At 40.2% G+C, this 72,089-nt stretch overlaps 2 protein-coding genes across 3 annotated transcripts; one reads left to right on the top strand and one right to left on the bottom strand.

Moving 5' to 3' along the window:
- Window positions 1-37,897: 37,897 nt before the first annotated feature.
- LOC127783640 (ubiquitin-conjugating enzyme E2-17 kDa-like) lies at window positions 37,898-40,941 on the top strand. Its single transcript, XM_052310831.1, has 3 exons — window positions 37,898-38,073; window positions 39,117-39,334; window positions 40,417-40,941. Exons 2-3 carry the CDS (start codon window positions 39,119-39,121, stop codon window positions 40,645-40,647), a joined length of 447 nt encoding a protein of 148 aa, XP_052166791.1. The 5' UTR covers window positions 37,898-38,073; window positions 39,117-39,118; the 3' UTR covers window positions 40,648-40,941.
- A 4,064-nt stretch (window positions 40,942-45,005) lies between these two features.
- On the bottom strand, window positions 45,006-49,833 carry LOC127785157 (brassinosteroid LRR receptor kinase BRL1). Of its 2 annotated transcripts, none has more exons than XM_052312578.1 (2): window positions 49,731-49,833; window positions 45,006-49,101 (listed from the first exon to the last, which is right to left on the bottom strand). In XM_052312578.1, exon 2 carries the CDS (start codon window positions 48,951-48,953, stop codon window positions 45,309-45,311), a length of 3,645 nt encoding a protein of 1,214 aa, XP_052168538.1. In that variant the 5' UTR covers window positions 48,954-49,101; window positions 49,731-49,833; the 3' UTR covers window positions 45,006-45,308. The 2 variants fall into 2 exon arrangements, with proteins under 2 accessions (XP_052168538.1, XP_052168537.1); XM_052312577.1 differs by lacking the exon at window positions 49,731-49,833 and adding an exon at window positions 49,519-49,683.
- Between the last annotated feature and the right edge of the window lie 22,256 nt (window positions 49,834-72,089).

The raw sequence follows: 72,089 nt of genomic DNA on the forward strand, positions 1-72,089 counted from the left end.
AGTTAATACTCAATTAATCATGCGCTAATGGCTCACCTCGTTTTACGTATCTTCCCAATCTTCTCTATCTCCCCTTTCTCAAACTCAGCCTTAGTCTCCTAGCTAGCTAGTATACTTAACTGTAGCAAGGATGAGTAATAAATTAAAGTGGCAGTGCCAAGCCATTGAAGCCAAACACATGGTAATTAGGTGGGCATTAAGTTCTCAACATTTCAATTCCATCAAGACACGAAAATCTGTCTGTTCATATGACTAATGGTTACTACAAAGTTTATCATTTCGGTGTCCTTTAAATACCCAAGTTTAGTCACAAATGTTCATATAACTATGCTTGGGCCCTCCCTTCATCAGGATGTTATTTGTATTTTTTTTCAACTTTTATATATAGAACACAAGAGCGAAACTGCCCATGGAAGGTAAGCATGCACATATTATATTTTTTCCCATTATTCATGTGTAAATTTCAAAAAATGTTTTGCAATAGTTGTAATATGAAACTAAGGTTGCAGATTTATTTTTTTTTCATGTAACCACTGTAACTGTTCTTGGGCAGATTTTTTTTTCATGTAACCAAAAGTTGATTAGTAGTAAGTTCAATCCTCTTTCATCGTGTTCAGATAATTCTGCAGCCTAGTAGATCATTGGCCAACTTCTTTCCAGGCGACAATAAGTGCAATCTAATATCTGAAAAATGGAAAAAAAAACAACCTAAGTGCAACTGAATATGTATGAAAATCCTGACGGAGTCACGTGGCGTAGACAATCCAAGTGTTTTTTTTATACACATATGACGGAAAACTCTATTTATCACTTAAGGAAATATCTCCTCGTTTTTCATGCAACTTGAAAAATCATCAAAAAATTTGAAAACAATTAGTATGATAGACCAATATATGATATGTCACTTCGCAAACATGTATATTTAAATTCAACTTATACAAGTAAAAACAAAAACAACAAATTTGACTATGAAAAGAACGTGTAATTCACGGTCAAATTTGTTATTTTTGTTATGAATTGTATAAGTTAAATTTTAACTTGCATGTTTGCGAAAAGATGTATCATATATTGATCTATCTTGATAAGTTTTTTCAATTTTTTTGATAACTTTTGAAACGACATGTACAAAACGAGGATCTACTTCCACATATAACTTCTCGCATCTAAGCGAACGCCCAACGGAATCCCATCTAAATTCCCAATCAAGTTTTCTTTTGAGTTCTATGAAAAAAAGATCCAACAATAGCCCTAAGCAGGAAAACTGATGTGCACTAAGGTTCCCGATCTTCCGAAAGGTTTTGATAAACAACGATTTGGGCGGAGTCGCGACACAAATCGATCCAGCTTCTTGAACACGCACGCCCTTGAGCCCCGCAATCACAGCACCACATCTCCTCTGGTTATCACCCGTGTCGAAACGGGGATGACCTCGCCGAGCAGGCTAATCCCTGTTTGCCAATTGAAGAGCACAAACAACAACGAGATAGAATACAACCAAAATTGCAGATGAATGATTAAGCTCACGAGTTGGGGTCTTACAAACCGATCTAGCGGCGAAACTGTTCTCGATAGAATAATCTAAGCAAAACCCAAACCCTAAACATGACGGTGGGTACTGATATATAGAGTTTAGGGTCGTGCAACCCCCTCTCGACGCAACCCTAATGGGTTCCAACACGATACACAGCCCAAAGACCCAAATACGGTGACGCAGCACCGGGACAGATTCTGGACATCAAATTGTTCAGTCGATTTCCGTTGACTCAGAAAGAGTTTGAACGTGGGACCAAAACCATTGGAAAGGTTATCTTCTTAGCTTTCCATCCATATAAAGAACACCCCAATCCGAGCACGTATGCGACCTAGGCGCCCATTTTAGTGCAGACTGGTCCTGGACTCCGAATTGCACCTGAGTTCGACATGGTTTGGGCCTCCACCTTGACTTGGACGTCCTCGACGATCCTCCATGGCTCTAAATCCTTCTCAAAATGTCTCCTTGTGCCCTACATTGTTCCTAATCACAATATAATCATTAGGTAGCAATCTATTCTCGACTTCGTACAAAAAAGAACATAGGAACGAGCTCACCTCTAAATTCAATTGTCGCGCGCGAGGTCTTGTTATCGGTCCTTGAATGACTGTTGGAGGATTGTCGTGTGTATCCGAAGGAGTGATGTCCGCATTATCCTCCCCCTCTTGAATTGAAGTCGTCCTTGACTCAAGCTCATCTTCTTCTCCCAAGTATGGCTTCAATTCTAAAATGTTAAACGTGGGGCTAACCCCAAACTAGGGACACAACTCAAGTTTATATGCATTATCATTAATCTTCTCAACAATTTTAAAAGGATGATCGGCGCGAGGCATCAACTTAGACTTTATCAATTCTGGAAATATATCCTTTCTCAAGTGCAACCAAACTAAATCACCCATTATAACCTTAACTTCTTGCCTACCTTTACTACCAGCAATTCTATACTTTTCAGTCATCTTTTCAATGTTGTGCTTGATTGTCTCATGCATTTTAAAAATAAATTTAGCACGTGCCTTAGCATCATTTTGAACCCTCTCACTAGTAGGTAAAGGCAAGATATCAATAGGAGCACAAGGATTGAAACCATATACTACCTGAAAAGGACATACCTTGGTAGTAGAATGTGTTGCCCGATTATATGCAAACTCCACATGAGGCAAACATTCTTCCCACATCTTCAAATTTTTCTTCAAAATAGCCCTCAACATGGTACCCAAAGTACGGTTGACTACCTCCGTTTGTCCATCTATTTGTGGGTGACATGTTGTAGAAAACAATAGCTTTGTACCCAACTTGTTCCTTAGTGTGTGCCAAAAATGACTTCAAAATTTTGCATCACAATCTGAAACAATAGTAGAAGGCATACCACGCAAGCGAACAATCTTATGGAAAAACAGATCAGCAATATGAACAGCATCATCACTTTTATGACATGGTACGAAATGTGCCATCTTAGAAAAATGATCCACCATAACAAAAATGCTATCCATCCCCCTCTTAGTCCTAGGCAATCCTAAAACAAAGTCCATAGAATTATCTGCCCAAGGAATAGGAGGTACAGGAAGAGGCATATACAAATCATGTGGATTCAAACGAGACTTAGCTTTCTGACAAGTGGTGCAACGTGCCACGAACCTCTCAACATCTTTTCTCATTCTTGGCCAAAATAAATGCAAGTCCAAAACATCTTCCGTCTTCTTAGCTCCAAATGTCCCATCAACTCTCCTCCATGCGCTTCACGTATCAACAAAAGACGAGCGGAACCAACTGGAATGCATAGACAGTTAGCTCTATAACAAATCCACCATTGATCACAAATTTGTTCCAACTACGTCCCTCTTTGCAAATCAACATCACTTCATTAAAATCAGGATCAAGCGCATATTGTTCTTTAATTGATTCAAGTACAAATATCTGACAATCAAGTTGGGACAAGAAAGCATAGCGCCTAGACAAAGCATCAGCAATCACATTATCTTTTCCTTTCTTGTGTTTGATAACATAAGGAAAAGATTCAATAAATTCAACCCATTTAGCATATCTACGATTCAAATTATTTTGAGAGCGAAGATATTTAAGCGTTTCATGATCGGAGTGAATAACAAATTCTTTAGGTCACAAATAATGACGCCATGTCTCTAAAGAACGTACAAGAGCGCACAATTCCTTATCATACGTGGAATAATTCAGAACAGGACCATGCAACTTCTTGCTAAAGTATGCAACAGGCTTACCATCTTGCATCAAAGCACCCCCAATGCCAACTCCACTAGCATCACATTCTAACTCAAAAGTCTTACCAATGTTTGGAAGTTGTAGCAATGGTGCGTGTGTAACGTTGTCCTTCAAAGTGTGAAACGACTTCTCCTGTGTCTTTCCCCAATGGAAGACCACCCCTTTCTTCGTCAACTCATTCAATGGTGCAGCAAAGGTGCTGAAATCTTTGATGAAACGGCGATAGAATCCTACAAGACCAAGAGAACTCCTCACCTGTCTGATGGTTTGGGGAACCAGCCAACTCTATGGCTTCAATTTTCGTCTCATCCACCTAAATTCCCTGCGCAGTAACAACATATCCAACAAAAAAAGCTCGTTCCGTGCAAAAGATGAACTTTTCAAGGTTAGCAAACAAACATGCATCGCGTAGAGCATTAAAAACAGCACGTAAATGATCCATGTGTTCATCCAAAGACTTGTTGTAAATCAATATGTCATCAAAGTAAACTACCTCAAATCGTCCAATAAAAGGACTTAAAACCTCATTCATTAAGCGCATGAAAGTACTAGGTGCATTAGTCAAACCAAAAGGCATTACTAACCACTCATACAAACCAAATTTAGTTTTGAAAGCTGTTTTCCATTCATCTCCATGTTTCATTCTAATTTGGTGGTAGCCACTACGCAAGTCAATCTTTGTGAAAATTATAGAACCACACAACTCATCAAGCATGTCATCTAACCTAGGAATAGGATGACGATACCGAATAGCAATATTATTAATGGCTCTACAATCAACACACATTCGCTAAGAACCATCTTTCTTAGGAACCAAAATGACAGGAACTGCACAAGGACTAAGCCTTTGGCGTACATACCCATGGTTCAAAAGATCTTGGACATACCGCTGAATTTCCTTAGTCTCCTCGGGGTTGATTCGATAAGCAGCACGGTTTGGCAATGATGCTCCTGGAATCAAATCAATTTGATGCTCTATCCATCTCATATATGGCAATCCTAGGGGTATCTCAGCTGGAAAGACATTCTCATACTCCTGCAAAAGGTTAGTAACAACAGGAGGTATCGAACTAGCAATATCATCTAGAGAAACCAAAGCTTGTTTGCATAGCAAGGAATAGCAAATATCATCATCTGAAATTTCAGTAATGTCACATTTTGTTGCAAGCATAACACCACCCTTCAACTTAATTCCCTCAACCTTAGAGCTAGGTGAAAGCTTATCCCTTTTAGGTGGAAAAATAGATTTTGCAACTTGCTGATTTTCAGATTCATCAAGTTTCAAACTAGCAGCTCGTTCTTTATCAGCTTCTACAATTTCAGTAGGGATCAAAGGTAGCAAAGTAATTTTCTTTCCATTATGCACAAAAGTGTATTTATTACTCCTACCATGGTGTGTAGCATCATTATCATGTTCCCAAGGACGACTCAACAAAAGTGAACAAGCTTGCATAGGAACCACATCACAATCAACAGAATCTGCATATGAGCCAATGGAAAACGAAACCCTACAAACCTGTGTTACCTTTGCTCTTCCGGAGTCGTTTAACCACTGAATATGGTAAGGATGTGGATGCATACGTGTGGTCAAGCCAAGCTTCTTGACCAAATCAGAACTCACCAAGTTGTTGCAGCTACCTGCATCAATGATCACACGTGCACGACGATTGTTGATGACGAAGAAAATCTGAAACAAATTATGGCATTGCAACCTCTCAGGCTGTTGTACCTGCGTGCTGAGCACCCGCTGCACAATGATGGTCCTGTAGGCTGTTGTGTCATCTCGACCAAAGACTACACCATTCTCATCATCAACTTCTTCTTCATCCTCTTCCTCTTCAACGTCGGAGGTGGTGACGTAGCCATCTTCTGTAGCAACAAATGCCCGTTGACTAGGGAAATCTTTCTGCACATGCCCAAACCCCTGGCAATAGTGGCACTGAATTTGTCCCGTCGAGGCGACAGATAAGGCACTCTTGGAGGGTACCTGCGAAGAACTTTTACTTGACTCTGCTGGTCGTGGGGGAGATGGTTTGGGTGCCGCGGAAAGTCCGGATGCAGCTGGTCGCTTGCTCGCTGGCTGGGGAGGCGCCCGGAAAGAGACGGCCTTGGGTAGTCCCACAGATGGCGTCGAGCACGGAGTGTATGTACACACCTTGTTATTGCCCTGCTGCTCATGCCCCTGCAATTCCTTCTCTGCAAGCATTGCAAACTGAAACAACTGGTTGACAGAGTTAAATTCCTTATAATCAACTATGTTCTGAATTTTCTCCCTCAAACAAGAATAAAAACGACAAATGGCATCCTCGACCCCCTCCACTATGCCACAGCGTCTCACACCCTTTTGTAGCTCACCATACTAACCCTGTACAGATTTATCCCCTTGTTCCAAACGCATCAGTTTCTTGTGTAAATCTCTATGATAAGATGGAGGAACAAATCTATCGCGCATAGCTACCTTAAGTTCTTCGCAAGTAATAGGTAAAACCCCCTCATCAGATAACCCAACCCACCACATGATAGCAAAATCCTTGAACTCACTACTGGCTTGTCGAACTCTATGTTGCTTAGGCATAAGGTGGGCATTAAACTTTTGTTCTACTGTCATCTCCCAATTAAGGTATTTCTTAGCATCGTAATATCCCGAAAAAGAGGATATTTTAAACTTAACCTTAGGATAAGAATCATCGGGCACACGATTATTATTACCTTGTTGGTGGTGATTGCCACCCATACCTCTGCGGTTTGTGCGTAGACGACGTTGTAGCTGTGCTTGCCTTGTAGCTGCTGCATCAATGTAGCCACTAGAATCATACACCATGTCTTCAGGATGACCATCGTCGTCACCGCTCACTTCCTCGTTGGAAGGTGTCTCCAACGCAGCAACCCGATCAGTTAGCGTGGATATCCGCTTGTCTAGCTCTCCATGTGGTTCAGGAAGCCGATTTTAGTGAGGCATCTTGGAGAGACTTTGCAACGGCCTCCGTGATGTCCTTTTGAGTACTTTCTTGGAAAGTTCGTAGTTGCTCTTGACTGACACAGTCAGCAAAATCCTAGGGAGTCCTCTCATCATCGTTACCTGCCATTGAAACACCAAAACAGAAACAAACATTGAAGGTTATACCTAATAATCTACTACGCAGGTATAGTGGTGCCTCTCAACAATTCTCAGTAATATGGAGTACCTAACCAAGCTCTAATAAGGTTTTTACCAGCAAAGCAAAGGATACCTGGAAGGCGTAGTCAGTGATTGCAGGGAACAAGAACCTATGCTGTCCAGAAGTAATATGTAGAGCTAGGAAGGCCAAATATATGTATATGAGTGGTACACAATACAACGACAAATAGTGATGCTAAATATCAATCCCAAGTCACTTGCCCTTAGTTGCTGGTCTACCCGTGTCCTAGATAGTTGTGGTAACAATGATGGCTCAAGGAATATGACACTAGTAAACAGCAAAGAAGGACTGGCAGGCAAGCTTTGGCGAGTCACAGCAATAACAGCAAAACCGAACTGGCAGATAAGATCAACGGAGCGCGTCGTGAGCTCAATGCACTAGTGGAAATCAACTTTTCTATTTTTTTCTTTTATTTTTTTGATAATTTTATCTTTTTTAGGAACATGAAAGTAGGCACACCTCCAAGTTACAGCTCAATGGGAGTTGATATGTGGCCTATGGAAATTTCTGAAACCACTATAAACAAGGTGCATGAACTTGTGAGCTCGAATAGACAATTTTGCAAACCAAATTTTGGGATTTTGGATTCGCCAAACCCGCGAAAGTTGGGGAGAAACGGATGCAAATTTTTTTTTTCTCTTATCCGAAAAGTTAATATTTGATTGATTCCGAGTCCGTTTGCAAAAGTTTTGGCTGTTTTGGCAAAGCCGGCGGCGAGCAGGGAAGGCGATGGCGAGGCTCTCCCTCTTCTTGGCGTCTCCCACCCCGGCGTGACATGGGCAGGGGGAAGCTGTCACGCCCTTAAGTTCCCCTTTTTAGCTTTAAAATTTGTTAAATAAATCGCCTAAAGAAATTGTTGTCTTAACCCAGAGATGAAACCCTAATTAATAAATGCAAACAATAACCGGAATCGACATGTGGAATTTTTCTTGGATTCTACATGTCACAATACATTAACAGGATTTTTAGTGGAATTTTCAGAGCCCTAGAAATAATTTTAACCAATTAAAAATCACCAAAGTGCAATATAATCCTAGAAAAAAAAATCCTTTTCCTCTTCTACTTTTCTTTTCCTTCCTTTTTCTCTAGATGGGCCGTCGGCCCATCCCTCTCCCCGCGCTCGGCGCCCCTTCCTGGGCCGGCCCGCTCCTCCCTTCCCCTCCCCGCAGTCCATCCCAACTCCCCTCTCCTCCCGGACGCCGACAGGTGGAGCCCACCTGTCGGTCGTCCCTAACCTCCGGCAGCCGCCACCATCCACCACCGAAACCGCCGCTCATGCCGCCGGTTTTCCCGCTTCCCGTGCCCACTCCGCCCGTGCCGCACGCACACGTCGCCGCCCACCTTCCCCACGCCTCCCTCCAGCTCGCGCGCCCGCAAACGGCGGGGGATTTGAAATCCCCAACTTCACTCTCTCTCCTCCTCCACTTCCCCCACGTCGCCGGCCAAATCGGCCACTTTCCCGGCCGTGTCCGCCCTTCCCGAGCCCCTATAAAGCTCCCCCACACCCTCCTCTCTCTTTTTCCTTTTGTCGCCGCCCTCTCCCGAGCCCTCTATCGCCGCCGCGTCGCTCTCCCCTAGCGCCGCCGCCACCGTCACCCTCCGGTCGTGCGCCGCAGCCGCTAGAGCCGCCGCCAAGCCAAGCCGCCGCCGCCGTTAGCGTTGCCGCCGCGTGAGCCATCTCGGCCGCCGCTTGGTTTCCGCTAAACCCCACCGGAGCCCGGTCCTCCTCGCTCGCCGGTGAGGATCCCCTCTCCTCCCTCTTCCACTCTCTCTCGTTTGCGCCGCCTCTCTCCACGCGCTCGCCGTCGCCCTCAGTTGACGCCGCGTCCTGTGCGCCGTCCGCCGCCGCTTCCCGTGCCGCCGGTTGCCGCCGCCGGTTGCCATGGCCGCCGGTCGGCTTTGAAGCCGGGCCGAGCCAGGCCGCCTTCCTCCTCCCCATGAGCCGCCGCCCGGTGGGCCCCACCTGCCAGCCACCCCCTCTCCCTCTCTTAGTGCCGCTGACCAGTGGGGCCCGCATGTCGGCGCCGCCCCCTTGTGCTGACGTCAGCCCTGGGATGAATTATTGCGCAATAAATACATTAAGGCTTTTCTTTAATAGTAAAAACACAGAGAATCTTCTAAAAATCATAACTAATTCTTCCGAGCTCCGATTAAGTCCATTCAAGTCTCAGTAAATTCATAAAAATGTGTAGAATCCATTAAAAATGGCTTTATTCTCTGTTTCAGTAGTCTTATAGCATGTTTTGCTTGTGTGCTTTGTTTGTCGTGTAGATTTCGGCCGTTTCGTCGATTCGCGGTTTCTCGAAGACGTTGCTGTGGTTCCATCAGTACGAGAGAAAGGCAAGTCATACATTACAATTGATCATATTGTGCCCAATTTACAAAATGTCCCGCATTTCTATTAAATATTGCATTGTTTTACAATATCATGTGGGATGGGTCCTATTACTCAGTTATATGTTGTTTCCCTTACGCCATTGATAAATTGGGTATTAAAATGACTAGATGTTGGTTTAGGAGATGCTTAGCCATACTTAGTTCAACTAGTACACAAAGGGGGATCACATTAAAGCATAGACTTTGGTTATTGGCATAGCTTTGGTTTAGTGCCACCGTAATGGTGTTGGTTAATTAAAATACACTACATGGTGGGCTGTGGGTGCATGGTTTTGCTAGTCGTGCCCATGGCAAATAAGGACCGGTTCGCGGGATGCCCTGGAAGAACTTATCGTACTTACCACAAGCCAGCGTGGGCAACGGCTGGGCTTGTAGTGTAGCTTTTCTCTAGCCGACGTACCCAGGCGAGGATGGGCATGATGGAGTTGGGTCGGCCGGGGTGTCCGGTTGATCGGCTTCCGGATTCACTGCGGCACGAAAGGGGGGCTGCCCGTTGCCTGCTGGGGGCGGGGGCGAACCCTAAGGTGTGGTGCGATCGGTTAGAGGGGGTTATGCGAAGGGTCCTGTCACGGCCTCTTTCCGGTATGTCGTGGTGGCATGTCGGTGCACGGGAACGTGTCGTGGGGCTGTGTCTTGTGGGTACAGTTGTACACCTCTGATCAGAGTAAAACTATTCGAATAGCCGTGCCCACGGTTATGGGCGGTCGACCAGATTCACCGTGATTAGTCTCACCCCTAGTTAGCTTATGGAACTGGTTAGTTCAGGAGGTGGTTTGGGCCTGTTGCAACGTGGGTAGCGTTGGACAGTGATTGGTTAATATTGATAAATCACTACAGCTGTTTTATTGCTTTCAACTACTGCTTTTAAATGCTAGTTTTATGCAAATGAGCCTTTAGCCTCCTTTGGATATATCCTGCATCATACCTCCTCTCCCGGTATGACTTGCTGAGTACAGTGGGTAGTACTCAGTCTTGCTCTTTTTCCCCCACACCAGAGCTGAAGATCTTCCTAGTGGGAGCTGTCTTGTCGAAGTTGGTTTCATCGCTGCCGTCAAGGATTGCCTGTGGAGTGGAGTCGCCCCGCTACAGAAGTCAAGTTTCCAAGTCTAGCTCGTTTTATTTTTTTTCCGCTGCATTTGTAATCTTTTATATTTTTGTAAGACGTGGATATGTACGTCAACAATTGTCGTTTGTGTACCCTGGCTGGTCCTGGACAGGGGTTTAATACACATTCAGCTTAGAAATTCTGGTTCGGGAATTTCTGGGCGTGACAAGTTGGTATCAGAGCCGACCTTGACCGTAGGACAAACCAACTGGAAACCCTAAGAGCCCTCTGAAACTTTTTCATCTGCATATGCTCTTTGCACTTGGATTTGTTTCGGGAAAATTTTGGGGTTTGTTCTTTTGATTTGTGGGAAAAATCTTGATCGCTATTTCAATTGGATTTATCAACTAGGAATAGTATGGTGTTTTAGAAAAATCTTATTTGGAATTTAATCGACAGTCGGTCGGGAATTTGCTAGGTGATATGCATTAAGTTGTGTCTAGGTCCGTTAGGATGCAATCTTTATGCGCATCATTCCTATCATGCATCTATTTCATGCATTAAGTTATTGTTTAGTCAGTTGCATTAGTGTCTTTTGTCTGGGTTCATAAAAATGTTCCATGCATAAAAATCATCATGCTTGGCTAGTTGTTTGAGTCATTTGTTGCTTTGTTTAAATTTGGATTTGAGCATGCATTGATTCCTATCCCTTGTCTACCTTAGAAGTCAGACCTGTTCTTCGATCGCAAGCGCCGCTCCGAGCTTCAGAGTCGCCGCCCTTAGCTTTATCATCTTCTTAGTTTGTTTGCTTGCTAGTTTTTGTGTTTAGGTTTGTTGCTTGTGGGTTAGTCGGCGGTCGATATCATGTGTGAGTGGTATGACAGCCTTAATTAGGAATTGCGTGCCTCTTTTTCAGTGTTTTAATCAAGATTAAGATAGTTGCACTTAAATTTATAAGAAAGATTAGTTTCCGAGCCATCTGTTTTCTTCCTTTCTGTTATTTCTACCTATCCTCGTCCAGATGGTGAAGACAAGGAACGATCCCCGTGACTCCAACGACGCCAGTGGCAGCAAAGAGCAGACAGATGGAGCTCATACCAGTGGTGCATCTGGCAGCAGATCATCCCCACCGCCTGAGAACCCAACAGTCACTCAGATGATGACAATGATGATGCAACAGATGCAGCAACATTACCATCAGATGTTGCAGCAGGCGCAACAGAACCAGCAGTTTGGTCCTCCACCATCACACGTGTCCAAACTGTTAGACTTTCTTCGTATCCAGCCACCCACTTTCTCAAGCACCACCAACCCAATAGAGGCCAACGACTGGCTCCGTGCTATTGAAAAGAAGCTGAACCTTCTGCAATGCAATGACCAAGAGAAGGTTGCTTTTGCTACACATCAGTTGCAAGGTCCCGCTTCTGCCTGGTGGGATAACTACGTGGTGACCCGTCCAGATGCAACGGAGGTTACTTGGGCAGAGTTTTGTCAAAACTTTAGGAAGGCACAGATTTCTGAAGGGATGATGGCACAACAGAAGAGAGAGTTCCGTGCATTCCAACAAGGAACCAGAACGGTTACAGAATACCTGCATGAGTTCAACCGTCTTGCGCGCTACGCTCCTGAGGACGTGCGCACCGATGCTGAGAAGCAAGAGAAGTTTTTGTTTGGTCTTGACGATGAGTTGACCAACCAGCTAATCTCCGGAGTCTATGATGATTTTGAGAAGCTTGTGGACAAGGCTATCCGTCAGGAAGAGCAACGCAACAAAATGGACCGTAAAAGAAAGGCAGCTCAGATCAGCTTTCCTCAGGGGAACAATCAGAAGCCTCGCTTCATGATGGGATAGCTAGGTGGGCCTTCCACCCTGATCGTCTGTCAGCACCGTCCCTATCACCCGAGTAACTTCAACAACGACTACAACGGTGGCAGTCACAACAACAGTACCGAGCAGCATGACCACAACTCAACTCCACCACCACTAATGGCACCAGCTCAGTCAGATTTACCAGCTGTGTCAGCTCAGTCAGAATAGCTCAAGAAGGAGTCTGCAGGAAAGCCAGGACCCTGCTTCAACTGTGGTAAGCACGGCCACTTTGCTATCAAGTGTCCGAAGCTGAAGCGCGCTGGACCTAGGTTCGTTCAGGCCCGCGTCAATCATGCGTCTGCAGAGGAGGCACAGACAGCACCAGAGGTCGTTTGTGTACCCTGGCTGGTCCTGGACAGGGGTTTAATACACATTCAGCTTAGAAATTCTGGTTCGGGAATTTCTGGGCGTGACAGAAGCCGACGAAGTCCCTCACGCGGCCAGCGGTGTGACGGTGGGACGGTGCGGGGAGGCGGTGGATCCGGCACCTCCAAGGCCGGATCTGGCAATCCTGCACCCGGATGTGGCGCGGCGACGGCTGGGGGCGGCTGCGGCGGCTCGGCGGCGGTGCGGTTGGCGGCCCAGGCACGACGGCGATGGCAGTGGCGGTGCGGCAGCCCAGGCGTGGCGGCCGCAGCTCGGTGGCTGGGAGCGGCAGAGGCAGCTCGGCGGCGATGCGGCGGCCCGCGGCTCGGCACAGTAGCCCGAGCGGCGGCAGCATAGTATCCCGCGGCTCGGCACGGAAGCACGTGTGACAGCGGCGCAGCAGCCTACGGCGGCCGCATGCCCCCATGGCGACGCTGCAAGGCATCGACATCTGGGGTGCTGCCGTGGTGCCCTTCGCTGCCAGGTGGGCGGCGGGGCGCGGCAGTTGTACGACGGGGGCGCCGGCGGGTTGCGCTGGAGCCGGAGTAGCATTAGCGTCACCGGCGTCGGCGCAAGCCAAGATGGCAGTGTAAAGTGAGCTGGCGGCAGTGGGTCGTCTTCCTCGTTACCAGCTGGCACCCTCGCCCTTTCTGGAGCTACTCCCCTTCTTTACGGGGAGTTTCTAGGTTGGATTGAGGCGGCAGCCTGTCAACGGGGGAAGCTCAGGCTGCCAAAGCAATGCCACCTAGTCCTAGGTTCTCCTTCGGCCAAATCTGGCGAGGCGGCCGGCGGGTGTTGGAATGGAGGGGTCCTGGGCCAGCTCTCAGGGGTGGTGGTTCGATGAAGTCGGCCGACGGACTGGCGTCGGTACGGTGTGGTGGATGCTGTGTGCTGCCATATGTCTGTGTGGGGGTTTCTGAGTTGGTGGACGGCGATCTGCAGTCAAGGGTGAAGGGTCTCAGGCAAAAGCCTAGTCCGGTGGTTCACCGGGCCGGCAGCGGCTACACCTTCGGGCGTCGTAACCTCCTGGGGGCGTTGTCGAGGGTTACCCTCTCCCTTGCTCGACGAGCTACTCTGGGTGAAAACCACATCTTTTTAGATGGGCGATAGCGGCATTCTTGGATGTCGTGACCACCATGGTGGCATCGTGTTTGGAGCCTCGTCTCTGTGGTGTTGCCGTAGGCCTAGCGGCGTACGTCCGGCCACGTTTAGCGGGGGTCGTTTGGTGCTAGGCTTCACCCTCAGCGGTTTGTGCTTGGGTGGTAGTGTGTGGTGTGTGGCAATGCACCTTGGTGCATTTTGAAGTTCTTGTAACCTTTACTCCTTCTTAATATACTCGGTTGGCCTCCTTCGGCCTTCCCAACGAAAAAAATTCTAACAAGCATGCGCTAATTGAGTAAGAAGGGCATAAGGGCATCTGATTTTGCAAATCAAATATATGCCAGTAATTTCACTTGGTCAATGACATAACTGATCTTTAACAAGGAAAATATTTATGTACATTTTCCCTCAAATTATTTTTGTCAAGTACATACACTCACTGCTTCAATACTAGCAACTGGCGTGATGAACAATATCTAGCATGGATAGAAAACAATGAATTCAGATGGAAATGCAGGGGCTTCTGTGTTAATGATACATATATTGTTCCTTGCAAGTGGACACACTGCGAAACCTGCTAATCACTTCTTCCGTGATGTTACTTTTCACCAATGTTCTCCATCCAATTCTTCTTCCCTTATTCATTATTCTCCATCCAATTCTTCTTCCCTTATTCATTGTTATTGAATTACGAATTTTGCAAACCACAAATTCTCAGAACTGGATTATCAACCACAAAATACAGGTAAACCAAAGACACAATATGTCAGTGTTGGTTTTCTAGTTTCAACAAGCATAATACACTTTCGCTCGGTCTTCTGAACATGATGACCAGCCTAGTCGTGGTTTGTTGTGACTATTTGGTTCAAGACGCCAAGCAAATTGACTCGGAGTTGAAGAATTGGTGGTTCAAGTTCTAACCCTCTTCCTAAATCATCCCATTCCCAATGCAAATTTCTATATAAAATTTGCAAGTGGAAAATAGTTTCGAGCAAGATATGATCTGGTTGATGTCTCTCTTTCAATGTTTTACTCCTCTTTTTTCTCTACCAACATTTTCCCTAAGAATCAAATCTCCCACTTACAGTATCCATGAGTGCCTTCAAATAGAAAACATGAATACATGACATAACAAAATACTCAATGCAGTGTCATGCAGTAAGCATTGGTGACTCATGAATACACATAACAAAATGCACAATGTGACCTAGTTAGATTGATGAGCTAATCATGCAGTGTCTGATAGTCTGTTTGTAACACATTGAATTATGAATTTGTATTCCAGATATTCTAAAATCTGTATTAATTACAAACCAAGAAATAAAGGTACCAAAGACACAATATGTCAGTGTTGGTTTTCTAGTGTCAACTAGCATCTGCTCCGTACTCTTCGTTTGATATTCTGGTGACGATGGACAGCCTAATCGTGGCATGTAGTGACTATTCAGTTGAAGATTCCAAGCAAATCGCACTACTACATAAATGACTTTTCTATACAAGTACCCCCATAGTTTGTAGGCGGATCGTAACTGGTCACGTCTGAAAAAATCGATTGACACTGCGAATTGAGTGGCTGATGCTGAAAGCACTACGAATCGAGTAGCATATTATCTAATTACTCAATTCAATCTAGTCGCTCGATAAAAAAATATAAGGAGTTATACTCTAACTTCTGAAATTGGTCCATAATTATATGGGATTATATAGAACTCACTACTAGATTCTACCTTTTGCTGAGCTGTGGTGCATCTAATTATCCCATATTGGCTTTTAGCAGATTGGGGAACTAAATAAAACAAAGTAAATAAGGTGTGGTTCATCTGGCCCTTCACACATTAGATACAGCTCTCCCTAGATGACGTGAAGAAGGTCAAGCGTGTCGAGCTGAGATATTTCCTGGAGCCACCCATTCCCTTTATATTTGTTTAAATTTTGAAAAGTGAGTTGCTAGAGAACGTTCAGACTGTGTGAAGTGAAGGAAGAAGTGCATAAATAGCTCGTTTTATATACATCTTCTGTGAGAGATCCTGAATATATATTCTTAACTATAGATTAAAAAGCTCTGTACCACAAGATTATTGTTAGAGACTACATTTATCAAAGATATCATGAATATTTAGGTAGTGCATTCATTAAAATCTTTACCGCACCTGCTTGTTAAGCAATGATATGCATATCTGCAACATATACGTCTATGCGCCATGCCTTTGTGATACCTTAGGTACGGTATAGCTTCCTGATATCATTCGCCTCTATTTCTGTAATACTTAACAATAGCTTTGTGCCATATGTATTATGTTGACGGGTGGATTGCAATGGCCCTTCTTTTCGCATTTTGATTCTGCAAATTGAAGTAAGAAATATCGTATTCTGCGAGATTTGTGTCACTTGTGCTCCTTGCAAGCATAATGCCCTTGAATGAGCTTGTCACCTTTGAGCATTGTTGTCCTCCCAGAATAGCAATCTTCCTAAATACTTGGTGACAATACATTTTTCAATTCAAGTGTAACCAGAATATCCATGGTCTCCATGGTCGAGCTCCAGCCGTAGCCAAACAAGCCTAGAACCCTGAACCCCAGTCATATGATCCATTGGGGGGGCAAAGTTGATTTTCTGTTAGACAGAGAAAACATCAGTTAGAAAATAAGAACTCAAACTCAAATGGCTGTACCTTCACATTATTCTGCAAGATACATATAATTTGGCACATTCAAATATTTATGTAGGTTTCTATGCAGGCTAGCTAGATGCATTTCCAGAATCCAAATTACTGAAAAACCATTTTTTTCTTGATATAAAGTTCTAATGGCAAAGGCATCACAAACAATCTAGTAACAACATCGTATCATTAGCACAAAAAGAAGGCCCAAGATAGATGACTTGATGCCTATGTTCAATCATGTATAGCAATATTTGATATTCAAATCCTTAAAAATACAAAAAGCCTTCTAAATATCAAACTTCATTAGCATCTTCTTCATTAGAGAGCATAATTGCTGTGCAATATTCTCCAACTGTGCATATGCCCCAATCAGTTATACGATATACTCTTTCCGGGTTGATAATAGTTATCGTTTTGGACAAGGACATGTTATCCATAAAGTAACTTTGACCATTCTTTTTATTACAATATATATAATTATATCAATAAAAATATGATTTTATTGAACTATTTTTTAAGAAATCTCCACCATACTTCTAAGATAAAGATTTTAGATATTATTTATAGCTAAATTTTTGAAGTTTAACCATAGCCTTGTCCAAAACGAGAAGTATTACCAACTCGGAGAGGGTAATAAGTTATGGTACATGCAAATGATACTTGGTAAGTTGGGCAATGAGTAGATCATTGAAAATAGAATGCTTTGTATGGAGTGATTTAATACTCTTGGTCCCTCCTTAAGGGCAGGAAAATTTCTCTTTACAAATTACAGTTCTGCACATTTCTCATAGAAAATGTATATAGTAATATACTTTGGATGCTTTTGAACATTTTCCCATGGAAAGTTGGGTCTTTGAATAATTGTAGAGCCTGAGTTTTCACTAGCAGAAAAGGCTGTCAGCTCATCACTATGCCAGTTCACTTCAATTTCCCTACTAAATCATACTGAACCGGCAGTGTATTACTAGGCAGTTCATGGCTTGAATGGGCAGAGTCATATATCACTGCCGGTTCAAGCCATGAATCTGCAGTGAGAGGGGAAAGTATCATTGTCCGTTCATGATATGAACCTACAGTACAGCAGTACTGTTTCTCCATGAATCGGGAAATCCAAATTATTGTCCGGATTAGCCTATCTATTCAGTGTTCAACCAGTAGTGGTACTCAAATAATAGTTTAAACACTGATACTCCATGAATCGGTAACACAAACTATGGTCCGGACTAGCATATCTATTGAGTGTTGAACCAGTAGCGATACTCAAATAATAGTTTAATAAAAAATAATATTTTTATACAAAGTAAGATGAAAACAAACTTTAAATCAAAATTATAGAGCTCAACGAGATCTAAAACCTCGTCATTGACAATATTTCCACGTTAGATCGTTGACATATCCGAATATATGTTATAAATTCTCCGATACTTTTAATTTTTCAAATGACTTCTGATGAATACAAGCTCTATATCAATTTTATAGATCTTGACGAGGTCTATAATATCCTATGAATCAACCATTTCATTTGAATTCATTTATATGCCCAAATATGCGTCAGAAGCTTGCATGCCTAAATTTTCCAATGACTTGATGGAGACAAACTCAATATGAAAATTTTGAAGCTCAACAAGATCTACAATTTTGTAGTTGATGTTTTTTCTCATTTTAATTCATCAGGAAATGTCCTGGATGTAATACATGTTTTGAACAAAAAGAGTTACAAGAAGAGCATATGACTTCTAGCAAGAATGATTGCGTAGGTGAGATGGTAGGAATGGTATGTGTGGAGAGTGTGGACTCTCGGGTTTGAATCCTTCATGTTGCATTTGTGCATATTTTTGTTTGTATAATTCAAAAAGTTCCAAATTAGGGTGCACAGCTTTGTATGTAGAAGCTATTACTCCCACCATTCCAAAATATAAAGCACAACCACCCTTAACCTAAAGACAATGAAACAACTATTGTCACCTCCTTATTTGAATCACCCAATAAATATAATCCATTCACCCAATAGAATTAGAAATCTTGAGGGTGGAGGATTTTTTTAAAAAAAAATAATTTAGGGGAAAGAAGGTGGTAATTAGTTGCTTGCATACACACCTTATATTATGACACATCATAAAAAAGTTGTTGTGCCTGCATTTTGGAACAGAGATGCTTATAAAATTTTGTCCTAACAATATGGTTTGGCTAAATTAGCCACCACATTTTTTTCTCCCATTCCTACCACAATTCCTTCGTAAATTAAAATTTCATTTATGAACTCAACAGTTGTGCAGAGGGGTGCGTGGAGAATTCAAGTGGCGTGTGGGGGAAGAGGCAAACTATGACATGTTACTAGGTGAAACCTATATAAGATATCTAGACAATATAAACTTACGGAAGTTGATGTGGTTTATGATAAGTTAAATTTAAATAGTATATAGAATAATTCAAATATAAAAGTAAGTTGATGTGACTTTATGAGAAAACAAAATGAGGAAGATAGTTTAGATCATAAATTCATCATCTATGGACTAAAAAACAATTGAGGTGATATGACTTAATAAGAGAAGAAAAGGAGGGAGATAATTTGGACCATAGATAATCATCTAAGGACAAAACAATTGATGTGATACGGCTTAATGACAGAAGAGAGAACCCACTAACTAAGTTTGAAGTTAGAATGAACAATATATAAGGATATAAGATGTTACAGAAAAATGAAGAGACATATTCAAATATTACGTGAATTATGTGAGATGATTTAACATGCTTGCATTTGAAAAACTTTAAAATTTAATAAATTATAAAATTATAGATAATATAACATGCTTGCATGATATTTAAATATAATAATTGTTAGTGGAATATGATGTGACATCTTTGCATGTTAAGCTTTAAGATTTAGGGGGCTCGAACTTTATAGTAAGAGAGGATATGTAATACTCCCCCACCCTAGTTTGGTCATTCTCTAGATAAAGGGCATCAAGACAAGGACACCAAAACATCCATCATTCTAAAGTTAATCCTCATCGATCAAGGAACACTTTAAATGCAGCATGGGTTGAACCAATAAAAATTAGTGCTGGTTGGCTGCATGCAGGGCGTTCCATGATGCACATTTACAATTTGCAAGATAAACAAAGAGTCACTTTGTTATAGGATGATCATCTTGAAAAAAACCCCAAAAATATTAGGTGAATCAAACTGGGATGCAGGGAGTATAGTATTGTCGATGAATAATATTCTGTTTTTCTTAAGAGAAAACAAGATCACTCTCTTACATTAAAGAAGAAAAAAGATTTTTTTAAACAACAATCAACAATCCAGGAGTTGTGTTCAAACCAGCACTTCCCACGATCTTACAAAAACTGACATAGAGAGAGTACCAAATTTATATAAGCTAGTTGGCACCCCGTGTCTTACCATGGGTTTTGTAGGTTTATCGTCAAACAAAATCGAGGATTAAAATGGTTAGGTGCAACTTATAATGTGGCTTTATATAAATCATATGTTTTTACAATACAATTTATGTTTTATTTTTCAAAGTATCGTTGTGTACTGTTATATTATATGAATATTATTTTCATGCGCAATATAGGAATCATTGCAGTTAGATATAGTTTCACCTCTCTGCTATACTCAAGCTTGTTTTGAAAATGGGTTAATGATACCAAATAATTATATTCTATATAGTCATGCATAATGTAACAAAAATCACATCTTCAACAGTAATTTGAGTTGTATTAGGAAAAAAAAGTTAGCATTATCTCTCAAGACTTGGAAGGAAAAAACGTAATGTTATGTGCAAAATAGGTAACAATACTATATGTGAGTATGAGGTGGAGTAAAGGGAGGTGAATAGACGATTAATAAATGATTGAATTAGATGGATAAGTAGTTTATTGATCCAATAGTTGTTATCTTTGTACAAATGATATCTGATGGTTTAAAATTGTTGATGATATGACTTCGTACATGTCTTGCTTTCTAAAAGTAAATGTCTCTTAGTGGGTATCAACCATATAGGAAGATAAATATTCTATGTAGTCATGCATAATATAACAAAACTGACATCTTCAACAGTAATTTGAGTTGTATTAGGAAAAAAAGTTAGCATTATCTCTCAATACTTGGAAGGGAAAAACATAATGTGCAAAATAGGTAAAAATGCTATGTGTGAGTATGAGGTGGAGCAAAGGGAGGTGAACAAACGATTAATAAATGATTGAATTAGATTGATAAGTTGTTTATTGATCCAACGGTTGTTATCTTTGTACTAATGAGATCTAATAGATCAAAATTGTTGATGATGTGGCTTCCCACATGTCTTGCTTTCTAAAAGTAAATGTCTCTTAGTGGGCATCAACTATATAGGAAGATAAGAACAAAGAAAATAACACAATAGTAAAGATGACGTTGGTATAATTTTTTTTTAATTCTTGGATCTTTTGAAACCCTTGCTTATTTTTCTTCCAAATACGCTAAAAACGATGATGCCAAAATAATTACTAATATGGCTGTGGGGATATATGTTTTGAGAACAAATATATGTCAGTGGTGTAACAAGGCGAGTGGCAAAATTGCACTTAAATATAAAATTCTTCATGAACTATTCTTTCGAAATCTAATCATAGTAATTCCGAGCTATATTCTGGTTGAGCCCCACCAGCCTTGTTGTGACATGAAGTAGAAAAACATTAGAACACACCAAGCAAATGACCACTGAGCTAGAGAATTTGTGCCACAAGTGCTAAACCTGGATCTTTCTAAATCCTCCCATCGCCGGGGCGTATCCTCCGCCTTTCCTAAACTAATATGGCGAACATTGCCCTGTTCTAGATTATAAAAAGTCCATGAAAAATCCAAAGTTCATGCTCGAAGTCGTCCACAAATCTTCCCATGTTTCTACTCATCGTTCTTGCTAAAGTGGTCAGGCTCGCAAGCCGCCATCCTCTTTTGAGCCAACAGACCATGGCGCTAGCCCTGCCCACTGTCTAAACAAGGAGTAAGAAGCATGGGCAAGTAAGAAGCAAGAAGAGAACATGTGCTCGTGGGGGACTATGATCAGCATTTCACGTGCCGATTTTCTTCCTAAGTCATTCCATTCCTATCAGTATACACTTGTATATGAACTGAATATTCATGTTGGATCGAACTTTTGGAGAGGCCGGCCTCCGGGTGCTTGAGGAATTTGAGGGGAAGAAGAGCCATAGCCAAGGCTATAGTTTTAAGAGACTGCGGGTAGAAGCTCTGACTTACATTAAAGAGGAAAAAAACAAGTGTATAAAAAACATCAATTAATAAACCAGGAGTGCTGTTAACCAAGAGCAGTACCATCTTGTCAAAGGGATACTGATTGTCTAAAAAGGAAATAATCACACATTACTACAGATCACGTTTGTGTTCCTCTTTTTTGTCCTCCTGTTCTTGTAAAACCCATGCTTTAGTTCTATCTAGTCCCGCTATCCAAAAATATATCAAGGGATTCTATCTACTGATGATATTTTGTTCCTCCGTAAGAAAATAAAAGTGTTTCTGATATTTCAATTTTGTCTACAAATGGGAATAAAGAGTACTGCTTTCCTCACCAACCACTTCTCTTTTAATTCTCATATAATATTTACTCCCAACCACCCTTTCATCCCTCATTTAGTCAGGAGTACATGCATAGTTTTGTTTTCCACCTTAATTTCTAATAAACAAAGTAAAACCGCTTATATTTGTAGATGGAGAGAGGCGTACAAGGGGATATCAGTTCTGAGACTGATAGTATAACTTAGTGACTTAATTCACTAGGCGGGTGATATGACATAAACATAAAAAATATTCAGCCTTATCTTTTCGCTTATGCTTATGCTTATCAGCCAAAATTTCAATTTTCAACTTTAAATTTGAAGTTGATTTTGAGGTTTCTTCATCGAAGTTTATTTTTCAGCTTTTGCTTTTATATCGCTAGGAACACGTATATAAAAGTTTTATTCACAAATTATTTTTTATTTGTAAATACACCGTTTCGCTTATGCTTAAAAAATGCCAAACGATGGCTTCCAATGTCGATGTTCCACTGTAATTATTTGCCATGCTATCTGTTGCTGGTACAAAGAACGTAACTGGCCGGTTTCATAAAATGATAATGAGGTGGCTACTCTTTTAGGACAAAACCTGTTCCTTGCAACTCTCATGATCTACTAATCACTTCTTTCATGATGTTATTTATGACCTAATGTTCTTTATACTATATCTCATCCCTCGCATCCAACTGGAGTCTTTGCACACACTCAAATTGTTATCTGCACTCTACAAATTCTGAAATGTGTATTATTAACCGAAAAAATAGAGAAAAACCACAGACAATATCTCACTGCATGTTACTATCGTTTTCTATTTTTCCCTTAGCAGGCATCATATTATATTGTGCTCGCTCTCCGGGTGGAACTACCAGCATTATCCGAAGTTTTAACAGCTTTGCAGTCCAAGACTCCAAGTGGAACAAATCTGTGTCGGAGACGTTATTTTCCTAAGTCCTCTCGTTCCCATTGTGTTTCTATCTCAATTTTGTAAGAGAAAAATACATAGTTTCGAGCAAGATATGCTCTGGTTGGCGTCTCTGTTTAACAATGTTTTACCGTTTATATTTCACTATCATCATATTTTCAACTTATCCAAAACCAAGAGTGCCTTCAAATATAAAACTTAAATGGAAAGCGCATCTAAGACAAACAAATATGCATCACAAATTGCTTATATAAATGGTGACCAAGTTAAATAGATGAGCTGGTCATGCAATGTCTCTTACTTTGTTGTGGCCTATGTTGTGAGCTGGTCATGCAATGTCTCTTACTTTGTTGTGGCCTATGTTGGGCCACTGATACAATGTTGATGTTAGTATAGGCATCTGAAGTAACTAAATTGATGAGTAATATAAATGTAATAGTACTTTCCTTTAGTGGAAAACAGTATATAATTTACACAATGGAACCAAGAGCGAAACAAATTCCAAGATACTCCTTTGGCATACACAAAGGACTACCAAAGATTACATAAGATTTTTCAGAGCTTTCGGGTATTCATTGTAGCTAAGAGCCTAAGACCTCTCCCAACAATGAGCCAACACAGCAGTGGAGCCAGTGTCTGGCCACCCAAGTCACTCGCCTGGGCTCATCGGCATGAAACAAAGTGTAAGGATGCACTTCAATTTAATCTATACTAGTAGTTTGTTGTAGTAGAGTTTGCCTAAGCGCACTATAGAATTTTTTTGATCAATCATTGTTGAAGCAGAACCCTCATGTAGAACGCGATGTGGTCGCTCACCACATTGCCAGCTGGCCATAGAGCAATCGGGCTCAAGTGGGTGTTCAAACCGGAGAAGAACACGGCAGACGAGGTGGTCAAGCGAGGAGTGGAGCGGCAAGGAGTGGACTTCGATGAAGTGTTCATGCTGGTGGTGAGGCTTGACACCGTGCGCGTCGTGCTCGCTCTCGCAGCAGATCCGATAGCAGGTACATCACCTCGGCCTCAAAGTCAGTGTTCCTCAAGGGTGACCTCGAGGAGGTGTATGTGGCACAGTCGGAGGACATAATCAAGAAGGAAAAGGGCAGAGCAAGGCGCTGTAAAACTGAATTTCTGTGCTTATTTTCTTCCTAACTCCTTCCATTCCCATCACAGCACTTGTATATAAACTGAATTTTCAAGCTGGATCGAACTTGTGGAGAGACCGGCCACTGGGTGCTCAATGAATTTCAATGGGGGAAGAAGAGCCCTAGCCCGGGCTATATTTTTATGAGATGGCATAATCTCTGATTTACATCTATCTATCTATTATATATTAAAAGTCCATTTAACTTCCTACAAACGCTCCTAAACCGCCACGTAGCACTCCTATAAACGATCCTACACCGCCATGTGGCACTTTCATTTGAATCAGTGACCTAATATTTTAAACAATTAAATTATTAACACCCAACCACCCTCTCATCCCTCATTTAACAAGCATCTTTTACTTTTCGCCTCAATTTCTAGAGTTCCTTATGTTTTTGGATGGAGAGAGACAACGACTAATGAGGGCAAGGGGATATCTATTTTGAAACTGATATCTATATCTATACTACATTAAAATGGTGGTGGTGTCCAAGTCTGCCATACCACCCCTATTGATATTTGGGTCTCACAGTCTCTACTGTTACATCACCCTTCAACGAGTCCTCCGTTTCACGTTGGCTCTCCCAAATTTCAAAAAGACCTACTTGTTCAATAAGTAAAATCATAAAAATACTATTTTTGATAAATGTGTGCTTAATTGACTTAATAAGCTAGAAACTCAACTGTCTACGTTGCAACGCACGGGCTCTTGGCTAGTATGTTATAGCTTTACTAGGCGAGTGACATGACTTAACATGAAAAATGCTCTCGATGTTCCTCTCCAATTGTTTTTCATGTTATCTGTTGCTGGTAGAAAAATTTGAATTCCTAAAAGTACAGTAAGGTGACTGCTCTTTCAAGACAAGTATAGTTCCTCGAAACTCTCAAACTCAAGTAATCACTTCTTTCATGATGTTGCTTATCACCTAATGTTGTTCATACTATTTCTCTTCCCTTGCATCCAACAAGAATCTGCGCACACATTTGAATTGCTATCTATAAACCACAAATTCTCAAATGTGCATTATTAGCCAAAAAGTAGAGTAAACCCAAAAGGCACAATATCTCAGTGTTGTTATTCTTGTTGTCTATTGTCGCCAGCAATTGTCATATTATTGCGAGCACTCTCGTGGTCGATCAGTTTAGCTTCCACTTGTAGCAGCTATACAGTCGAAGACTCCAACTAGATCAACTCTGACTTGGCAACACTGTTTTCCTAAATCTTCCCATTCCCAATGTGTTTCTCCACAATTTAGTGAAAAATACATAGTTGGATTGAAGATATGTTCTGACTGCCGTCTCGGTTTAACTGTGTACGTTTGATCCTTTCCATTTCTATACCATCATTTTTCTACTATCGAAACTCCTATTAATAGAATCAATCAAAGAGTGCCTTCAAATATAAAATTTAAATGGAGGGGGCATCGAAGACAAATAAATATGCATTGCAAATTGCTTATATGATATGGTAGTAGTTAGATTTATGACCTATGGTGGGCCGTTGATACAATGTTGACATGTCAGTGTAGGCATTTGAAGTAACTAAACTGATGAGCGATAAATTAAGGTAACAGACTAACACTACATAATATTTTTGAGAAAAAAAACTCAGTTGTGTCGTATATTAAAAAAATATTAAATTGCACTTTGGGCTATGTATAATTACTTGAGTTGCATCTTACTATTTATTTGCCTTTCACTTAAGATCGTGTAATTAAACATATAAAGTGTTGCCCTGCTTGATCGCAATGGTGGTGTCGGTGCATCGGTGCATGCGTTAATGCATAGACCAAGCCTGCCTAGGTCGATGGTGGTGTGCACACCATATCAGATGAGCAATTTTATAGTCCTTGAGAAGGTACCATAAGGTACCACTTTTTCTATTGTAAATTTGGTACCTCTTGGTATCTAGATACTATAAGGTACCATAAGGTACTAAATTTTACACTAAATTTTTGGTATCTCATGGTACCTTCTTAAAGACCGTAGAATTACTCATATCAGATAGGTTAGCGGGTACGACTTACAGCTTACAGGCTGGGTATAGGCCGGATAAAAATAGATGGCCCGCTATGGAATTATTCACTCGATTATTAGAAAACGGACATGGCAACATGCAGCAAATGTCATTCCACCAGGAAAAATGGAAGAGGCAGCATTGCATCTCTTAATCGCGCATTGTCACTAGCAGTTAGCCATATTTCCCTTTTGAACGATATTAAATTCCGCTGGATCGAAACAGAAAAATCGCACGGTGACACCTAGAAACATGCATGGCTCATCTGATTACATGGTGTCTCACGATAGCAGTGTTCCTCCGCCGAAAAAAGCTCTATTTTCCTTTTCGAATCCTCCCATTCCTATCCCAATTTGTAGAAAAACGTCGTTTTAGTAGTCCATGGTTGTAGTGTGGGTTGTATTAAGAATTTGAGGTTGTCTTAGTATCTGAATGGGGAAGAATTGGCATGGTCGGGAACTCAGGATATATATAAAACAAGAAAATCAAAATTGTTAGTGTGCCAAGGCATCGAAGCCACACACGCATGGTATCTGTACAATCTACATTAAATTCTTAATGCAATGATTCCATCAAAACAAGAAAATATCTCTATATTTACAAAATTAATGACTACCGAAAATTTTATCTTTTTCACTTCTCTAAAATACAACAATTTAAGTACGTATACATTCCCATGTAGTGATTCATCAGTCCTCCGTACATGTTGTTACAGTTTTGGCTCGGTGCACTAAATGCAGAAAAAAGAAATGTGTATTGCTTCCTCCGTTTCACAATATAAATCATTATAGCACTTCCCACATTTATATTGATGTTAATGAATATAGATAGATAGATATATATATATATGTCTAGATTCATTAACTTCAATATAAATATCGGAAATGCTAGAATGACTTATATTGTGAAACAGAGAGAGTACTACTCATCTTCCATTATCTATAACCAGTTGTGACATCGCACAGACTCACGAAGGATTACATGCTCTCTAATAAAATTTGATGCATTTTTGTCAAAATTTAATTAGAATATCTCGACCAAAATTCAATCGCTGCTCCGAAAATTTCAAGTGCTGATCATACTCAAATTTTGGTTTCCAAATTAAGTTTGTAAAAAAAATATGCCAAATTTCATGAAAACCATAATCTGCTGGATTTCGTGTTTAGGTAGTGCATTGGAAACGTAAACATGTTGATTGAGATAACGCTTTTGATTTGTTTTCCCTCTTACCTCTAGGATGGTAAGAGGTGCACCGTAAAAGAACTCAAAACAATTAGTCTCGTCGTTTCAAACGACTGTAAGGGAGATTGCCATTGTGGGAGTCGAAATGCACAAAGATGTCATGGTCGGGATTGTGCACCAACGAAGACGCAAGAAGGCGTCGCTTGGCGATAGTGATGGCACAGCAAAAGGATTAGCGTCGTGATCTTCTCCGTGCCGGACGGGGAATAGTATCCAGTTATCTCGTGAGATGTTTAGGGAGTTGTTAGAGTTAGTTCCTTTTGATTAGCAGATTGTTAGTTATGGTTTGCAAGCCTATAAGAGGCACGTTTAGATCATTCAAGGGATAAGTCAGATTTAATCTATTTCCTCATCTCTGTCTTCTCTGTTTCTCATCTCGTTTCATCGGCGTGCCCATCACAGGTCGCCGGTCCTCCAAGCCACCCAAGCCACGCCCTCCCACCTTCCACACATATCCAATCCGATCACTTATCGCCCATAACAAAAGATGAAGCATTATTTCTTTTGTTGGCAAGGATCAAAAGTGACATTTTGATGAACATCTCTGTCGTGAAATACCAGGATCTGTTTCGGCTAATTTGAACATCAAAATGCTTGAACTGGGGCCAGCAGTACCTTGTCATCACTCATCAATAGGGGCCAGAATCGCGTTGAGACAACTTGCCGGCCTTGCTAACGACGATTTTCATCAAGACGAATAACTAGGTTTGGCAGAATTAGGCACTGGATTCTTACTGTGCAGAATTTCTTCCTTCATCCTCCCGTTCCTACCACAGTTCCTATGTAAACTAAATTTTCATCTGAGAACTCAATAATTCTGGAGAGGGGTGTATGGTGAATCTTATTACTAGTGTCAGTGGGAGGATCGAGGCGAAACTACCATATGGGATATATATATATATATATATATATATATATATATATATATATATATATATATATATATAATATGGCTTATTGTCCAAGCATTATATTACTATTCTGTTTACCTCTAAATAGGCACTACTTAAAAATCAGTTTTCATGACATCGCCTTTTATTTTTATTAGCGGGTTAAGAAAATATATGCTTATAGAAATACATTGGGGAGATTCTGGTCACGAACAGCTAGCGAAAATCAATTTTTCCGGACGAACAGCTAGCGAAAATCAATTTTTCCGGACAGCCATTTAAGAGGTCCGCTTGCAAAAATAGAGTTATTTTTGCATGCGGACCTCTTAATTAGTGACTGCTGCGAAAAATAGCTGTTGAAGAGGACCCTTAGGGGAAAAAAATTGCCATATTAAAGGGGAGACCGGGCAAACCCCACAAGCTAAGTCCCCTCTCTCCTCCCATACCCATTCTTCCTCCATCTCCCTCCAGTCTCCCTCGCCTCGTTCCCACCGGCGCCGTTCGGAGCTTGGGCAACTCCGTTCCCCACGGGCGCGCCCGTCTCCTCCTCATTCCCCACGGGCGGCGGCATCCACTGGTGGCGGTGGAGTTCGGGCGACATCCACTGGCGAAGGTAGAGCTTGAGCCACTCTATTTGACAGCGACATCCACGGGTGGCGGCGGATCCGGCGGTGGTAACTCTGTTCGGCGGTGACTCCAAGGGATGTCGACTCTGGCAGCGACTCTAGTTGATGGGGAGCTGACCTCTGCCCTCCATCCCTTCGGCGTAGATCAATCCGCACTCATGGAGGATGGATACAACGACGGCGAGGCTAACAAGGATGGACACAGCAACCGCTGTGATAACGCAGCTCGACGAGTAGGCCATGGCCGGGGTTGGAGCTTGCCATCGTCGTCATGATTTTCAAATTTCTTTTCTTCAAAAATTGTTCTCACTCGCAGTTCACTTTAGCTTGACACCAGCAGACATGCCATTTTTTCTAGCATTAATTTGTTTTCCCATACCTCCTGCGAAAATTGATTTTCCCTGGTGTCTAAAACTGATGAAACAGGTGAAAGAATTTCCCCGGCTCTGGTATGCAAAATATAATTAATGGAACCAAAATTGCAGCAAACTATATGGCAACTGAAGAAACTATGCAATACTCTAGTTTGTTTGCATCGACCTGATCGATGTCTAATTTGCACATATTTTGCATCTTCAGAATATATATTTATGCTATATATGTACAGAAATTTTATATATATATATATATATATATATATATATATATATATATATATATATATATATATATATATATAACAATATGCTTAATTTTATAGGACTTGTGTCCTCTGCCTTTCGTAAACGTTCTACATATACAAAGTCGTTGCAAAAATCAAATGGCTGGTCGTGTTTTAAACCCATAGCTCATGAAACAAATAATGGTTGCTAGGGTTCTAAATTAACTTCTACATGAGCCGATTACGTCGCTGTTAAGATTATAGGCATATAATGATTTAATCTATTCCATAAATAAATCATGACATTACAGATGAAAACTAGCATGAACGCATCATTAGATCTACACATGTAAACTACACAGTATAACATGAACAGATCAAATATGCGCAACATATTGAACACGTACCGAGGTGACGGAAAGACCGGCTGCTTGGTCGAAACTTTTCGCAGGCGTCTACGAAGGCACGAAACACGCGAGCGAAGAGGAAGGCGAGCCGTCGCGAACGAACAGGGAGCAGTCGCGCGAAGCGCTTCCCAAAAACCTTATTGCCGCCTTCTTCCGGTGCAGGACGTCGAAGGCAGAGGTTCCGGAGACCTGCTCTCCCGATCGCCGGTGCACGCCGGCGAGCGAGATGGAGTAGTCTACGAGCGACGGTGCAGTACAGAGTAGGAGGCAAACCCTAGATTAATTTCGCGTGTGTTGCGTGAAGACGGCGGGTCGGTTTATATAGAGAAGGGTCGCTTGATCAGGGCGCCCGCACGATCTCTACTGCGCGTAACCGAACGACGCATAACGTCGTGCACGCGCGCTGCCTGCCCTGCCAGGTGAGGCAAGGCGAGCGCGCGCGTTTCCCCTCTTCTCTCCACCACACATGCTTCAAGTGCCTAGGAGGGCATCCTCCCTTTTAAGGAGGTCCCCCTCTCCTAGAATAAGCAAGGTGGTACTAAACTCCACATGCATGCCATCCTATGAGGTGGGCTTTTGTGATTTTCCAAAGAATTAATCTTCGAGTGGGCTAAGGCCCATTCATTAATTCCAACAGTCGCCTCCGCACGGTACAGCTTACCGTTCTTGCATGCTCAAGCTCGTCCTGTTCTTCAAATGTCTGCATGCTGTTCTTTGCCAGATAGCAGGGGCCAGAGCCGGTTGCCGCTGCTTTCCGATGAGCCAACAGACCACAGTGCTAAACCTCACCCAGAGGGTCTAAGTAGTAAAACATCTGGGCATGGGAGATAATCGACGGGAAGAACATGTAATGTCGTGTGCTCGTTGGAGATGATGACCAACACTTGACGTGTTGATTTTCTTCCTAACACCTTCCATTCTTATCACAATACTTGTATATAGACTGAATTTTTCAAGTTGGAATTTGTAGAGGGGCCGGCTGCCAGCCAGTTGCCTAAGGAATTTGAGAGGGGAAGAAGAGCCATAGCTTGGGCTATATTTTAAGAGGCCGCAGAAGCTCTAAGAGTTTTAAGACAACAATAAATAAACCAGTGTTGTTACTCCAACAAGAGCGCTGTCAGACATTGTTCGGTTAATCCCTACGAGGGAGGGATCGGAGGGGATTTATTCCACACCTATTATGGTGTGGAATTATTCCCCCTCAATTCCCTTCAATTCTCTTCAATCCCCTCTAAACCAAACCAGGCTTCGATAGGATAAGTTCCAAAGATAGACTAAACATATAGATTAAGCAAATAATATTGGCACATTATTAAAGATCACGTATTCACATATCAGTGCCGTTCTTTTTTGCCCTAATAGATCATGTAAAATGTATGCTTAGCTCCATCTAAATGTTCTAACAAACGTAAACTACTGCCATCTAATCCCTCCGTTAAAAAACACGAGGGATTCTGATCACAAATATGTTAGCGAGTAACATGACTGAACATGAAAAATGTTCTCGATGTTCCTCTTCAATTATTTGCTGTGTTTTCTCTTGTTGATAGGAAAAAAATGATTCCTAAAAAGACGATGTGGCTGCTTTTTCAGGACAAATATAGCTCCTTGCAACTCTCAAACTCTACTAATCACTTCTTTCATGATGTTGCTTATCAATTATCACCAAATGTTCTCCACACTATTTCTCTTCTCTTGCATCCAACTATTATCTATGCACACATTCGAATTGTTATCTATAAACAATTAATGAATCCTCAAATGTGCATTATTAACCAAAAAGTAGAGAAAACCCAATGGCACAGTATCTCAATGGTGTTATTGTTGTCTATTGTCACCCAGACCAAGCACGCATCATAATATTGTGCTCTCGCTCTCCTTGGGGGAAATCCCAGCATTGTTCTAGCATCTTTACAGTCCAAAATTCCAAGTGGATGACCTCTGACTTAGGCTGTGTTCTTCACCCCATTTTTCCAACCCACCTCTCTCGTTTTCCGCACGCACGCTTTTCAAACTACTAAACGGTGTGATTTATGCAAAAACTTTCTATATGAAAGTTGTTTAAAAAATCATATCAATCCATTTTCAAAAAATATTAGTTAATACTTAATTAATCATGCAATAAAATGAACTTCGTTTTGCGTGCTGGGGAGGAGGGGTTCCCAACCCCCTCCTCCAAACACAGCCTTAGAGACATTATTTTCCTAGATCCTCATGTTCCTACTGTGTTATCTAAATTTTGTAATTTGTAAGTGAAAAATATATAATTTTGAGGAAGATATACTCTAGTTGGCATCTCATCTGTTTAACAATGGTTTATCCCTTCTTTTTCTCTAGCATCATTTTTTCTACTTAAGTGTAAATATATCATTATCTAAAAAAAGTGTAAATATATAGTTTTGAGGAAGATATGCTCTGGTTGACATCAAAGACTTGAATACGCATAGCAAAATGCTTACAGAATATAGTGACATGGTTAGATTGATGAGCTAGTCATGACTTGCCTCCTTAGTGGTGGGAAGAAAATACATAGCCTCCCATTGGCAGCGAGAGTGTGTGTGCAACAGCTAGGAGAAGAACGAGCAATAAGAAAAACACAAGAGAGGAAGAGGAGTTCGTCTAGTACAGTGGTTCTTGCCAGATTTTCATCAAGTTAGTGACCGGAGACTCAAACGTGATCAGCTTGGCACCAAACTTGGTGAGTTCATTCTTAACTCAGAGCACTTCAGTCTGCTAAGTTTGTGCGATAATTAATTGAGAAGAGCACCATATTTCGGGTCTCTGCAGTTTCAGCATGTGGAGTATTTGGTAGAGTGTTAGTTTGATGAATCAAACGATGTCCCATTGGGCAGATTTTGTCAGCTTGGAAGAAACTCATATATTATTAGTTATGCCAAGTTTCATGCAATTTGCATATGTGGTTTGCGAGATAGTAGCTAATAACTGAAGGGTGCATTTTTTTTGTTTGTTGTTTTGTTGTTATGGTTGATATTGATGATGCCAAGTATATAACTTGATGATTTACCTGCTGCTAAGATCTATTTGTAGATGTTCTAAAGAAGACTTCAGTTATACGCATTGTTGATTATAATGGAAGCTTGGACTGGACCGGTTAGTCCCATAGTTTTTTACTCCTCACAACGAGGAAGTTTTCAGACATAAATTAGTGTGCATGTAATCATCGTTGTTTCACTATTGTTTTGCTAGTTGAAACTATCCTTAATGTTTATCGAAAGATGAGGCGCTGATTGTATGGATTTTGTTTGCTGGATGGTGAATCAACATTTTGCACGATGTGATTGTTGGTTCAATCCCAACATTCTGTTACCTATATCCTTATATGACAATGATCCCGTGAGAAATTGAGTTAAAATATGTAAATTTGCGTTAACTATGCCCATCACCTCCAATTGTGCTAGCTAACATATAAGATACACACCTACCAAGAAAAAATAAATGCATACTTATGTAGCCATTAATATAGAAACTAGTTCACACTTATATAGTGACTCCCTATGGTCCACGTAAACTAGTGTCCACACAAATTATTTGATATGCCACGTAGGATCTAATATTGTGACACGCTTAATTAACAAGGACAGATGAAAATGCATTGTCTTGCAGGAGACATTGTTGTGGTATAAAACCAACAAGTTAAACATTCATAAAACATGCATTATGGAGAAGAATAATCTTTAAGATAATTTCCAACAAGAAAATGCAATTATGAGAGCAAGAGGAAGTCATAGGACATAGGGGGGCTGTTTGGGGGAGCTTCTAGCTGTTGTTGCTTCTCCCAGAATTAGAAGCTCCCCCAAACAATCCAGCTTTTGGTCTAGATTCTGAGAAGCTGTACTTATAGAATCTAGAAAATAAACTAGAAGTTAGAAGCCGGGAAACCCAGTTTTTCCAAATTATCAAGCTACCAACCAGCTGCTTTTATTTACTATTGGACACACTAATAGACACTATGTACTGTAAATATTGCTTTTATTATTATGTCTATATATAAATAGGAGACACTATGCAGTGTAAATATTGCTTTTATTGCTTTTATTATTATGTCTATATGTCATTAGTTAAGAGGGATAGGCGTTGCTATGGACAGGGTGCAGTAGGGTGTTATTACAAGTTACTACACTGCATGCCATGGGCTCTGGGCACTAGAATGACAGTCATAATTATTAATTAACTTGTTTATGTTGCAATATTATTGTTGCTAAAAAACCATGGAGTCACATCCGAGTTTCAAAATCCAAATTATCCTCCTTTTCAATGGAACAGTCCACATATGCATAACATATCACTTAAAATTTTACTATTTTTCATGTAAAAGGGTTAAACTGCTAATGTGAAACTAGTCCACCAAAACTACATGATGGATCACATGGGACCTCTATTATGATGTAGCATTTAGGGCTGTAAGAAGAGCGGCTACTCGAGCTCGGTTTGGCTGGCAATCAAGCCGAGCTCAATACCTGCTTTAGAGCTCATGATATTAGACAAGCCAAGTTAAAGACTTAGAGCACTTTTTCTCTTACTGAGTTTTTTCATTGAGGCATCATGTTGTGATCATTGTGAGCATTATTCATCGGTTCAATTTTAATTTTCATTTTGTGTTTTGTTTTGACATGCTTAATCCCTGATGTTATTGTTCGAGTTCGCTTCGAGCTTGAGCATATGTAGACCAGCTTGCTCGAGCTCAACTTATTGACAACCCCGATGGTATTACACAGTACATGGGCCTATCATGCCCATAATCAAAAGCCTCTTTTTGGATGAACAAGAAATGAAGGACATAATCAAGTTTCTTACACACTTGCACAGTTGCACTGAAACATTTCTCTTAAACAAGAGCAGGATTTCAACTAAATCAGAATAAAAAGAACACTTAGAAGAACTAAACTTGTGGAGATTGAAGAACGGAGGGAACTTGCATCTACAATACTGGAACTAGCCTATATATATCTCTGAATATTATGACAACAAAAATCGTGCTTATCTGTGCGACACATCATAGGAGACAAATTATGCATAAACATATTTATTCTTAAGTAGACAAATCTAAGCCTTATATTGGTTTCTAGCACATTGTGGCCACTAAATAAAACAAAGTAATAAGGTGTGGTGCATCCAAGAATTCAGTCACAAGATTGAACATCATACTAGGTGCAGCTGATGACTTGGATGGAGCTCAAGTTCTTTCTAGATCCACCCATTCTCATTATATTGCCAACTTAAATTTTAAAAAAGCGAATTGATAATATATAGTATTGAAGGGCTAGAGAACATTGAGATTGCGTGGAAAAAAAAGTGCACGACAAGTTTTATATACACATCTTCCATGAACAATCCTAAATCGTATATATTCTTGTGAAGTAAAAGCTTTGTACCACAACAACATATTTTAAGGAAAATGATGAACCTCCTGTGATCCACTAGTATAGGGTTCTATAAGGGCATGGATAATAATGCGCTATAAACCAACTATAAATTTGTGTATAACAGAGACAGAAAAGTGAGGAGCACTGACTATCATTCAATAGCTAGCTCTACATATGCTCCAAGATATTTACATTAAATTCATAGAGAAAGAAAGAGAAGAGAAAAAATATAGACAACCATATAGTTAACCTATTATATATATTAACTCTAATACGTGCTAATATCCATAGTTAGCTATACTATTATACTTGCTCTAAGGTCATGTAAAGGAATTTAGAGAATCATAATATTAGAGCATTGATATTTTCTTTCATTGCAGAAGGCAGCAGTGGCAGAGCTTGACCTAAAATGTAGCAGGGGCCAACTACAACTCTTTCAAAACAAGAAAGAAAGAAAATAAATATACTGTATCAATTATGTTAGATGATTGATTGAGCATGAAAGTAGTGTTAGAGAGCACAAAATCCTGGTTTTCTTATAAAAATGACCATAGCGGACACATATTTCTAAGTACACAATATTTAAAACAAATTGGAGCAGAAGACACAAATAGCTATGACAAAATATTTCAAAACATATCGGTGCAAGAATAAAAGAAAAATACTTTCATAAAATTCATCACAAGCTACTACCTTCGTCCCTAAATATATAAGGGATTTTGGTTGGATGTGATACATCCTAGGTTTGATATCCAGATTCGTTGTACTAAAAATACATCACATCCAACCAAAATCTCTTATATTTAGGGACGGAGGGAGTATAAAATTAAAGAAAACAGTGTCAGTTGGAATAGAACCACTAGTATTTCGATTGGAATGAATTCTAAGCATAGTGTTAGCAAAAACTATTAAACCGAAAGAAATAACCTTAGCTGGAATGGAGTAACCATTATATTCTACTCCCTCCGTTTCACAATGTAAGTCATTCTAGCATTTCTCACATTCATATTGATGTTAATGAATATAGACATATATATCTATCTAGATTCATTAACATCAATATGAATATGGGAAATGCTAGAATGACTTACATTGTAAAACGGAGGAAGTATAAGACTTGAGAACTGGGAAAAAAAAGAAAACAATTATGCTGGAATGAGCTGAGGAACTGAAAAAGCAAGAAAAATAGAAATGTGCTGAGAAACAGAAAAAATAAGAAAAATAGAAAAATAACTGTGATGGACTGGTATCGAACCTGCGACACTATAAAAAAGAGCAATAACAACTAAGCCAACACACTCCAACTATCCAAGATGAGAGATTGAGAGCATATGCATGCTCCCTATATACAGTTCATGGCTATGGTGGGGACCACCTAGGATGGCCTCCACTAAGCTCTGCCACTGAAGACATGTAGTGCATTTAAGTCATTTAAATCTTTGTAAGTCTTGTTTTTTGTTTTTTTTAAGTAGTAGAAAATAGCTTCATTTATACATAGCCATATCACTCTATATTATGGTACTTATTGTCAGTAATAAAAATTATCTTGTGAGTTTCCTATTGAATATGCATATTAATATTTGATCAGTTTTGCTTCGTTCCTCATTCGACTCTTGTATGTTAAAAATCACAAAATGGCTAAATATGGTATTTAAAATCGGATTAGCTGCTGCTGCGTTAATTTCTATTCGTCCTCATGACTACACCTACTCTGCCAGTTTGCGTCATGCGCAATGCGTTGCCGTTGGCAAAGTTCTGTGATGGGATTGCGTAAAAATTTCGGCTCCGCTGAAATGGACAAAAATTGGAAATTCCAAATGAAATTTGACCAAAATTTACAAAATGGGATTTAAATTTTGTCTCGGACCTCACTAAAATGGATGAAATTCTCTGGATTTCAGACATTTCAGTCCAAATCCTAGGAGTTGGCACCGGCTGCTCGATTGAGAGGTCAATCTATGGAAGATGAGTTATCGGCCGGTATTGAACCAACAATTGCTGACGATTTATAACTGGTTTTAATACTGGGTTTTGAACCAGCGATGAGTACCCATCACTGCGATGACAATGTTTTAAAGATAAAAAGTTAAATATACAATGTTACGAAGATAGCATCGACCCTGAGAGGATGTCAAAGATTCATAACTGGTCCTTGCTGCTGGTTTTGAACCAACAATGAGGCCCTTGTTTAGGTCCTAAATTTTTTTTTTTCAAAAACATCACATCAAACATCTATATCTATATAGTATTAAATATAAATAAAATGAAAAACTAATTGCGCAGTTTGTATGGAAATCGCGAGATGAATCTTTTGAACCTAATAAGTTCATGATTAGCCATAAGTGCTACAGTAACGCACATGTGCTAATGATGGATTAATTACGCTTAATAAATTCGTCTCACGGTTTCCATGCGAGTTATGAAATTAGTTTGTTCATTCGTATTCGAAAACCCCTTTCAATATCCGGTCAAACGTCCAATGTAACATAAAAATTTTCTTTCCGCGAACTAAACAAGGCCTGAGTATATGTTACTACAGTAATATCGATTTGGAGGGGAAAAATGTAAAATGGGCAATGGCAACAAATTTCTCTTGATTGATTTGATCTAACAACAGAAATTAAGTGCAAAGTTTAGCAGACCCTGGTCCAATATGCAATTAAGGTGAGAAAAGGGGTGCAAAGTGCAATTCCACTAGAAAAAAAAAGGAAAAAAGAATTACCAGTTGGCCAACTGCACACAAGCAAAGACTCGATCCAGGGTCTCTCAGGCCTACAAGCCCACGATTAAGCCCCCATCCCGTAATCCCCCACGCTCCATCGATCGTCGCCGCAGCCGATTCCTTCCAAATCTCTTCACCCGATTGAGGATACATCTAATCTGAGCTCTCTAGTCTGCAGGTAATCTTCAGTTTCTTTCCAAATCTTTCCTGGTCCATTCAAAATGTACTAGTTCTTGTTCTGTTTAGTTCTCTTTTTTTTTCTTCGTTTTGAACGTTGGTTGAGTTCTTGGCGACGCACGCCATGATTGAATAGAAGTAGCTTGTTTGCTTAAGATTACTTGGGGTTGTGTAGCCATCGCAAGATTAGAAAGATTTGGTCATCTTGGGGTCGGGGTTGACTCGGGGATGAACGAGGAGAAAGAATTAATTGCGCATTCCTTCTGCTGAAATTTCAGATGAGTTTGGTGTTTGAGCTGTAGGGCCTTGCTCTGACCAGTGATCTGTCACAATCGAGTAGATTCTTAAACAGGAAATGTGAAATTGGATTTGCTACTTGGGGAAAGGAGGGAAGGTGATTTTAATTTTAGGCAAGTTGGTGGTTTTGGTTTCTTGGTGAAACAGACAGGTTGTGGGACGCCGGTGGGCGTTTTACTGAAGAATGTCAATCAACACAAATATGTCAATGATTTGGAAATTTTACTTAACCTATATCAGTGTAGTTTGTAATCTGAGTAAGTTAATTATAACTCTGTGTTTTGATAACCTTAATCATGAAATTGTTTTGCTAAGCTGTATGATGATAGCACTATGGATGCAACCTACTTGGATACTGAAGTAATCAGCTTGTGCTTCACTTGACTATTCCATCTGGTTGTAGTCTGTTGTTTGTGTCATCTTATATAATATGGCATTGTGATCTGTTTATTAATATTAAGCGACAAAAAGAATAAAGTGGCATACAAAAATTGAGTGAACTCCTACAAACTTTTAGTGAGAGTTGAGACCCATGCTATGCAGACAACAAGGAATTTCTCTTGAGTACATAGACTGTAGTAATTACTTAGTAGTCATATCCAGATTCTGAAACTATAATTCAGTACTTCTGAAAATTTTGTATGAGGAGATCCATCTTATCAAATTCAAGCTGAAAGAAGGTGCAATATATTCACATTGGTGTGCATTATTGCCTTAATCATTATATTCTGTGTTCCACTTACCCAGATATGGCAAGCAAAAGGATTCAGAAGGAACTCATGGATTTGCGGAAGGATCCACCAACATCATGCAGTGCTGGGCCTGCAGGAGAGGATTTATTCCATTGGCAGGCCACAATCATGGGCCCTAGCGACAGCCCCTACGCTGGTGGGGTGTTCTTTGTTAACATCCATTTCCCCCCTGACTACCCTTTTAAGCCTCCAAAAGTGAACTTCCAAACAAAGGTGAGTTGTTTGTTTTACCTGTCTCTCTTTCTTGTTTTTTTAACTTCTTGATTATATTAAATTGTTTCTCTTAACCTTATTATTGATATGTACTAGATAAGGTAGAGTGCGGTCTTTGGAAATTCAAGATGAATAGGAGAATTTATAAATCAGTCAATATCAGTAAAAAGTTATGTACTGGTGTAAATTCTAAAGCACAGTTCACCACAAATTGGCTAAAATTTATGCTTCTCCGTAGCATCATTGTTTTCATAGTTAAAATCATACTGACTGTTTATAATCATTATTTGCAGTTCTTACTGTCACATTGCTACTGTGATTATCACTTTGTGTCCCAGATAGCAGGAGATCCCTTGCATAATTTCATTAAGATAATGGGGTTAGAAAAATAAGTATAAGGTTGACAAAACAGAAAACAGGGGAAAAGCAGGGGAAAAACATAAGAAAAATGCTCTGCCTAACTATAATGCGACTCTAAGCTTGAGCTGGTAGTATTGCACTTCTGACAAATTACTTGGGCAAAGGCTGTTGCAGACTGAAATTCTCATTCAATTGCATGCTTTGTTACATGCTTCGGAAATGCCATGTAGCGATGTTTCTCCAGGTGAGTCCCAAATTAAAATCATCAAAAATTGTAACCAGTAAGGCTATATAGCTTCTTCACAAATTGGAATGGACAATATGGAGTTTATATTTGATAGTTCCAATCTGTCTGCGCTCAGCAATGATTCACTGCCATTCCCAGATGTAACTGAAATCATGTTGGTTCCCTAGAGTGTGACCCCACTATCATAATCTCTTCAAGGAATGAGTTGAACAAAGAATTGATAACAATATGTGCTAACAGTTTGCAGTAATCTTTCCGATATATCAGAAAAGAACAGTTGTATCGCTATCCTGTTCTAAATATCAGGAAAGATTCAAACAAGACACATTGTATTAATTCACCTAGCTAGTTACTAGATTGTTATGACGCTGGCGTAAAAGCCTAGATGATTTGATAAATTATTCTGAAGTTAGTGATATTTGTCATTTTTCTCCACTAATGCCATAAATGATGAATCGTTTCACTGACGATGCAGGTGTATCACCCAAACATCAACTCCAATGGAAGCATTTGCCTTGACATCCTCAAGGAGCAGTGGAGCCCAGCATTGACCATATCAAAGGTCCTCCTATCCATCAGCTCTCTTCTCACTGACCCCAACCCAGATGATCCCCTTGTCCCAGAGATCGCCCACGTCTACAAGAGCCAGAGGCCACGTTATGAGGAGACGGCGAGGGCCTGGACCCAGAAATACGCAATGGGTTAGCAGCTATCATTCTTGACAACGTTGCACCTTGCAAGAAATCGGGTCTAGTTGGTTTACTGTCATGTTAAGATCCAAGATGGTTGTCTCTTTGAACTAATTGCCCGTTTCTGTACAGTACTGTCAAAATTGCATCATCTGTAAATCCCATGTTGATTCACACTTTGGTTTATACCCTGAAGAGCGTGCGTGATCATGTCATTTGTGATTATTGTAACCTTGTCAAGAAGCCAGTCAGACTTGTATGCATCAACACATATTTTTCATAATTTTGTGGCGGTTTGGTCCATTTCTATCTGATGCCTTTACTGTTATTTTCAGAATCAACAGGCTTGTACTCCCTCTGTTTCACAATGTAAGTCATTTTAGCATTTCTCACATTCATATTGATGTTAATGAATCTAGACATATATTATTCTCACATTCATATGTCTAGATTCATTAACATCAATATGAATATAGGAAATGCTAGAATGACTTACATTGTAAAACAGAGGAAGTATGTTATATGTGTATTATCAAGCACCATTGGATCCAAATCAAGCCATCTCTTGCTCTTGGCTCAAGTAAGACAGTAATTGAACTGTGCACATAATATAATCAAAGCCGAAGATGTATGTTTCAGCTGAACTCCATTAACAAATATAATGTGTTTCTTTGTCATCATCTGGCATGTATATTGAACTTTCTTCAGTCCATCCGTATTTGCAAACTCGTTGGCTGTGTGCCTTATGGCAGAGGCCTGAGATGTAATACATTCTCATTATCTAAAAATGCATATTGCAACCACTGCTTAGATGAGATCATGAGAAGGTATGACAATTAGCCAATTGGCACTGATTTATTGCTGACTATGCTTGTCAGTCTGCAGCCTTGCTGATATTTGGCAAACCTCAGTGATAGGATGACAGTGCCTGCCATGGTGGTAGTGAGATCTAAAGATGTGTGTGCCCATGCTTCTTGACTCTTGTACAGAGCTGCTTTTTGGTGTCAAGCCTCTCTTAGCTTTCTTCTGCAGAAGAAGTAGAAAGCCACTGCCTGCACTTCCTTTCTTTGTGAGGAACAGACAATTTTTGCAGTTGATGACCTACCAGCCTGTTTGGTCTTATCAGTTCTTCAGTACATCAATACCTGATACACATAGCTTGTCAGCAAGTACGAATGTGATAGCACAAGAGGAAAAGAAGATTAGACTAGAGATCAGTTAAGACTTCACAATATACAATTTAAGGATTTAAGGTGAATTGTGTCCCATTGTTTGCTGGAATAATAAATGAAGCAACTAAAAATAATTTATGAGTAAAACTTTTATATATGCGTATTCCTAGAGATTTAAAGCCTGAAAAATAAACTACAATAAAAAACATGAAAGTCAAGTTTGAAAATTCGAATTTTAATTGTGGAGTCCACAAGCAAACGATGGAGCTTTGAAGGCTAAACTCTTTCTTCCTCTCTCCCCTTTGTTTATAAATAAACAATGTTGAGTCCTTTATTTGGTATACCTGTAGCCACTATGTAGGGGAAAAAGGCTGTGACATTTGTATATATACCTGTAGTAGTATATGTATATATACTCCTGGCCTGCAAGATGATTATACTGGCACCTGTAGCTGTCTACAGATGGGATTGCCAGGCTGCAGAGCAGCAGTCATTGGCACCAGTTGAGCCACTCCTTGTGTAGCAATAATTCATTCCCCTTCCATGGCACTCCTCTTTGTCTACCATGTAAATAAACATAATTATTTTTTTTAAAATCAACTGTTCATCATGATGGTTTCAAGCATCCTATGAAGAAATGAATGGACAATCACATAAACATTGCTAGTTCAACATCAGGGTGGAGTTCAAATTTATCTTATTATTTCATTTTCATTGATCTTTTTTTGTTGTTGTTGAACACATATGACCTCTACTTTTACTAAACAGTTTTACTTCATGTTAATAAGATAAGATTCAATATATCACTATCTGAAGTTGTCTTTGTTTCTGAAAAAAAATATACATCATACTTCTACCTAACTACAAAAATTTCTCCATCTCTGATCTCTCAGCTAAAAAAGATCCAAAACCCAAAGGAACACGCAAATTATGTTTGACCATTTTTGCAACAACAACAACAACCAGGTCATCTAATTAGGTGATTAGCTCTACCTTTTCCACACAGCCACCAAAATTAAGGGGTAGTGTGCAAAGAGATCCCCTTTGTGAGATGCAAAGAGTTGATGACATCAAAAGTGCAAACGGGACGCCAATCCAAGGGACCATTATTAAGGGGAATTGTTTGTGCCAGAGTAAGCACCGCATTAGCATCTTGCTGTATTTTTTGCCGACCATTACTGCTCATTTTTGCCGACAAAACATAAATAGCCTCTATATATTTTTCCCAACACTACGCAAAATAATTCAACTACATGGAAAATGTACCTACAGCACCACACATATAAACCGCACTGACACACCTGTGAGTGTTCCTATTAACACATGGTTAAGAGATTGAGGCATCAATAAATCGAAGAACCTCACTAAATTCCTTTTAGAATAATAATTATGTGCGTGAATATAGATACTATGTAGAGCCATATACCTACAACTCTATCAACAGTGCTATTCGTTGGTAGACAAAAAAAAATTGACTACTAGACATTGCGGATCTAAAAAAAAATGGCGTTTAACCAACAATGCTATGATCCGTCAAAATAACATCGGATCGTAATGACTCTCACTGTGACATCCCTCACAATACCACAGTGTCCGGTTGGAGTGTAGAGGCCAGGATGATGTCCATTATCTAAAATAAATCTAGAATGTCTAGTAGACAATTTTACCTCATCGAAATTATGCGGATACACAACACAAGACCATAACCACAAAGGATCCGAACCCATATATATATATATATACAGGGGACCCCCCAAAGAAGATGAAAACTAAAGGGTAGTCGTTGTCCCTAAAGTCGTAATCCTCCTGCCTAATCCTGTACAAATCAGCAGAAACGGAGCCCTAATTTTAGAATCCAACGGCAGCGGCATGCACACGTGCGGGCGTACGCACGCGTGCAACATCTTCTTATCCTGCTGTGCAGGTCAGCTACCTAATTACCAAATCCTTTTGAAAATATTTGTGATGATGTGATAGCGTTGGTACCTTGCTTGCTCATCTAATCTCTCTTGGAAAATTAATTAGTCAGGCAAAGAAAAATAATGATTACTGGGAAAAAATTTCTAGCTTAATTTTAATAATGAAAGTAATAATTTCTAATGCATTTAATTATGCTCGCCAGTATTTAAACCCTGATGGATAAAGTTATACACTCGAAAACGGCACGACCGCATCAAAGATAATATAAGTTTATCAAGACAGTAGTACCATTTGGTCCTAATCTACAATCAGAGGTAGTCAGTGAGCAACATGAGTATTTTTCAAAGTCAGAAAGAGTATAAATCCAACCGAAATTGTACCACTTTTGACAGCAGAAAAGCGAATGTTCCTGGGTGGAAAAAGAGGGAGTGCTTCAGGTATGAATGAATGAAAGATACACCTTTCCTTTTCTTTTTGGGCACACAGATGCTTCCAAACTTCAGCAGGTATGACCATGTTGACAGTATAAACTACATTTCCATCACACTCACAGCATAAAAAGGCAAGAGTAAAAAAATCTTCTTACCTGACTTTAAAAGAATAGCAAGTTGCAAGTATATATATGTAGCATCTACTAAAGTTTCAAAAACAGAACTGATCTCCCAAGCTGGTAATATTATCACAAACACAGAATGAGAGCAAAATTCATGTAATCTTCTCATTTTTCTAAAAGAAGAAAAAAGAAAAAGAGTACATATCCATGCATTATCTTTGTGCTGCTCAGTTTGTCCACAACTACCTGTTGGGAAAGTGTACTGCCATGTCCACAAGATCCATTTCAGACAGTGTCAGCAGAACTGAAAACTTCTTTATGCTGTACAGTTTTGTCATGACAGCAATCATTCAAGAAGCAGACAAGGAAAACCCCTGTAGTATCAACATGATTCAGGTACTGACTGCCCACAAAATCCAGTGGCTGGATTTTTTTCACACATTGTCTTACACCCCTAAGCCATTGTCTAACACCCCTAAGCAAATATGATGTGGTAACTGGCAACATCGGCAACATCTTTTACAGTTTGGTCAAACAAACATAGCCATGCTGGGAAATAATAAATACAATTGCAGTTTTAGTCAACTGTGCAATACAAAAAGGGGAAAGGGACTTGCCAGAAGATTAAACATCAGAAATTCTCATTTGTCCAGTTCTTTTCTGCAAGATATCAACCAGAAACTGACAGATACAAGAAGCTCAATTTTCACAAAGTCAAAACACATGCAAGTGTAAGGAAAGCTAATATGTATTACATTCTTGACAATATTGATGCTCAAAAGCAAGAAATTTGATTGGTACATACTAGTCTCTCCAGGTAAAGAGAACCGCCTTTTTTTTCTGAAATTAAATCCTACCACCGTGTTCTCCTTCATACTTTGATGTATTATGTACAGTGATTTGAACCAAAATTACAACTTTTCCTACTGAATTGGAGGATACTACCTTTTTTTCTACCATGGAGCCAAAATGGTTGAGCTATTCTGATATTTTACCACTTCGGATAATCAAAATCTGCAAGAACTAGACAGCATTACATTGATTTCTCTCCTGACTCATCTATAGTTGACGAATTGATCGAAAAGCCATCGAGGATATCACTGTCCGAGTCAAGCTGCAGCTCTTTGAACATTGCCATGACCTGAATCATGGTTGGCCTTCGGTTGGGTCGATCATCCAAGCACTCGCATGCAATCTTCAGGTACTGATAGAGCTCTGCTTCCCCTGATTTTCTATCAGTCAATGTAGGATCAAAGATCTCACTGCTTCTGTTCTCTTTAACCATCTGCTTCACCCAACCAACAAGGTTGTTGTCTCCAAACTCAGTCGGATCAATTGGCTTCTTACCTGAGAGGAGCTCCAAGAGCACAACACCATAGCTGTAGACGTCGCCTTTGGTCGTGCACCTGAAGCTTTGGTAGTACTCAGGTGGCACATACCCAGGCGTACCTGCAAGTGTGCTCACACTCAGATGCGTATCAAGCGCATTCATCAGCCTTGCCATCCCGAAATCCGATACACGGGCATCGAGGTTGTTGTCAAGAAGCACATTGCTCGACTTCATGTCCCGGTGTATGATGTGTGGGATGCAGCTGTGGTGGAGGAATGCGAGGCCCCTGGCTGAACCAATTGCAATTTTCTTTCTTGCTGACCAGTCAAGCTTCACACTAGCCTTGGCCTTGTCATGGAGCACAACATCCAGGCTGCCGTGTTTCATGTACTCGTAGACAAGGAGCCTCTCATCACCAATCTTGCAATATCCAAGCAATGGGACAAGGTTGCGGTGCTTGATCTTTCCAATGGTCTCCATCTCTGCAGTGAATTCCCGGTCACCTTGGCCAGTGAAGTGAATCAGTTTCTTGATGGCCACAACACTGCCATCCTTGAGCTTGGCCTTGTATACCTCACCAAATCCCCCTGATCCAATGAGAGTCTCAGCACTGAATCCATTGGTGGCCTCAAGGAGGTGTGCAAATGTGAGCTTCCTCAGCGGCTTCTCGAATGTCGCCACATTGATGCTTAGCGGCTCACGGACACCCGACAGCTTCCAACTTGATGTTCCAGATGTTGGAAGGCTCTCAACATACCCAGTTCTCACCTCTTCAGTCTTCTGGTTCATCCTGAGCTTGCAGAGAGTGACCAGCAGCAGGAGCAGTATGAGCACGGAGAGTGCCACCCCGACAAGAATGCTCGCCCCAATCACCTTCCTCTTCCCATCAGGCGAACCGCGTGGCCTACCTCCCCATGGGGGATTGTGGCCACAAGGAGGCAAAGGGATGCCACAGAGACCATTGTTGTTGTCGTACCGGGATGGCGGGAACGTGGTGAGCTGCCCGGATGAAGGGATTGGACCAGTCAGGTTGTTGTTGGAGACATCAAAATCTGCAAGGAAATTCAAACCACCAAGGCCTGGAGGAATGCCACCACTGAGCTGATTGTTTGAGAGATCGAGTGCGCCGATCGACTTGAGGTTCTGAAATGCATCCGGTATTGTGCCATTGAGCTCATTGTGCCCCAAGTTAAGGACCTGAAGATACATCATGTTTCCAAGACTTCCTGGGATTGCGCCGATGAGGCCATTGTATGAGAGATCAAGGAAGATCATACTCCCATTGTTGGTGAATGTATAAACCGTCGTGCCCGTGTAAATCCTTGTGGATGGGCACAGATGCACTGCAGGGAACTCAGCCAACCGCTCTGGCCTGATGCCAAAGAACTCAAAGAGAACACCGGCACCAGGGCATATGTTGCCAGCCTCATTCCGGAGAAATGCAAACTGCTTTCCTGACACAATACCTCCCGGAACAAGCCCTGCCTGGCCTGCCAACTGCGGCGGTATCGTCCCAGTGAAGCTGTTGCTGTTGAGATCAAGCCAGATGAGGTTGTTGCAGCTGCCAAGCTCTGCTGGAACATGTCCAGATAGCAGATTCTTGTTGAGTTGCAGAATGGCAAGCTTCTGAAGCTTGCCGAATCCACCGGGCACGCTCCCGGTAAGACGGTTACCGGAAAGCGACACCCAGATGAGATTCACACACTTTGTAATGGATCTTGGAATGCTTCCGGTGAAGTTGTTGTAGCTTATCACCAATGTCTCCAATGTGGTGCCATTGGAGCAGAGAACATCCGGTATCTCACCGGATAGGCCATTCGCCCACATGACCAGATCAACGATCTTCGGAAGCCTGATTATCTCTGTTGGGATCTTGCCAACCAGCAGATTGAAGCTGAGATCAATGGACTCCAGATTGGCGCAATCGCCAAGCGAAGGCGGCACGGTGCCATTGAGGTAATTGTTCGGAAGGAGCAGCTTCCGCAACGATGGCAACGACGAGCAAAGATCCGGCATTATCTCCCCATCGAGCTCATTGGACCCAAGATCAATCACCTCCAGCAATGGACACCCCGCTGCGAGCACCGGCAGCGGGTTTACACCGGTGATGTTGTTGAACGACAGCCGCAGCTCACGCAGCGAGGCGATGGTGCTGACGACACTGGCCACAAAGTCGCCGGCGAGCTGGTTGCCACCGAGGTCGAGCACCTCAAGAGACTTGCACTTTGCAAAGCTCGCCGGCAAGGCACCAACCAGCCGGTTGCTGGATAAGTCCAGCTCAACAATTCTGCCACACAATTGCCCCAGCTCCACCGGAATCGCTCCGGTGAACTCGTTGCCGGCCAAACCCAGCCGCCTCAGCGACGAGAAGCCGACCAAGAATGTCGGCAGCGCGCCAGAGAGGAGCTTGTTCCCGGACATCTCCAGCGTCTCGAGGCGGCGGCAGTTGATGAGCCCCGGTGGCAACCTGGTGCTACTTAGGCCATTGTAGGACCAGTCGAGCACCGTGAGGTTGGCGCACCCGCCGAAGTCGTAGCCGGAGACATCGCCGGTGAAGTTGTTGCCGGCGATGTTGAGGTACGTCAGATTGGCCGGCGCGGTGGCCACGAGCCCCGGCGGGAGCGCGCCGGACATGTGGTTCCACGACACGTCGAGCGTGGTCACCGCGCTGCACGCGGCGAGCTCCGGCAGCCGCCCGGCGAAGAGGTTGGCGGAGAGGTTGAGGTAGCCGACGCCGTGGCAGCCGGCGAAGGAGTAGTTGAGCAGGCCGGCGTCGGCGAGGCGGTTGCGCGACAGGTCCAGCGACCGCAGCGACGGCGCGAACGGGAACCCGCCGCCGGCGAGGCCGTTCCTCGACAGGTTCACGGACCGCAGCACGCCGCACGGCGCCAGGAACGACGGCGGCAGCGTCCCGTTCAAGGCGTTCGACGAGATGTCCACCTCCACGAGCGCGCACGGCGGCGACGGCGCGGCGTGCGAGAGGTTGCCGTAGAAGGCATTGCCGCGGAGGTTGAGGCGCTGCAGCGCCGGGAGCGCGAGGAGCGCGTCGAGCCGCAGCTCGCCGGCGAGGCTCATGCCGCTGAGGTCGACGGCGACGACGCGGCCGTCGGGCGGCGGCGCGCACGACACGCCGTCCCACGAGCACGGCGCGGTGGAGTTGGCGCCGCCGGCGCCCAGCACCCAGCTCGCCAGCGCGCCGTCCGGGTCGTCCGCCACGGACGCGCGCCTGAAGGCCAGCAGCGCCGCCGCCTCCTCGCCGACGGCAATGGCGGGAGCCGGCGCCCGAAACAGCACCACCACAAGCGTCAGGAACGCCGCGGCCGCCATGAACGGCGGCGAGGCGGCCATGGCTTCTCGTCGTCTACGTCAACTTCGCACTCGCTGATTCTTGCAAGCAGATGGTGAGCTCGTTCGAGATGGCCTCTGAATTATTGATTTCCACCGAGTTCTTGGATGGCTTCACATATCGATGGAGCGTATTCAAATCGCAATTTCTCTGCAAAAATCAATTCAAAATTTCACTTCCGCGTCATTGTGGCAAACAAATTCAACCCAAATTCGCGGCATGAATCGACTCAAAACACCCAAAAGGAAGAAACACAAGGAATCTTTGCAAGGGAAAGCGCCCAACAACAACAGTTTGAACCAAAATCAAAATTCCTCGCACAAACTACACATTAATCCCTCAAAATCAAGACAATTGATAGATACAACCCACGAACCAAATTAGCACAGAAACGAACTTCAATTATTCGTACCCCAAATAAAATCCAAAAGAACCCAACCCCTTACATATTTCTCCAAGAACAAAAGAAGCCACAAAACCATCAAGAAACCCAAACAAACCACCAACAAAACAACCAAACATTTTCAAAAAGCTCCATCTAAAGAAGAATTAACCTTAACCTCTCACCTTGGCTAGAACAAGAAGTGCCCAAGAACCCAAAACCTCATCAAGAATGGACGAATTCTCTCTCACACAACTCGAACAAAAAACCTCTCCAAGAACTGAGCCAACGAGGATAGACTAGAAGAAAAGGGAAGACAAGAGAAGAAGATGAAGAAGAGAGAAGCAGATTACTACTACTACTAGTACAAAAGTAGAAGAGCAGAGACGAAACCTACACTTTAGTATTTAAGTAGGAGACGAGAAGAGGAAGCAGCTCACTGCAGAAGACGCATACTGAACCTCAACCAGCATTAGTTTAATCCTCAATTTCTCCATTAACAAAAACCGCGCTGGGTTTGTTTGCTTGCGAAGGCAATTAGCCTCCCGGGAAAGACGGGAGAATGGTTGTAATATTTAGTTTCTCGAGGGGCTTTTTACGAAAAATGGTTTTTATTTTTATTTTTTATTATTATTTTTGTTTCTCCCAGCATCCCAATTCCCAAGCCTGGTCAAACAAGGATTTTATTCTCCCGAGCCCGGCTTTTTGGCATCTCACTCACATCACCTCCGCCTTCTCCTCTCTTCTTCCCTGGCATGCACTCACTTTTAATATATAACTAGTAAGGTATATAACTAGAAAGGTAGCCCGCGCATATGCGTTGGCACTTATTTAATATTGCTTAAATTCTTTTATTAGAAATGTTTACATGTAGATTATATTTTCAAAATAGATCTTCACTCTATTTTAAACATGTTTTAGTTAATATCTGGCTATGACATATTACATGAAACCATACAACCCTAAATTTATGATAATGACATGAATTTATGAGAACAACATATGTCACGATAATAAAACAATAATGAAATAATGGAGTTTTTTTTACTTCTATTTGTACTATATGTGATTTTCTTACCTGAATAAAGTGTTTTTTAAAATACTACCACGATAATATCTCCAAAGGACCATATTGTTGGTTACATTTTGACAAATATATATAATTTTGCATCTCGTATTTTTCAACGCCTATTCTTCATAATCACATAAGATACCTTTACTAATTAATTTAGAGAATGAATCTATTTTCCCAAACTTATTTATAATAACTAATTGATTGAAGTATAATTCATAGTCACATCAATAGAGTGCATGACATACATTCATCAAATTATGTCTGATAAGTTGGAATTCCTCAACTATAAAAAAAATATCATGAGTAGTTTATTGCGCATGTTACTTGATTGTTCATTTGTTATCAAAACTATTTGACAAAGAGAAAAACATACATATATGACCATAAATCCTATGACAGACTAAATGGTTATATTATAGCAAGATCACTTGCTTGAAATATTTTTTCATAATTATTTTTTACATTTATGTAACATTTAGGTTTGCCCACTTATCATATACTATTGAAATAGTTCTAAAAATTAAAAAAATATGAGAATCTTAATCTCAGACATATTAAAATTAAATCATATCTGCTTAAAAATACACAACTAAATTGTGTTGTTTTCAATTATTTTACATATAGAGCTTTAAGTTAGCATTATATAGTCAGTTATTTGACACCTAGAATATGATGTAAAATTATTTGAAATAAGAAAAGTACAAGTTACACCCTAACTATTACGGTCGACCGAATTACCCCATAAACCCGAAACCAGACATCTTTCACCCTCAATTATTAATAAAAGATGAATTACCCCCCCCCCAAAAAAAAAACCTCAACCTGGAGTAGTTTTGGTCCTACATGGTAGTCCAGTCTGCATTTAAAAAAAATAAAATAGGTGGGGCCCACATGTGACACTCTCTACCCTCTCAACCCCTCTCCTCTCTCACCTCTCTCTCTCCCTCTCTTCCTGAATCCCATTCCCCAGCCTCTCTCTTCTCCCTCCCATTGCTACTGGGCCAGCCGGGTAGGCACGCTGTCGCCTGCCGCTCTTCTCCTCCTCTTTCGTCTATTCCCCTACGCTTGCTTGCTTGATTGATCCGCCTCGTTATCTCATCGGAAGAGAGGCATTGGTGATGGGGATCGATTAAAAACCGTGGTGGGACGACATGCTATGGTAGACAGAGCTACGGCCGTATTTGTTGGGCGAGTTCTAGATGGCAGGGGTGTAGCAGAACCTGGCCATTGAGGACCAGCGCAGGTTCTCACCTCCAGCACCTGCAACTCTCGTCATGCGACGATGATATGCAATGGAAATGATGGAGACGACGGCCTCCATTGGAATGCGCATGTGGCTGCCGAGTCAGCTGAGGAGGAGCGGTCTCCACCGCTCGCCGCCTCTAGCCTTGCTGATTGATATGCGGAGAGAGAAGAAAGAGAGATATGATGAAGCGGTGAGGAAGACATATGATATATGGGTCCTACCATTTTTTAAGAAAATGCTAACTAAATTGACACGTAGGACCAAAACCACTCCGCATTAGGGGGGGGCGTAATTCGTCCGGTATTAATAGTTGAGGGTGAAAGATGTCCGGTTTTCGGGTTTATGGGGGTAATTCGGTCGACCGTAATAGTTTAATGGGTAATTCATTATTTTTCTGATTATTATTATAACATTATTTATTATATGTTGACCTCATGTATAATGATGTATTTATGAACATAGACATCAATAGTTTATTTAATTAGAGGATCCGACTGGATCACAAATTAGATATATAATTTTAAAATAATTTATAGGTAGGATGTTTAAAGAGTATTCATTGGATATTTTATTTTTATATTGTAAACGATCTAGTTTAACTATATATATTTGCATAACTTTATAGAGTAATATAATTTATTTTAAAATAGTATAATATCATATTTTATGGAGCATCGAGTTTTTCAGTGGCACTACGTACCTGCTTTACGTATGTTTTTTTACTTATTAATCGCTTTTATCGTAAGTCGGTACACATGTTTTCTTTTCTTCCGTTGAAGAGGAGATAAGATTCATTGTTTCTTCTCCGTATATACGTACGTACGTATAAAGATAACTTACGTTTTGTTTCTTTGTCCGGCCCACAGTATAGATGCGAAAGTATTACTTTTTTTTTAAAATAACACATCTAATCTAATGGTCTAAAGTATCGGGTCCACCAATTTAAATGAAAATCGACGGTGAGATTTAACAGTGCCATGTGGCGGTCTAGGAGTATTTATAGGAACGTCACGTGGCGGCTTGAGAGTATTTCTAGGAAGTTTAATGGACTTTTAGTATATAATAGATTTTTTTTATGAAGCTTTTGGTTTCTAGGAAATAGTTTTAGTTCACCATATTGTAGAAAATAATGTCATATGTTTTTAATTATATCAACTTGTGATGTAGAAAATTTGTATTTATATCCTTATCTATTGTATGGGAATTAACTTGAAAATACAGCATCTTTACTACCCTTCTTCACCTCTCTTCTCTGGCATGAACTTACTTTTAATATACATTTTTATCTACCTTTTGGCTTCCAAAAAATAGTTTTAATTCATCTTGTTCTGGAAAATAATTTTATATGTTTTAGTTATATCAACTTGTGATGTACACTTTTTATTTATACCCTTATCTATAGTAAGGTTATTAAAATGAAAATACATCATCTATTTTCGCCACATGCGTCTTTGGTGTATAATCTAATTCTACAAAAATAACTTCCAGGCATGCATTAATTATAATATGTGCATTGTAATAACAAATTAGCACAAGACAAAACTATAGCGCTTAAGTAATTGTTATTGCATTTTTTTTCATCTGTAATAACCTCTTAAATACTTTTAGTGTAAGAATTGTTTTATATATTATTTTCTATTTTTAGTGATCCAAAGCCAAGGCTGAATAAAAGAAAGCAAAAAAAATCTCCTAAATTTTAATTTGTCAAATTTAAAAAAATTGTTGTCCTCTAAAATTTTTGTTACTGTCACAATTGTTTGATTTCTTTAAAGTAGATATAGTAGATCTGTTTGTGACTAAGATTAAAAGAAAACATTGTCATAATAAACCTCAGTACTAGACAGATCATATGTACTACCAATCTTAGTAATTTGAGACAAAAGGAGTCACCTTTTTTAAATATCTTGAAGCTAACACCTAGGTATACACTATAAAATTGAACGGGAAGTATCAATTACTGGGAGTACATGGGAGGCTAATCATAAAGTATAGTTGATGTAAAAGGTTACCATGGAGCCACCAAAGACATTTGGACGCTTCTTCCAAGTTACAGCTTAAATTTCTCAAACATATACTAGCAAAAAGTTACTGCTTAATTACAAAGAATCCAAAGCATCTTAACCCTATGTTTACAAACTCTAGCTAGTCACATGCTCATGTTATTATTTCATCGTGTGTATAAAGATAAGGGTTAAAGCAAAGCTATTACAAGAATTAATTATGACTCCTGGGAGTGTAGGGAGCTTTGGAAGTCAAGAATATCTAGGTTTTTCAGTTTTTTTTCCCACACCATGCGAAGGCGTAAAGCAACCAAGAATGCAAAAAACAGTTTATTTTCAAATACACACTTTGGGATCTCTCTTTATTTACACAAGAAGATATATTATTTTATAAAAAATAAGAAAATGTCCAGTCGCCCATGAACCATGATTCCACAAGTTTCAGTCACATGCCAGAAAAGATGCAGCGCCTCATTGGTTGCCCTAATGGCTTATTACGGACTAAAAAATAATTAATGTGTAAAATTTTTATATTTGTGATCTAATATAGTGATAGAAAAAGTACGTCGAATATCTTAAAATCAACCTAAAAATTCAGTTTCAAAATATAAATTTTGGTTTTGGCTTTAGTTTTTTAGGCGCAGTGTTCAATGTTTAAGGAATTTCTTTTTCTTTCCCTCTTGTGCAGCTAGTTGATAGCAGGGAAGTATTTCTGCAAAAATGAAGGACTCGATTTTTTTAAAAGAATCTCAACCTTGAAGTGGCGGCCTGCATCTTTTTAAAATCATGACACGGCCAGGTTGAAATTAGTCCAGAGAATTCAGTAATCAGAGAATTGATGAGGCTGAATTAAAAATGTTCACATGGATACGGCTCCTTGCAATTTATTGCGTTGCTCGGCGGGGCGATGCGCGTACGTCTGTGCCTACGAAGAATTGAGGGCAGATGTTTGTTCTTTAATGCACAGCAACATGAGACGTCTACTACTAGTACTCCACTTCCCTTTCATTAGAGCACCTACAATAATAGTAAAAGTAAGATTCTCTCTATAAAATGTACATCTCAGCAATAGACTAGATTAATAGTAAACCACCTCAATAGTATGTCTACATGGGTATCTATAACTCTCTAATACATTGCCTCGTTTTTCTCTACAGACTATCTTCAGGTTAGTAGATAGCTTTACTCTCTCTCTTCATTTAATCTCTTCCAAGTAGAAAAATATGCTGATATGGATATCTTGTAGAGAGCCTATAGATAAACATTGCGGGTGCCCTTAGTACTGTATATAAATATTTTGATTGTTTAGGATTATATCAAAAGATTACTACTCTTTAGTGACTTCAGTTATCAATTTTTTTTTAATTTTAAATTGCTTACATTCCTTTTCTAAAGTATCTGACTGGTTTTAAAATTATTCAAATGATGGAAATCATGAGAATAAATATATGCAGGTATGAGGTTAGTGCAGTCGATCTGAAGATTTTCTTTCCCTCTGATTTTGTAAAATTGGCTATTAGCCAAGACTGTACTAATGTTTCCTAACTACTAAAGCACTCCATTCCTCTAAAAAGAGAAGAGCATGAATGCTAGTTTATATTGGGTAAAAAAATTGAATTTAAATTTTTTATATTTTAAAACGCATGGAGTACTTCCCTTCCCTACCTGGCTCTGGTGTTTAATTTCAAAGCTATATATGTATGCTAAGCACTAGAAATATGACTGAAGTAAATGATAAGTAATTTAGCTGTAATGTATTATTTGTGGTTTAAAAATAACAAAAGAACTCAAAACCAATTCTAGAAGTTTTGAAATTTAATGTATTTTATTGGCTAATAAGCCAGCAAAGTACACGATGTGAGGCTTTTTGGAATAGAGAAATTTCATGGGAGATAAAGGATGCCAGTTTCATAGGATTTGTAGTATTCAAATCCCCGAGGGAAAAAATGTTCCTATAAGACCCTCTAAAACAAAGGAATATGATGTTGAAAATTCTCATGGATTGGCTTCCTATACCCTAATCCCTCATTGAAAATAAGTATGAGCTCAAACTTCATAATTTTATTTACTTTTGAGAAGACCAATATACTCACTCTATTTCTCTCTTTCTCTCGTTTCTCTCTATCACAAACAAGTAACTCTAAAATCTCTGTTTATTTTTGCGAACCATCTAAAGACACCAACTATATTATCCATGTGTTTTGAAGTCCTGTGAGATTATTCTACAAGTGTGACTCGTACATTTTTCTTTTTGCTATATGTTTTCAGAATCTTGTGTTTTAGAGCTAGGAACCCCAAAGTAATTATTGTGAAGTTTATGTAAATTTTTTGCGTTCCAAAGAAAACTAATTAATTGTGAGCTTGTTATAATTGGATTATATATACTCCATCTTTATTTTATTGAAAAGGAGAGAGCAGCTCCCCTAGATTCTACCAGAATATGAAGATATCTTACAAGTTAGGAGTATACTCCATTTTAATGGGATGGGTTCTTTGCTATATATGGCTACTCTAGGGCATATCTACCCTTTCCACTAAACAAAGGAGTTTAATTAACCTAGCTAGGTTCACTTTGCTTGCTGTAATTGTCACAATGCTTAACGCCGAGAGCTAGTATTGCGTTCAAATAAAGTGTCCACCCTTCCCAGCTCCCAGTGTAGACATCAAATTAAATTCCATTGTCCTGTTTATATATACCATGTGTAAATTAAGGCCAGAAATTAATGTAAATTAATTAATATGACTTTCCATAAGACTCATCTCCAATATAATACTCCATATCCTAGCATATATCAACCCTCCAACAACCGGCCATCTACCCGTCATGGCAATGACTTTCATTGACTACATGTGCATCCTTTTTTTTTTGAGAACTCATGTGCATCTAAGTTCTAACACACAAGTGCTAATTACATCCACGATTATATGCCTCGTAAAATATATAAAAGGATGTAAATATTAAAAAAAATATTTGATATGGAGCTATGATAATTCAGTTTCAAATTTAAAAAGAACATAGAAGATATCTAAACCATACTCCCTCCGTCCCGAAAAAAACAAATTTAAGACTGTATATGACATATTTTAGTACAATGAATCTGGATAGATGTATGTCCAGATTCGTAGTGCTAAAATGTGTCACATCCAGTACTAGGTTGGTTTTTTATGGGACGGAGGGAGTACACATTAAAATTAAACCTTGTATTTGACAACATTGGTAATGAGTATCATGCACTGCAGTAATTTTAGCTAATTATCCACAGATAGTGTGTTCCGTATATTATCTACAAAGAAGTTTTAAAAAATAGGTATATCTACTCATTTGGACTGTTGTGCGTGATGCCACTTTGTTAGATCAACTAACATTCACCAGGATATAGACTAATAGACATTGAATAAACAAGGCCTAAATGATTGTCAGGAGTCAAATCATCTAACCATACGGCTGAACTGCGGTCCGCTAACGTTATTAAGGAACAGTAATTAGAACGTGCCCAAAGAAAATAGTAATAATTTCAGGATCCAATTGCAAATAAAAATTACATGTAAGGATTTTATTATTCATGAGAAAGTCCTAAGCAATTCTTTAAATAATACTACTCACTCAAAATATACATATTTTTTTTACAAAAGCAGGCTCAAAATATTATTCCGATGCGTCCAAGCTCATAATATCTGTTAGTTACTCAAAGGGTATTTCTGTAAATAAAGGGAGAATAGAATATGGATTCTTTTACATTTTAGCCATTTTAGAAAATATCTTATAGAAATAGACCTATAAAACTTATTGCGGATATGGATGCGGCGCTAGGGTTATTGGCATAGAGGGCTAAATGTCTCAGTGTTAAATAAATTGGCACGAAACCTCTACCACCTATACAAACTTCCATTTATGTCCCACAACTCTAAGGATGTGGAAGATCCCTCCTTCCCGGAAAAGCTGATGCGCGATCGATCGCCTGGGCGATTTGATAGCGATCAGTTCGCTCAGCCCCCCCCTCCACCTGGTTTTCTTTTTTGGCACCGCATTACTTTTTTATTTTAATAAATTTATGCACCTGAAGTTTATACACCTCAAGTTTACACATATAAGGTTTAGAGACCAAAAGTTTATAAATCAAAACTTTATATATCCGATTCAAATTTGAATTTGAATTCAAATATTTTTTATATATAGTATTTCTATACATCTAAAGTTTATAGACCTAAAGTTTATAGATCTAAAGTTTATAGACCTAAAGTTTATAAGTCAAAAGTTTATATACCCGTTTCAAATTTGAATTTGAATTATATCTGATTTGAATTTGAATTTGAATTAAAATATTTTCTATATATAGTATTTCTATACATCTAAAATTTATACACCTAAAGTTTATAGATCCAAAGTTTATAAGTCAAAAGTTTACATACCCGATTCAAATTTGAATTTGAATTCAAATTTTTATATATAATATTTCTTTACATAAATTTTTCTAATATTTTTTTTAAAAAAAATTTGTGGTGTACTGTAGTAGGAAAGAGAAGAAGGAGAGGAGAAAATAGGAGAAGAGGGACGTATAGGGGGAGGGGGATGCGGAGCGATCACCCGCGCATTAGCAGTCCCCCCTCCTTGCAATCGATCCATAAACCCTATCTACATGCTATCAAATTAAAAAAGATAAATCAATGTATCATGATTCGTTTTACCAAATTTGTTTTTATTTATAGAAATGATTCAGGGTAGGGGAGGAGGTAGGAACCCACACTTTCTCCCAAACTAAGTTTTTTTAAAATAAATTAGTAGAAATAAATTACGGTACATTAATTTGCTAATATTCTCAAATTTGATAGAACAAGATTCCTATATGTGTAGAAAGAGAAAGGGGGAGTTTTCGGAGGTGAGAATGGGTGCCAAACGTGGGTTTCACGCTAGATTATTTGGTGCATTTTTCTTGCCACTTATAACTTTGGCGCAAGCTAGGGTCTATATCTGTGACAAGTTTTTTATATATCTATTTATAAAATGTGTTTTTAAAAGAGCAAAAAAGTGAAAAATCCAAAGCAATAGTTTTGGTGGGGCCCACACAGCCGCACGGGTGCGTGCCTCGATGGGGGACCTTCCGCTGGGCCCACCTTAACAACTTAAGATGCTAAACCGCTCACTGGCACATAGGCCCCCAGGCGGTGGACCCACCAATCAGTGAGTGAAGAGGAGCAGCTAACTTGCAGTTTGGTGGGGGTGTGGTGGCCTTTGCTCATGGAGCTTCCACGTGTGACTCCTTTTCACGTGTCTTTAATTGCAGCTAATTCGATCTTATGCAGTCGAGTTTAACAAGGCCATAGTGTGTGGTTTTTAGTTGAATGGAATGATATTTTTCAAAAGTAATTAGTTTATGCAAGTATATGTATGTAATCCTTTTCTTTTTCATATAAGTACTTAAGCGAAGTTTCACCCAAGACCATCTGAAATGCATAAATTAATTTCAATGGAAATTCTTGACAGGAACCTCACAGGAGCTAGTAGTATATATGTGTGGCATCATGCTTGTGGTGTGTGAGTTATGTGCGTCCAATAATATTTAAAAATATTATGTGCTAGTTGCTTGACTATTAGTTAGAAAAGATGACCTTACGATTGTACATTAAACATTTTACATCAAAAAAATATACCCTATATATTTGGCTTGGATTTTCTCATTTTTAGATAATGTGGATTTTGATTTTTTTTCTTTAACTTATTAGAAGGTACCCCTTTTTCTAAAATAAGTATAATCCTAGCTAGCTACGAACCTGACACATTGAGTTTACACATTGAGTATGCTTTTTTTTTTGACCGAGCAGTAGATAATAATTAATTTATGCTAGTACATCAATAACTTCAACAAAGAAAAATCTAGAGAGGAAAACTAAAGCTCAATCATATCTTTCCTCCTATGTAGATACACATCAAGCATCGATCGTCACCCGACAAACAAATCGTCATATGAAAACGGTCGAGAAATTTCTTCATCTAAAAGATTTTTTTTTCTCAATTGAGATGACAACAAATTTTGTTTTATTGCTTAACAAGCGTGCAACTTCGGTTGGAACGACTTGCAAGCAACGATGAGGCGAACAACTCACTCCTTTTCATGATCTACTTGTTAATTAACTATATAATCATGCATACTCAAGTTAAGCTAACCTGGCCCTCCACGCACGGTGTCCCTTATGTAAGATTAATTATAATAATTTAATTAATTCAGCACCATGCATGTAAGCAAACATGGAGTTTGATAATAAAAAAGAAACAATAGTGGATGCTTGTGTATGAACATATAGCTCTATATATAACATTAGTTGTGTTTGTATCATATATGCAAAATAAAGTTGGCACCTAATTAGTTAGTTTTGGTGTGCTTGATGGAGATTCCGGTGTAGTATTTCCTAGAAGTTCATCTGTCTATATATGTGCGCCTATATTAATTAATTAGGCACTCCGAGAAAATTCGCACATTAATATGACATAGTAAATAAAAATGTGAAAGACATATTTTTTACAGGTTAGCTAGTATAATTTTTAATTTCAACTTAATAAATTAAAAGCAATTAAAAGTGGAAACTCCAAGACACCTTTGGTTTCATTAATGAAATTATTTTGTCCTTGATTACCTCAGAACTTTAGCAAAATCATGTAAGGATAAATTAAATATATGCTGCAAATACATGGGTTATCAATAACTATAGTTAGAACTATAGTTTCCTCAAAAATGGTAACTTGAATTTCCTCCTACAAATGAAGCATGCGCTCACTCAGTACATATATAAATATGTAGCTCAAACCTTAGTTTAAGCAAATTTAGGCTAGTGATTCTTCCCTTAGGTTTGACTATAGATTTGAGCTAATTTAAGCTCTAAATGACCAAAAATCTCCCATGCCCACTCTAACATCATAACCCTAATTATGCCGTAAACTTTGCTAGAAACTTAAAACAAGAGAACTAGAAATGACATATATTTACTTATCTTGGAAAACCAACTTTCCAAGAGAGTATTCAAGATTTAAGCCTCAGATCACCTTTATTTTGGGAATTCTCGGGGTGGCTCGATCTCCTCTTCTTTCGTACAGCTTGGCCTCAATGTGAGCAGCTTGAGGCTTGCTTGATATTTGAGGTATTTGAGTGAGTTCATCAATTAATTAACAGAGGCGATCGGCTTAGTCTACCACCTACGAAAATGAATTTATTTTCAGAGAAAGTCGTCTTAGGCAACAACCATATCTGTAAATGGAGATTTTTGTATATTATCGGCTTAACCCAAACGCCTCTAATTAAAAATATACTCATTTCCAGAGAAGGTTAATCCAAAATTTTCTTTCAACATATGATCAATAGGGACGGCCCTGCTAACGGATTTTCTTGTGGACGACCTATATGCTATGTAGTGGGGGGTTTGTGAAAATCAGTTTAATAGTAGTGCTTAGAAAAAATATTTATCTATGCGCACAGTCCATCATACATATGATAAAAATGCTGATATTACAATCTTCAAAAGGAGTTAACATCCTTCTACAGGGGTCACCCAAGAGAGAGGCAGCTGATGATGATGTGGTTAATTTTGTACAACATGCATGCATGTTAGATATATATAGCTAGCAAGAATGCAAGATTGATCGTTAGAATAATTAAAATTAAAGGACAAAAGTCCAAAAAGCCCCCTTAAACTTTGGATGGAAGTTTGTCTAGCACTCTAATCTTTAAAATCGGAGATTTGACCTCCTAAATTTTGAAATACCATTCATATTAACCCATATTACCCCCTAAGGTGTGGTTTTGCATATTTTGAAAGCTTAAACACACAACTTTAAATAACTAATATAATATATTTGTATATCAGTTGAAGCCATCAATTTATACAGCAATACCATTATATTATATTATGTTCATACTTGTTTGCAAGTGAGAGTTAACAAGAGATAAAAAGAAAGATTTAAGGGGAAATTTTATTGTTAAGCCATATGATCAAACTCATCCAACTTATATACAAAATTAGATAAAAACTACCAAAAGGGGTTATATAAACAAACAGTATTATAAAGTTTAGGGGGTTGAATATCCGGTTCCAAAGTTCAGGGTGTTAGACGGACTTTCATCCAAAGTTTAGGGGTATTTAGACTTTTCCCAAAATTAAATGAATTTCAATTTTGGCCACCTGTTATTATCGATGTTTCATATTAAACCACCCTCTTTAACTAATATTTCCATTTGAACCAGCGTAATATTACCTTTGTGGCACTTTTGTTTGGATAACACACTGAACTCTTTTATCCAATCTAGATCGAACTTATCATGTGTAAAAGAAATGCTATAAATACATCCGTGGAAATTAATTCATTGCCAAATAAAATCCGGCGTACTCGAAATCATTTCGTTGATATGCTGGAGAAGAGAGCCGAAGCGGTACAAAGAATGTAACAACGGTGGCATTACTCGATCCAACTGAAAATATTGGTTAATTAAACATCGGTAGCTAGTAAAATGTGACCAAAACGAAATTCTCAATAAAATTTATGCAGCTAGCTAGGTAAGCTCACAAGAATTAATGTTGCAGGCACATGCTGATCTACAGAGAAGGATCAACGTATAAATATGCATACATAGGCACGGATCGAACCGCATACATATGTATGCGTACGTGATGAGCGGGGCCGGGGGCGAGCGCGGGAGGCGACAAAGGCCGGCATTTGAGGTCGTCACGCGACAACACCCGCTGTATTCTATTCTATTACCAGTTGGACCCGGCTGGTCCAGATCAGGCTAAGCTACACACGTATACGATACATCGAGCCACGTACTCATGTTCGTTCAGTTGCTCTAGCTAGAAGTAGTATATACTAACTATACGCTAGCTACAGCTGCTCACTACCGAACCATCTACTTTAGCAAGCATGCATTAATATTGTATTCACGATCGAAGTACACTCTCTAACACATAAATGATAGATAGTTTTAAAAAGACGATATAAATTCGTAAAACCATACGCGCGTACGTTTGTGTTTTTCGTGTTTGGGAGGTTTCGACATTTGTAACCTTTTTTCTTTTTTTCTCAGACTCTCTAGTAATTCTCTAAATAGTCTAAATTTTTATCTAGATTTTAAATGTTTATAGTTATTATTTTTTAAAAATAAACTAGTAGTTATAAGCTTGGAAAACATTTTTTTAATATTTTTTCTAGCTTAGCTACACTAAAGTGTTTCTTAGAATCTCACAAGTTATTTCTAGCGATAGAAATTTATGAATCTGGATCCGTGATTACATTTGTAATATTTGGTTGAATCAGTTATTTCTATTTTAAGTAAATATAATTATTAAAACCATTTTAATGTATATATACAAGCACTAACTACACGATCGATTTTCCTGGACGCCCCCCTTTTTGTTTCCATGCGGTTTGTAAGTAGAACCGCACGGAAAAAAAATAGAGAACCGGTGATGGGGTGTCGCCGCACACCCCGCACGGGCCCACCATTTAACCCACCTCCCACCGCCCGCTCCACCAACCACTCTCCCACTCCACTCCACTCCTCTCCTCCCACTCTCCTCTCCTCTCCTCTCTCTCCCTCCCTCCCCCTCCCCTCCACAGCGACAGCACGGCGCACGGCAGCGGGCGACAGCGGCGGCGGCGCGCGCTCCCTCCCTCCCCTCCTTCCCGTAGCAGATCCGGCGGAGGGGGGCTTGGGGGCGGCGGATCCGGCGGTGGCGGCCGCGGGCGACGGCGGCGCGCGCCCCCTCCCCTCCCTCCCTGTGCATATCCGGCACAGGGGGAGGCTTGGGGGCGGCGGATCCGGCAGCACCCGCCCCCTCCCCTCCTTCCCCTTGCAGATCCGGGGAAGGGGGCAGCGGATCCGGCGGCGCCCGCCCCCTCCCCTCCTTCCCCTTGTAGATCCGGGGAAGGGGGCGGCTGATCCGGCGGCGTGCGGCGGGAGGAGAGCAAGCGGCGGCGGCGGCGACGGCGGCGCGCGCCCCCTCCCCTCCCTCCCTGTGCATATCCGGCACAGGGGGAGGCTTGGGGGCGGCGGATCCGGCAGCACCCGCCCCCTCCCCTCCTTCCCCTTGCAGATCCGGGGAAGGGGGCAGCGGATCCGGCGGCGCCCGCCCCCTCCCCTCCTTCCCCTTGTAGATCCGGGGAAGGGGGCAGCTGATCCGGCGGCGTGCGGCGGGAGGAGAGCAAGCGGCGGCGGCGGCGACGGCGGCGCGCGCCCCCTCCCCTCCCTCCCCATGCAGATCCAGCGGCTCTCTTCCCCTCCCTTGCAGATCCGGCGGAGGGGAGGGGGACCAGCGGAGCGACGGCATGCGTCAGCGACCGGCGACCGGATCTATCTCTCCCCCTCCTCTCTTTGTTACTTGTGTTTTTTGTGTGTGATTTGTTCATATGAGATGTGTTCATGTGATGTGTTCTTGTTGATGTGTGATGCTTCTTGTGATGTGTGTTCTAGTGATGTGAGATGTGTTCGGCGGCTGGCGACCGCGAGGGCGACGGCGGCGGCGGGTGACCGCGAGGGTGACAGCGGCGGGCCTCGGCTAGACGGCGGCGGATTAGGGTTAGGGTTTCTTTTTTCTTTTTTTTTGTTTCTTTTTTTTTCTCCGTGCAGGCGGCTTAAGCGCTCGCACACGAAAATTGGTTTTCACGTGTGGGCGCGCCACCCGCACGTGAAAATCGTGATTTTCCAGACGACTGGGTGCGTGCAGGCCGCCCACCCGCACGCGAAAATTGGCTAGCCCGCACGGAAAAATTGGCGCTGTAGTAGTGAAACTTTAAATTTATCATGGATCCGAGAGATCCGAAGTTGTGCTGAATTCATGTGGCATGAGTTTAAATGCTTTTTCGTGGTGTTTGAGTGATTGAGTCTATAGGTTCGAATCAATTATTCTTGGGAAGTTTTAGAGAACCCGGCTTCTAGGTGGTTCACCAACTCGGACTGTCTTGAATTTCAGAAGCATGCAGTAGCTAGATTTTTTTTATAGATAATAGAAAAACATCCCGGCCTTTACTCAAGAGCTACAACCAATGCGGTAGCTAGATATCAGTTAAGTATATTTGTTTTAAGTTTTCTTAATTTGAAATTTTAGGTTGATTCAGCTGGGAGGTCTAGCAAGCAAAGCTTGCTTAAGTATTCATGCCCAAAGTGCTACTCTAGCGGTCTAGCCATGATATATATTTATGATACATGTATATACTTTATATTTTTGGAGGGTCGGAGTAGATGACATATAAATTAACTGTTCGTACGATATAAATTAACTGTTCGTACGATAGTTCATTAGTTTGTTTAGTTATGTGTATCGCGTGTACGTTTATATATATAATTAATGGTTTAATTTTATAAATATTCTCTCCTTTTCGCAGGCCCCTCACCATTAGCTTCATAAACGAAACAAATCTTACTGTAAAGTTAATGGCCACCAAATCTTAGAGCTAAGCATGTAAGTGTGTCAAATCATTACCCACCAGTAATTATTATCTAAAGTATTTTAAATGACATGTAAGCTAGTGTGCCACATCATCACCCACTAGCAATTATTATCTAGGTATTTCAAATATCATGCAAACATGATATATCATTTATAATTTTGTTGTATTTTTAGAACTTAATCCGCAAGCAATGTCAAATCATTATCTCCACATCATTTTCACATTATTTAAACATAACATCTATCATTTCTATGATGTATAATATGCATTCATCAATATATATATCCCGTAGTAAAGTACGGGGTATCAACTAGTAAATTAAATGTGAACGTCAACTTTCTGGATACCAGGTTAATGGGTTAAATAAATGCTCGTGTAAATTGAATACACCAGGCAAACAATGACGTATGCGGCCTGTGACAATTGTTTAAATTTACCTGTGTGGCGAGTCTTATACGACCACTCGAAATAATGGTGATTTCCTTGACGCACCGACTAGAACTTGGTGTATATTTACATGGACGACGTGTTACTGTAAGCCGCCCGTGTAAATACATTTTCCAAGCCCGTAAATATGGTGTTGTCGTCTTGTATTCTTTGCGCCGTTACTTTAAGTCTTCAGCTACGTCCACTACCATCGATTTTCACACATATTCCGGTAACATCTCATCGGAAGACGAACAGTCTGACACCAGTCATATCCTCCACTACCACCCCATGACTCCTCAGCTCCCACATCTTGTTTATTTTTGGTAACGTGGATTTTCTCTCGCAACGATCTCTATCTCCTCTCGATCACACCTTTCTCTAATCACCAGCAATGCCGAACTCACCATAGAAGCAGCTGTACATCACCACCAACAAGGAGGAGGAGAATGATGACGACATGACCTTCGACACCCACGTTGTCGTTGCTGCCACTATTGCTCGCGAAACGCTTGACAACGAAGTGGATAATGACCACGGCCACTCATGCAATGTTAACGGCTTCCCACGGAAGCCAGACTCCAACAAGGGCCTGCCATCGGAGGAGGAGGATGACGATGAGGGCAAGGGCGACAACCGCTCCGATAGGTATACCGGAAGAGGCGGATAAAGAGGTCGCCGAGGAGGAGGCCTCGCCCTCGATCTTCATGTGGTGGAACGCGAAGGGTGGGGAATTCCCCCCCCCCCTCCCCGCGTCAATTGTGGCCTAGGTGCCGATGTCAACCCCAGCAAGGCCAAGGCGCAGGAGGCGGGTGCCTACCCAACCATCGCGTAGGAGGAGGGAGAAAGCTTTGAAACGCGTACGAAAATTGTTTTCATGGACGATTTTCTTTTGTCGCCACCTGCATAAATCTTATAGATATATAAATAACCAAAGTGGCTGAGAGCTCTACTACTCCGTCCCAACAAAAGATCAATCCTAGAAATGAACCTAGACACGCATGTGTCCAGGTTCGTAGCTAGGATTGGAATTTTTTTTCGGACGGAGGGGGTAAGTCTTAGGGTGGTAGTGGAGAGTTATTATGTATGAAATTGCTAGTGTCGCCACTACACACTAGATCCGCTAGTTGTCACCGTTGCCTACTTGGTCCGCTAGCGGTGTCGTTGTTGCCTAGTAGATCTTCACTCCTCTTTCTCTTCTCATGCGCCTCCTTGACCTGCACTACGGCGAAGTGGACCTGCGCCTCCTCGACCTATACTATGGTAGAGTGGACCTGCGCCTCGTCATCTAGGTACATTGTCCCGCTTACACCATCCATTTTGCTTGTTTTTTTCTCATTGGGGTTTCAATAGATCTCTTGGTTTCTAGCCTAGGGTTTAGAGTTTCGGCTGGTAGCACGTTGGTGTGGCAGTAGATCTACTCGGTTTCTTGCCTAGGGTTTAGTGTTTTGACATGCAACAACTTTTGTGTACAAATGTTAATTAGTTGATTGTTTTTTTTTCAAACTATCGCATAATGTCGGGTCAACAACATATCAACATGCAACATATCAACATGGCTTGGACAATTTAGTTCCTATACTAACCGACTAAGACAAAGGCGATATATTGTTGACCTAGAATTGCATCAATTTTGTTGACAATGTACGGAGGAGCTTGTGTACAATACGAGAGTATAATATTTTGTCAAATTAACACATAATGGCATGTCAGCAACATCTTCTTGTTGTTTGGATGGTATAGTGACTACACTAATCGACTAAGACACCGGGAGATGTCGTTGACCTAGAATTGTGTCATTCGTTTGACAATATTAGCTGATTAATTTGTCAAATTAGTTATCACATATTGTGTAGTATAATGCACTAAGGAAAATACTTGTTATCTATATGGTTTGCATTGCCTGCTTCACAGAATAGCCGCTCTTGTACCAAACCACGCGCTCGGTCTCTTACTTGATGACGACCATGACTGGCCGCTTCTGCACCATGACCCAAGACACCTAGTAGTAAGTGCCAAAATATAAGAATCTCTTGTAGAAATTATGATTATTGTTTACTTTCATAGTGTATGGTTTTGCATTATGTTTTACATTATATCAGTTATCCTGAGTGCCAGACAGAAAAAACCAATGATGGTATGTGTGGGCACCAAGTAATATACCGTCTAGTGTCCAATGTGACAAACACACGTATTTTGATGAGTGAGATCCATACACGCTTAAATAGTCATTCATCCTCAATGTGTCAATGATCACGGTTGACACCTTTCAATATATTAACCATGATGCCGAATAGTGAGTAAAAGAGATATTCGATGGAATATCTTGCTAGTCAACATCAACATAAGACATGTCCGTTAAACCACTCGAAGGTGGCGACCAAATATGCTACAATATGTATGATGTGTACATTACCATTGATCAATAGAGAGATGGTAATACTCTAATTGTTGTGCGAGCCATGAGCAGATAATGGGCATCAAGATATGTGTCCTTGGTAGATGATGTTAGGAAAGCAACTAGGTAGCTTGAGGCACAAAGTGAATTACTCTTCGCTAACTTTAATTCTTTCAAACTAAAAGGTCTTGATGATTACGATGATGTTGAACATATGCTTCTCATACTTTCCAACGCCTATCCGATTGAAGTGGTATATTAATCTTGTAAGTTTTGGTTACAGAACTGCATGTATTGATAGTAATAATAACTATATTTGTTATGTGTGTAGGGTGAAGCTCCTAAGGTGCTAACGGCAGCTAGCTTGCAATACTTTTTAGTTCAGGTGATGAATGAGCTTGGCTACAAATTCACTCTACCTGATCCCTATTTGGATCGACGACTTCAAGCACCACTCCATACATCTATTTTTGTTCGGAGCAACACAAATTCATAGTCTTCGGAGATTTAATGGATTTATATGTTGATGCAAAAGAAAATTCTTATATGCATGCATTAACTACTGTGTGGAGGATATCTTTGGAGTTGACATCTTATATAATAATAATTACATTTTATATCTCATATGATCCAAGGGTGGAGACTAAATTAAAATTAAATCTGTGTATTTTGCTTCCAATATGTATTTCGCTTCCAAGTATTGATCTGTGGACAATTAATGTGTATTATCAACTCTTTTTTTAAAAAAACTTTTGTATGATCAACTTGTAGTAGTACATGTTTATCAATGTGAATGTGAATGTGAATGTGAATGTTCCTTTATGCTGATGATGAGAAAATATGCTAGTTTTGTATGGGCATGCATTGCTACATAGCTTTTGCTGTACTGAAACAACTCATACAGTTCATAGTTTATATTCTCATATGTAAAAGAATTTAGACGGGCATATATGTCTTATGCAACAACCCATGCAAAATAGATCTTGGGCGGAGACTGAATATATCCGCCTGCAAGAATATATTTTTCTGGATGGTTTTTGGTGAGCCTGCACAAATCCTCGATTTCTGCAGGCCATTTGTAGCAGGTGGAGCGGAAAATGCATGTAAATAGCTTATGTACCATTTGGACTAATGTTTTCTATAGTAGTGTTTCAAATACAAACATTTCTATGATTCAAAATTTTATACACAATATAAGCATTTTTACAGTTTTGCTTACTCATCTAGACACATTCTAGCTTGGCACAAGACATAGATCTTGCCTCTCTAGGCCTGCCACTTTAATTGAGTTGTTGCACTGGGATTGCTCTCATAGACTCATACGAAGTTCTAGTGTTCAAACCTTTTAAGTGGACCGAACATGAGTTTAATTAATTATGTCAGTGTTAAAAAAATATCAGCGCGTTTGTGTCTAAGGAATGCGTTGCACGTATGGTGAGAGATCGATCTTAATTTAATTTGTTTATGGAAGGGCGGCTAATCCGATTGGGTATAAATGTTTGGTGGCCAAAGCTTAAGTAATATTATCATACTGCATTTCTTCAACGTGAAGCTACATGCCAATCCACTATATATACATTACTGCATTCGTTTGCGTTGCGTCCGAGTCACGGATTGCTTGCCTGCACACATATTTTTGGTCTCTGGTTAGATTGATAAGGAAAACAAAGCTTATCTATAAATTAGTTAATTGGAGCCCTTACTTCCCGTTAGTGCCGCTAATTAATCATCTACTACTATTAGTACTTTATTTAATTAATCCACACTTCAAAACATGCGACATATTTTTGGAATAATTAGCTTTCTCCCAAATGATTACATGTTTTTCCTAAAATTTACTTTGTAGTTTTCCTTCTTTCTTGCTTCACCGAACAAGATTTATTTAAATCCTGGCCATAATGACGTTTAATATGTGAGTGCTCTTGTAATTAATACAAAGTTTACTGAGGTGCATGAATGATTTACTAGCCACTAGCTGAACTTCCATGTATTCACGAAGGAAGGTGATTAATTTAATTCACGAAGGAAGGTGGTTAATTTATGGGACAGATGTAGTATTAGTTTTCTGATCAAGAAAATATTGGTTTCTTATTTTGAGGAAATTTTGACATGATGTAATTTGATAAAAAAAACCCTATAAAATAGTTTCGCACGAGGAAGGTGCACCTATGGATAGCTCAGGATCTCACACGTGCCAGCGGAGGACGTGCCTCCACCGGAGGGTTTTTTTTTTTCCAAATGGCAAGTGGTGAGAAAGGGGAAAGAGTGCAAAGCCAGTTTTTTCCATAAAACCCATTTCCTAAACACATGCAATAGTCAAATAGCATTATTATTTATACACATTACACACAAGGTCACCTTAATCTATGGTGCTGTTGCCACACAGTAGACAACACCCTGGGGAGGGGGGTTGTGGCACTTCATAACTAAGCATTATATATATTTCTTTTGGATATGTGGAGTCCTTTTCTTATTGTGCACTTTGTTTGCTGCATATGATATGCAATCTTGCACAGGGCTTGTTGCTTCTCCAAATGCAATTCATCATTAGTTTTCCCCCTTTTTGAGGAAGCCTCAGACAAAATTTTCACTTCTTTCTAATATTTTTCTTAGTAGGGATGGGACCACACAGAAATTTTATATAACCAAGAAAATATCCATATCCATGCAAAGTACTAGCTATTATGACATTTACAGTGAGGCGTGTTAATTTATTCAAATCAGCTGGTCTAACGTAAATAAAAAAAAACTCATGTCTTTAATTTGATCAGGATGCTATCAAAGTAGTTAAATTAATTACATGAGGAAGAATCAATTAAAAGGAGTAGCAACGAAACAACCTGAAAACATAAAGTAATAGTTTTTTTTTCTTTTAGTTTGTTTCGACACCTCTCTATATATTTTTTGGTTCAAACTATTAATAACTCTATCATTTTGCATGTATTTTTTTATAATACTTCATAGAATTTAAACACTATTCTTGAAATATTTGTACAATAAATTTTAAATTTCCATGGTGGTAACTTCTCAAAAAGAAAAGTTCATTTTGGACATATTGGGTTTGGCATGTACTTGTACAGGAACGTATGCATGTGTTTGGGTCTGATTGGCAGCAATGTTGGTGCTCCCGGTGACATATCCATCAAAGTAAGAATTTAGGGCACCAATATGTTTGAGCTCTGTGCAAATATATATATAGATGGCTCCTTGGGCATGAAACAAAGCAAAAGCTTCACCTTTTCACCTCTTTCTTCCAATAGAATAGGGGCATAAATCCAAACTGGCCTTGTAATATGTGTGTGTCTTGAAACAAGGATCTAAGACTATCCTTTTAATTTCTACTCAAAGTTATTTATATTACTTGCACTGTTAGCCATATATAAGCACTCTTAGGCTACTAATAGGGGGGTGGTAGGAAAAACTGAGTAGCTTTGGACCTTTTCCTCTTAGCTACTCCATCACAATTAATGTGGCATACACATATAGTACATCTTCCAATCCAACATTCTGTAAATTATAAACTTGACCATTGAGATTGTATCCGTTTTGAGATTACTTACTAGATTGTCATTATGAAAGACATTAATAACTAATTTGTCACGCAAATCTAACTTTTGCATTGAAATTCGTACTAGATTCAATTTGGACTTATGCAATTTATTTCTTGGAATTTCTTTGTACAGATATCTTTAGTAAGTAAACCAAACAATATAATCATCGTATTTACACTAAACCAATATCTCGTTCTGATTTTAACCATGTAATCAAAAGAAATCCCATTGTTCAAATTAATTCTACAAATTCAACTATTGGGTCACTCTTTGTTAACCCTAGCTAGACTGTGCCTGATTAACCATATAGAGCATATGAGTTCAAAGGCATGTTTGTATATATTATCAAGACTTGAAGATTTCCATGTGGCTACAATCTAATCCAGTAGGACAACAAGACCAATCCAAGCAAACAAGAAAACAAATGTACCTCGCCCTACTGAACACCCATCCAAAGTCAATTCGTGTAGTTAAAGATCTTGTCATGAATGGAGATCTATGATTTGGCCACTGCATTCATGAACAAATGACAAGGAGCTATAGAGTATGGTAAGCCTCCAACTTGATCAGGCACAGTGTTCATGTGGGGCCATGTTGTTGTACCTACACAAAAGAGATGACAAAGAATG

Source organism: Oryza glaberrima, chromosome 9 (assembly GCF_000147395.1).
Source record: "Oryza glaberrima chromosome 9, OglaRS2, whole genome shotgun sequence".
Lineage (NCBI taxonomy): Eukaryota > Viridiplantae > Streptophyta > Magnoliopsida > Poales > Poaceae > Oryza > Oryza glaberrima.

Bases quoted from the DNA above. Each gene is read 5' to 3' on its own strand.
- LOC127783640 (XM_052310831.1), top strand. From the start codon at position 39,119: ATGGCAAGCAAAAGGATTCAGAAGGAACTCATGGATTTGCGGAAGGAT. The intron at 39,335-40,416 runs GTGAGTTGTTTG...CTGACGATGCAG, and splicing joins AAGTGAACTTCCAAACAAAG to GTGTATCACCCAAACATCAA.
- LOC127785157 (XM_052312578.1), bottom strand. From the start codon at position 48,953: ATGGCCGCCTCGCCGCCGTTCATGGCGGCCGCGGCGTTCCTGACGCTT.